Source organism: Diorhabda sublineata, chromosome 11, assembly GCF_026230105.1.
Source record: "Diorhabda sublineata isolate icDioSubl1.1 chromosome 11, icDioSubl1.1, whole genome shotgun sequence".
Lineage (NCBI taxonomy): Eukaryota > Metazoa > Arthropoda > Insecta > Coleoptera > Chrysomelidae > Diorhabda > Diorhabda sublineata.
In genome coordinates, this window is record NC_079484.1 from 12,487,023 (window position 1) to 12,559,111 (window position 72,089).

The 72,089-nt window shown below is 30.8% G+C and overlaps 2 protein-coding genes across 5 annotated transcripts; one reads left to right on the forward strand and one right to left on the reverse strand.

Annotated features, from left to right (window-relative positions):
* Window positions 1-22,733: 22,733 nt before the first annotated feature.
* On the reverse strand, window positions 22,734-46,959 carry LOC130450074 (26S proteasome regulatory subunit 6B). Its single transcript, XM_056788251.1, has 6 exons — window positions 46,701-46,959; window positions 44,269-44,530; window positions 25,290-25,640; window positions 24,592-24,836; window positions 23,577-23,729; window positions 22,734-22,982 (listed from the first exon to the last, which is right to left on the reverse strand). The coding sequence occupies exons 1-6, from the start codon at window positions 46,731-46,733 to the stop codon at window positions 22,797-22,799; spliced, it is 1,230 nt and encodes a 409-aa protein (XP_056644229.1). The 5' UTR covers window positions 46,734-46,959; the 3' UTR covers window positions 22,734-22,796.
* Window positions 46,960-51,437: 4,478 nt separating this feature from the next.
* On the forward strand, window positions 51,438-59,551 carry LOC130450334 (uncharacterized). 4 transcript variants are annotated; one of them, XM_056788672.1, is made up of 3 exons: window positions 51,438-51,832; window positions 51,884-52,275; window positions 58,674-59,551. In XM_056788672.1, the coding sequence occupies exons 2-3, from the start codon at window positions 51,886-51,888 to the stop codon at window positions 58,695-58,697; spliced, it is 414 nt and encodes a 137-aa protein (XP_056644650.1). In that variant the 5' UTR covers window positions 51,438-51,832; window positions 51,884-51,885; the 3' UTR covers window positions 58,698-59,551. The 4 variants fall into 4 exon arrangements, with proteins under 4 accessions (XP_056644650.1, XP_056644647.1, XP_056644651.1 ...); XM_056788673.1 differs by having other exon boundaries at window positions 51,753-51,826; XM_056788669.1 differs by having other exon boundaries at window positions 51,884-59,551.
* The last annotated feature ends 12,538 nt before the right edge of the window (window positions 59,552-72,089 follow it).

Below are 72,089 nucleotides of genomic sequence, written 5' to 3' on the forward strand. Positions count from 1 at the left end.
ACTCTTTACTAATGTTTAAATAATTAACTGTTGTAATGTTTTAACTAACCTAATGATATATCTCAAAAGTGATTAAGATTTAGGTATAGAGAATACCAACACCAGAAGAATAGGCTTAAAAAATACATCGGAAAATTTAATAAAATACATGGTGCTCCAATTAAAGTGAGCCACTTATAATTGTGGGTATTAATTAGCCAAAATGCATTATTTAATAAACAAAATTCCCATTTTTGGTCTAATGAAAATCCATATGATAATAAAGAATGTTATTTCACGATAGTAAAAGTTTTAATGTTTTTTGTGTAATAAAAGAAGACAAAATTTTAGCATTAAAATTTTGAGATTAAAAATTAAATGGTGAAAGATATTGCCACATTTTAGAAGAAGCCATTCGACTGGCGTTACTTACTTTAAGAGACGACTTTAGTTGGGTATCAGCAAAATGGAGCACCTCCTCATAAACTTTTGCTCAGCGTAACTAAATGAAAAGGATTCATAAACACACATTATAAAACTTTGTTATTACGGTATTACATTTAGTTATATTTGTTTGAAATTTAATTAAATTAATACAATATACCAGGTCAACGTATTTAATTATATCCAATATTGATTACTTTTCAGTATGGAATATCTCGTTAAATAATGGAAATTATTGCATACCATTAACTAATGTTGGAATCATTGAGTGTTGTTGTGTTTTAAGTCACATAATGAGATATCTCAGAAATGGATGGATTTAAATAGGTTATAGGCAATACCGATACCAACCGAATTGGCTTGAAAAATATAGCAGAAAATGTTATAAAATATAGGGAATTTTAGTGAAAGTAGGCATAAATATAAATAATTTAAATTGTGCCCGCTGGCATCCAAGTTTAAATACCCTGTTTGAAATATCAATGAGTTGAACATTTGGTGTTAGCGGGCAAGCGATTTTTGTTAATTGGTTACAATTTTACGTCACTAGCTTCGTTGGAGATATCATTATTCAATGTGGACTAAAATTTTTGAATTTTGTAAAAACTGAAATATCTCGAATATACTTTATTTTTAGCATAGGACATTGTACACAAATTTTGTCTACAATTTCATATAAAATATAAATTATTATTACAAAGTATTGGTACCAATAAAAAAATACCCGAAACTATTCATGAATAACTATACTTTCAAACTCTTGCTTTATTTCAAGCACTTCGGCTACTTCATTCTATTAAAAAATCGCTTGATAGCCATTTGATACATGTAATGATATTACTAAATGTCAACATCAGCTTATCGGACATCTACCCCACAAACCATAAATACAGCTTATTTTATTTACTTGAATCGTTGACAGTAAGTAAATATGTTGTTTTGAAGATTTATAATTGCGGTAATAAAATGTCAAAAAGTTGAAAAAAACAGACATCCAAGTAGACACCACAGTCTAAGGGATTTTTAAGTTAAATATCAGGTACAATTTTTCCAAAAAAAACTGATAATATTCAGTAATTAAATCAATAATAAGTGCTTTTTCTGTTACATTGGCGTAGCAATGTATCGCTATAGAAGAATACCACAAATGTATAGAGTGACTCATATTTTCAACGTATACTTTGCGAGTTCGAGGAGAAAGGAAATCGACGAGTCATATGCGTGCGGCAATAATAATTATCAGATAAATTTAATACGAAAAAAATTTTACATATTATGCATTCCTATTCTCAATGTTACGAACAAGTATAAAGGATAAAACAAATTTGAATAATTCTATATGAGTTATCCCACATATTATCTATGACAGATGTTTGAAAAAAAATAATTTACATCACTCAATTGATATTACAAGTTTATAGTTTATCTTTTAAAGTAAGGTACATTCAAAGTAATGTATAAACATAATTGAATATTTATTACTGTTAAATAGAAAAAATGTTATCAGATAAAAGTTTTATTTTATTAGGAAGCCAATCTGCAATCTAGACTTTTCTCCATTGTGGACTTGATGTGCGTCTGTGGTATGGAGAAGTATCTTGGTTTAAGTTAGAATTTTTGGAACCGTTAGTGATATTCCTACTGAACACACTATTCATACTACTACTACTCCAACACTCACAATTATAATATCCAGCCTGCGTTTAGATAACCAAGTTATCTTCTTCAGGGCTAAAGGTGAACTAAAACCTATCAACTTGAATAGATTGGGTGCAGTAGAAAGCATCGAAATTGTTGAATGTGAGAAATATTCAAATTAGGAAAAAATGTCTATTCCTTATAGCCCACTGTATATTTTAGTAGTTAAGCTATAAATGTGAAGATTCCCGCCAAGGGAGATTTCCCTCTGGAATTATTTTTCGAGGAAGAAGGTTCATTGCTGGTAAAGTTTAATATAAAATAGGTAATAGATTTTAGTTTACCTTTGGTCTCTAAAGACTATAACTTGGTGTGTCTGTGTAATTGTGAATAATGGTGTGGTGGTAGTGTGAACAGTGTGTTCACACCATGTATATATTATTGTTGGAAAATATGGAGATTGAAAATATTAATTAACGGGTCCAAATATTTGAAAAAATCCTATTGAATTTATTCCAAACTTTAGACCCATCTTAAGCTAGCCTCAACATGTCAAGTTCAACTGCCAATTTTCAAAGTTTCTCAATTTTGTTTAATCCAAAGTGGCTGTCATTTGTTTCAAAGCCTGAAGATATGGCAATGTAGGAAGAGATTCAACGTTTGGATCACCTCACAAACAAATAACTGTTTTGATGACTTCTAAATTCACCATGTTCTTCTACTTCAAATTGAATTTCTATTTTAGGAGTATTAATAGTTTCTTCTATTTCTACTTTCTGTTTTTAATTTGTTTTGTAGTTTTCAAAGACCCCTAATATCTATCCTCTTACACCATTATGTTCCAAGATATCCAGGCACTTGGTATCCAAGTGCTCTTGATAGAGTATTGTGTGGAAAGCTGAAGTTGAAGTGTTCATATTTCTATTTTTTGGTCGGCTAACTTTTTTTTGGAAGCTTTACAGAAAAAATCCCTAAGCGCAGTCTACAGCTAATCCAAAAGGAAATAATAAATAGGAACGTACAATCATTTTAAAAATATGATCAAAGAAAAATTACTCGTAAAAAACTTCATTCCATTTTACAGGTTCACACTGTATGTGGTTGTGAGATTGTATTGTTATCTATTTTTTATTGTAGTTTTTTTGAATACTGTGATTCTACAATCAGTTTCAGTTATAGATTAGGTTCGAGAAATCATCTGTGATATGCTTAAAAAAATATGGGATAAAGTGATTTGTTCATAAAAATACAGCATGGTACTTGCTCTACTGAATTCGAATTATAGATACATCACTGTGAATGTGAGAGTATTTGAAGGAAATAATGACGAAGGGATATTCGTAATGCTTTTAATATCAGAGAACAATTTAAACAGTGTGTGTTTCCAATCCCGTGACGGAAACGCCAAAAAAAATGTGTTGATATATGTATTTATTTCGATAGATATGGTTTCTTTGTATACAAATATTCCTATTACTATTGTGAAAAATATATTGATAAAAAAATGGTACAAAATTAAAGAATATACAGAAATACCTCAAAGCGAATTTATTGAAGCTATAGAACTCACACATACAACAACATATTTCAAATATGAAAATGAAATATACAAATTGATGGTGGTGCTATGAGAGCTTCCATTTCAAGTGTTATAGCACACTTAGTAACGGAGGATCTCGAGGAAACTGTCTTTAGCAAACTTGTTGATATAAATATTCTATTCTTTCTCCGATATGTAGATGATTGCATTATTGCCGTACTAAAGAATCAAATTGAAAACATAAATAAAAAATTCAAGTCTTATCATAAGAAACTTCAATTCACAATCGAGGTTGAACAAAATAATAGAATCAATTTTCTTGATGTCACATTATATAAAATTAACAATAACATAAAAACAGAATGGTACACAAAACCACTTGATCCGTAACATATTTGAACTTCAATTTTCAATATTCTAGGGTTAAACGACATGTAACTGTAAATATTACAAATAATATTGTATTTGTTTAAATCTTATTTATAAAGTATGGATTAACAATCAATGACTATGGTGAACAAATAATAATTTTTGACTCATAATCATTCATTCATTAATATTTATGTAACCAATAAATTGAAAAATGTATATATTTGTGTTCACTGAGGGTTATGGAGCGTTTTCATATAGAAATAAATTTAAAAACTTTCATGCTTTAATACTATCAAAAATCACCAGAAATCTTAATTAATTATTTCCCAGTCGATGAATACCACTTTGGTGTTTCCTTACCACGTTCCCAATAAAAATCTACTAATAATATAGCTGGCAAATACTTCTTTACATATACATATACATATATATATATATATATATATATATATATATATATATATATATATATATATATGTATATAACTTAAATTTTAATTTACTGGAACCGTGTTTTTAAAAACTAACTTTATTTCTAACATAAATTCTACCAACAACTTCAATTACAAGACTGATATTTTTTATTACAAACGTGAATTAAATAATCTTTTGGTAAACACAAGCTAAGCAATTCTACAATAAAATAAGTTCTTAATCAGCACAATATACTGTCCACCTAAGGGCGATGACGTAGGTGACACCTCCCCCTTTAGAAGGAAGCTTCTCCTGGAAGCTGGATCCCGTCTTCTATTGCCTGCGGGTGATTCTTACTTGTCCTTCCTGAATGTTTTCTCTTATACAAAATCCACAAGAAGGCCAATATCAATGCTATATAAAGAAGAATGGTCCAAATACTGGGAATGTGAAAATTAGTGTTATCCGTGAATATTGGCGTTACCAGTTGATTTGGAATATCCTTTAATTTTAATTTTTTTAAATCAATCTTCATTGGAGAAACGTGTAATTGATTTAATTTCAAATTTAATTCATTTATTACAAAAGGTTGTCCAAACGTTTTTTGTTGAAATATTAACTCTTGGTTCCTAAATATAATTTTACATGATGAATTTTCTATTAAATAAATGCCTTTAAGAGTTCTCACTTCAGTTTCTTGCTTACATTTTATGATTAATTTTTCTTCTACGGGAAATATTGCCAAAAATTGATTTATCTCCGGAATAATTTCAATGTGATTCTTAATTTTTTCAATTTTTGTATATTGACAATATGTAGAATTTCCTGCTAGCAATATGTTTTCTTCGCATCCATAATTATTATTGTCTTGCAAATGGTTAGGACATTGAAAAATATTGCCGCGAGTACAAATGTCATTTAGAGGTTTAATGGCATTTATTTGATTTGAGTAAAAATTTTTAATTAGGTATTAATGTTACGTATTCTGATTCAATTTCTGTAGGTATAGGTAACATATAAAAAAGATTAAATAAAATATTATAGTTAATGGGTATCGATAAAAAATATTGTATTTGATTATTTTCTACTTTACAAACTACGTCTATGACGGCTTCAAATTCTAAAATATTTTTGTTTTAATTCAAAGGGTAATTCTGCTTGGTAATAATAATGCACTTTTTGCAACTGTACAAATAAATCGTGAGATTTTATAATACTTGGATGTAATGTTCTAAGTTTACAGAAGGTCAAGGAATTTTCAACCGTTTCTAAAATGTCTTGAATTACATTGAATGTGATAAGAAGTTCGTTGAATAACGTTTTTTGTTGAAATATTAACTATTGGTTCCTAAATATAATTTTACATGCTGAATTTTCTATTAAATAAATGCCTTTAAGAGTTCTCACTTCAGTTTCTTGCTTACATTTTATGATTAATTTTTCTTCTACGGGAAATACTGCCAAAAATTGATTTATCTCCGGAATAATTTCAATGTGATTCTTAATTATTTCAATTTTTGTATATTGACAATATGTAGAATTTCCTGCTAGCAATATGTTCTCTTCGCATCCATAATTATTATTGTCTTGCAAATGGTTAGGACATTGAAATATATTGCCGCGAGTACAAATGTCATTCAGAAGTTTAATGACATTGGTGGTATCGATAAAAAATATTGAATTTGATTATTTTCCACTTTACAAACTACTTCTTCAAATTCTAAAATATTTTTATATTTTAATTCAAAGGGTAATTCCGCTTGGTAGTAATAATGCACTTTTTGCAGCTCTATAAATAAATCGTGAGATTTTATAATACTTGGAAGTAATGTTCTAAGTTTACAGAAGGTCAAGGAATTTTCAACCGTTTCTAAAATGTCTTGAATTACATTGAATGTGATAAGAAGTTCGTTGAATAATTCTTTTAAATATTTAATATTTTCCGCATTTGCTTGAAAATCTAGAATATCTCTTATCTCAAATATTTTCGTTTTTAATAATTTTTCATTATACTGAATGTCCTGAATTGTCTTATTAAAATTATCAATTATTTGGCGACTAACAGAATATTGCATTCTTATTTGATTTTGCAAGTTTTCTTGGTTTTGTTTTAAATGTTCCATAATTGAATTAATTCTTTCTCCATCTTCAGAGTCCAAGTTTCCTGTTATTGTTTTTACTATTGGTCCAAGACCGTTAATTAACCCTCTCTTTGGTCTATCTAAGGTAGAATGAATATTAATGTTATCAAATTTTTCTTCTATACTATTCCTAGTGTACTCTATTATATTTACAATATTTTCTGTTTCAGAATGAAAAAATGTATTATTAGACATATTTAACGTGATTATATTGTATACTCAACTTATTATATTCTACGAGTAGTGGACTTAAATTATAAAAATGGAAAAAAGTATGACTGGATTTCTGCAGCTTGGCATATCCAAGATTTATGGGAAGTATTCCCAAGTTATGGGTAACATCTTTTATATTGACTGTTGCGTCTCCGGCGGTGACGAACCTAAAATAAATTTATAAGGACTCTTTTTAGGACGTTTTATGTTTGAAAGATGATTATTTTCTGAAGTATTTTTGTGTCTAGTAGCGATTTTAGCTGTTTTTAGTCGGGTATTTTTGCTTTTGATTTCTTCACTTTTATATTTATTTTTGGTTTTACCTTGTGCCTGTTTATTACGTACATACACTTTAGTGGGTATTGTATCTGGTAATTCTTCACGGCTTTTATTTGCTTTAGAGATTACTTTTGATTTATTTTCCTGTAATTTTTTATTTAAATTCGAGTATAAAATTTTCATTTTATCTTTATGATTTTGTATATAATTATTAACTACTTGTTGATCAATTTCTATATCGAAAGGTGTGTTACTGTTTATGTGTCCGGTAATTATTTCGTTTGGTTTCAATTTTGTTGCAGAATGAACGCTATTATTATAGGCTAATAAAGCGTAAAGTATTTTATTTTCAAAAGTCTCATTTTTAAAATCTTTTTGATTATTCAAAAGTCTGACGTGTTTAATAATCGTAGAGTGGAATCTTTCAGCAATTCCATTCGATTCTGGATGTTGAGAGCTTATGAAATGAATTTTAATTTTATGCGTTTCTAATAGTTCTTTTACAATAGAATTTTTTAACTCAGTTCCATTGTCCGAAATTATTTGTTCTGGTATACAGTGGTGTGTAAAATATTTGATTAGACTATGAGCTACCTCTATTCCTTGTCTAGATTTTAATTCATACATTTGACCATATTTGGAAAATGAATCTATTATCGTAAGAAATTTACTATTTTCTAAGGTTATCCTGTCTAAATGCAAACTTTGAAAAGGTTTAGTAGCTGTGGGGGTAACATTTAAAAATGGTTTTATTGGTTTTCTATCATATTTGTTTAACTGGCAAACTTTGTTTATATAAGTTTGTATAGATGCTCTTTGATTTGGCCAGTAATACAAAGTTTTTAATTGAGTTTCAGTTTCATCTAGTCCTCTATGATTAGTCTTACCTTCGTGGTAATTTTGAATCACTTCTTTAATTTCATTTAAAGGAACATCTATTAATTTTTTATTACATTTAACAAAGTCAATTTGAGAATCTTGAAAGTGATTTTGTAGAACGACACTGAATTTTTCATAAATTGGGTCTTCGAAATAAATAAAATATTTAGTTTTTGGTACTATGTATTCTTTTACGAAATTAATGACATCTTGCTCAAAATTGTTTTTAGATAATTGCACAACAATTCTTTGTTTATTTTCATATAGTTTCATAATAGTAGGTACGGTTGGTTCGAAATTTACTTCCGAAGATATTAATTGATTTTTACCAACATTTATCGCTGAATCTGAAATTGGTATACCAATTACAGGATTTTCCTCATTTGTATGAACAGTTATATCTTCGTCGTCATTCTCATTATTATTACTTTCGTTATCTGTTTCAACTATTAGCGATACATTATCGTCGGGAGTTGATGAGAGTTTTTTATTAAATTTGTCCATATAAACTAGTAATTTTTTAGAATTTTGAGGTTCTTGTAATTCAGTTTCATTGATATTTATTTGAATTCGGGATAAACAATCGCTATTGGTATTTAAAGCACCCTTTTTGTATACAATATCATAATCATATTCCTCAAGTTTCAAGCGCCATCTAACAAGTTTTGAACTTGGATCTTTAAGTGAGAATAACCACTTTATTGTAACTATTGTAAATTTTCTGCCAAAAAGATAGGGGCGGAAGTATTTTGTTGCCCAAACTATGGCAAGAAGTTCTTTCTCTATTACAGAATAGTTGCATTCTGAATCATTTAGGGTTCTGCTGGCGTAAGCCACAGGTAAATAAGAGCCTATTTTGCCTTGACTTAGAACAGCACCTAAAGCATAATTGCTGGCATCTGTGGTAAGGTTAAAGGGTTTTGTAAAATCTGGATATTGAAGTATTGGTTCATTCATCAACAGATTTTTACACATTTCAAAGCATTCGACATAATCTGAATCGTTTACATTAATAATTGCATCTTTTTTCAATCTAATAGTTAATGGTTTAGTTAATTTTGAAAAATCTTTTATAAATTTTCGGTAATATCCTAGGAGTCCAAGGAAACCTTTTAATTGTTTTGAATTTTTTGGTATTGGAAATTTTTGAATTGCTAAAATTTTATCTGGGTTCGGTCTTACACCTTCTGGCGTGACAATATGTCCCAGATATGCTACTTCTTTTCGCAAAAATTCGCATTTATCAATTTGTAATTTAAAATTAGATTCTCTTAATCTATTGAATACTTCTTTTAAATTTGTGATGTGTTCTTGTACTGAACACAATTATATCATCAAGGTACACCAAACATTTTTCGTTCTGTATACCCATTAGGATATTGTTCATGACCCTTTGAAAGGTTGCAGGCGCTCTTTTCAGACCCATAGGCATGCGCACATATTCATAGTGCCCATTTTCTACATTAAAGGTTGTTTTCGGAATATCCTTCTCAGCCATTTCGATCTGATGGAAACCAGAAGCGAGATCTAATGTTGTAAAATATTGACAACGTCCAAGCTTATCTAGTAACGTTGTAATATCTGGCAATGGATATCGATCTCCAATTGTGATCTCATTCAGTTTTCGATAGTTAACAACGAGTCGAAACTTCGGCTTTTGAGAAGCATCTAGCTTCTTTGGGACTATCCAAATGTTGCTAGACCATGGAGAATTGAATGGTCTAATAATATTATCACTTAACATTTTTCGTATTTGATTTTGAATTTCCTTTCGGTGAATCTCAGGATACCTGTATGATTTTGAATAAATAGGTATTTCATTAGAAGTTTTAATGTGATGTTTTATTTTTCTTGTGAAGGTGAGCTGATTTCCTTCAACATGAAAAATATCACTATACTCTTGAACTAATTTTAATACAGATTGTTTCTCTTCGGAATTCATGTGTTCAGTTCTAACTTTCGAAACATCAAATTTAACATTTTCACAATAAATTTCATTAAAATTTGGGTTGAGGGTTTGTTCGTATTCATCGAATGTCTCAACACTAATAGAAGGGCTTAAATCTACTCGAAAGTTGGATTCTGAAGGATTTAAAATTGTACATAAAGCTATATTATTTTCAACTTTTGTTAAACATTCAGGGATTTCTAATTTCCCAATTCGTGTATATGGTATGATAACATTACCATTTTTTACATTTTCAATATTTAATTTAATTACTTGTTCACAACGTGGAGGCACTACTATACAATTCGTGGATCCAGTTTTAATGTCAAAGTAATTGAATTTAATTTGACTATAAGGAGTCATAAGCAAATTATTATTTAAATCGATAATTGCATTAAGTATTTTTAAATTATCCAATCCTAACAAACAATCAAAATGATCGTGAAATTTGCAAACGCAATATTCTAAATTGAGCGGTTTCCTATAATTAAACATTTTAAGGATTGGAATGAGTGTGCAGAAATTTTGTTGACTGCTACCAAAGGCAGATTTTACATGGAAGGGTTTTTTGACATAAGATTTTTTGAAATATTTCTCAGCAACTGCTGGTGTCACAAAGGATCTTGTGCTACCAGTATCAATTAAAACCTTAAGATTTTGTTCTGGAAAAATTATATAGGGTAACACGCTCTCTGAATTATTTAAGTTTAACAATTCGATAATATTTGGTTTGGTTCCGAGGCTGGTGTCTCTAAAAAATTATCGGATTCATCATTAGTGCAATCAGAATCGTCTATATTATGGAGTTCTTCCGAGATAAAATTTCTAGGTTGATTCGGATTGTGTTTGAACCTATTTTGATAATTTTGAGGGGGTCTAGATGTATTTCTTGTAGACATACTCATTGGAGTAGGATTTGGAAATCTTTGGTTCTGATTGGGTTTAAAGACGTTTTGACCATTAATAGAAAAGTTTGTATTATTCCTATTAGAAGGAGTGTAAGAAGTTGATGGACGATTTTGCGGGTTTGATGCGGAATTTCGATTAGTATATTGATAATTCGGCATAGAATTTTGCCTAGGAGGTGGCTGCCTATATGCCACATTATTTTGGAAAGTGGTTTTATTTTTATGTGAATAATTTTGCGTATTCAAGGATGAAAAAACATTTTTCGGATGATTATTCTGGGTCATATAAACTTGAAAATCATTTGTAAGAACATTTAAGGCAATATTCAAATTTTCTGGATTTTTCGTACGCATTAATGTGCCTAAAGGTTCTTTTAAACCGCGTAGCAATACTCTGAGAGCCAAATTTTTAAAGTAATTACCCAAAATTAAATGTTCACTAACATTAGAATGTGTCGTGAGATAAGAAATTTGAAGATTTAATAAATTTTGAATTCTATTATAAAATTCGAAAGGCGTTTCATTACCTTGTTTCATTCCTGAAAGTTCTATATTTAATGTGTAAATATCTCTTTTGTCAGCGTAAGTATTAAGAAGTGCGTCTTTTAGATTTTCCCAAGTTCTTATCGTACAAGAAGAAATGTTTATGGCTGCTTCACCTTTTATTTTTGCTAAAATGCTGGACATCAAATATTCATTTTGAAAATCCCCTACATTCACAGTATTATAAAACTTACTTACTAATTTCTCTGAAATTTCTATAAACCTAGGAAGTAATGCATTGTTTCCATCAAATTCGGGTATCATATCAAGATACTCTTTTTTTAAAATAGGTAATTGTGGAGTAGCCATGTTATTAAAATTATTCGTAGAAAAAAGTTTTGGTGATGCTAAGTTAAATTTTATTTTAGTATTAACAGAACTTGAGCCTGAATTTGAGTTATTTGAATCAGAATTTGAGTCAGAATCGTCAGATGTGTCAAGTAAATAATTAATATTTCCTCTATATGACATTAAAAACACTTACAGCAATAGAATGAAGATCCTTTCCATTGGCTCGGACTGCACAGGAACAACCAATATCCTCTTGATTCTTCCGGTTTCTAGCACAACACAGATCTTCTAGTTGAGTTACTCAGTTCGCCCAACTAAGAGTTCCAATAATTAAACTTTATTTGTTCGAATAGTCAACAAATCGTAGAAACGAACCGAATGTTATATGCTTTAACTTCCGATTTACTATCCTACTGACTGCGCCACTTAACTTTTAATTTACTGGAACCGTGTTTTTAAAAACTAAATTTATTTCTAACATAAATTCTACCAACAACTTCAATTACAAGACTGATATTTTTTATTACAAACGTGAATTAAATAATCTTTTGGTAAACACAAGCTAAGCAATTCTACAATAAAATAAGTTCTTAATCAGCACAATTGTGAAAAATATATTGATAAAAAAATGGTACAAAATTAAAGAATATACAGAAATACCTCAAAGCGAATTTATTGAAGCTATAGAACTCACACATACAACAACATATTTCAAATATGAAAATGAAATATACAAATTGATGGTGGTGCTATGAGAGCTTCCATTTCAAGTGTTATAGCACACTTAGTAACGGAGGATCTCGAGGAAACTGTCTTTAGCAAACTTGTTGATATAAATATTCTATTCTTTCTCCGATATGTAGATGATTGCATTATTGCCGTACTAAAGAATCAAATTGAAAACATAAATAAAAAATTCAAGTCTTATCATAAGAAACTTCAATTCACAATCGAGGTTGAACAAAATAATAGAATCAATTTTCTTGATGTCACATTATATAAAATTAACAATAACATAAAAACAGAATGGTACACAAAACCACTTGATCCGTAACATATTTGAACTTCAATTTTCAATATTCTAGGGTTAAACGACATGTAACTGTAAATATTACAAATAATATTGTATTTGTTTAAATCTTATTTATAAAGTATGGATTAACAATCAATGACTATGGTGAACAAATAATAATTTTTGACTCATAATCATTCATTCATTAATATTTATGTAACCAATAAATTGAAAAATGTATATATTTGTGTTCACTGAGGGTTATGGAGCGTTTTCATATAGAAATAAATTTAAAAACTTTCATGCTTTAATACTATCAAAAATCACCAGAAATCTTAATTAATTATTTCCCAGTCGATGAATACCACTTTGGTGTTTCCTTACCACGTTCCCAATAAAAATCTACTAATAATATAGCTGGCAAATACTTCTTTACATATACATATACATATATATATATATATATATATATATATATATATATATATATATATATATGTATATAACTTAAATTTTAATTTACTGGAACCGTGTTTTTAAAAACTAACTTTATTTCTAACATAAATTCTACCAACAACTTCAATTACAAGACTGATATTTTTTATTACAAACGTGAATTAAATAATCTTTTGGTAAACACAAGCTAAGCAATTCTACAATAAAATAAGTTCTTAATCAGCACAATATACTGTCCACCTAAGGGCAATGGCGTAGGTGACATATATATATATATATATATATATATATATATATATATATATATATATATATATATATGCCCGTATATTCGCTATCTAAGCAATATGGTAGTTAAGTTGTTCAATTAATATTCCAATACATATAATTCCCATGGGTGCAGCCCACAGCTTATGGTTGAGTTGATTTGACGACTAGGGTGTGATAAGCGGCATATTAGTAGATGAGGGAGATTACAAAAAGTTAGAATTACCCCTCATGGATCACTTACCGCACATATGTGGACGACGTCGCGTCGAGCAGTTCATTAACTGCTCAATGATTTTAAATCTCAGGCGCCGATTCGGGGACGTGAAAGAGGATAAATTTCATTCACATTATACATATTTCAGCGGGGTTTCAAGGCTTTTCTAAAATAATCATCAAAACTCTGAGGTACTCAGACATAGAAGCTTTAAATTTAGAATACAATTAGTGTTTGATGTATAAATCAAGGGAAAACTAAAATATTTTGTAACGTCAGTCCAGTTTTCGAGATACATCAACTGCATAAATGTGTCATCCTGTATAAGTATTAGTGTCCGACAACTGCGCTCACAAGTGCAAGCGACCTCTTGCTATTCGAATGTATCTATAAATTTGCGATTATTGTTCGTAATTTCGATTTATATGCTAGTTTGTAGACTAAAAGACTTGTAATTAGTTTCTGTACTAATCATATTTCTGTCGAGATTTTCGTGTATTTATTTAAAGTATAGAGAGTTATATGGTGAATATAAGATTTTAAATTAGTTAATCACGTAATAACTTGGCATAACAGTTTATGATAGAATAACTGAGTTGCGATACTTGGTATGTATTACAAGTTATGTTTTTGATGGCGTTCCAGCTTTGCTACTACTACTATCATTTGGATTACTGACTGTAGAGTCAATTTTATTAACGTTGTTTAGTTTTTAAATAAGACTTTACTAATGCAGTGATTCAAACTATTAAAATATATGATTAAACGAATATTTCTGTGATTTTACTTTATAGAAGTTCATATTAATTGCAAACAAAACACACAAAAATACGCGTTATTGGGATTATGTACAAAATATCATAATTGTACAAATCCATTCTCAGATAAAATAGGATAAGAAAGTTAAAAATTCTTTTATATAAGTCTATTTTATTTATTATTTTCTGTTTATTCGGTTCTTATTTAATAATAATTATAAATAGTATTTGTAATGAATAATTGATGAGCGCACCAATAATATTTAATAACAAATATTTTGTTAATCAAACAAAAATGGATATTTCAAACTTTTATACTTTATTTTTGTATAGGGTAGGTAAAAACTTTCATGATGAAGCCCTTGAATTATTTCGTCTACTACTATGGCATCAACCATTTGAGAAATGCATTGGATTCATTTCACGACCACTCGGAGCTTTTGATAGTTTGTTCCATTTGATGATGACAACGCTCTTTTAAATCTCTTGTCATCATATTTTAAACATATGAAAAATGTTTCTAGATGTTTTTTAATTAGTCTCGAACATCTGAACATCTTTTAGATAGACTAAGCAAATTATATCAGGATCTCTTTACGTTAGAATAACCAAAATAATATAGGTCTTTCTAAATCTCCCTAAAAAAATAAATGAATATTCTATAAATTAACCAAACTAAAATTATAGAGCTCTGTCGCAAATCTTAGTATCGTTATATTGTTAATTATGTATACTTTTGAATTTCTTATAAAAGTTGTAGTTAATAAAAGTGATTATAAAAAAGTGAGTTTTCAAGAGACGATTCATTAATATTGTTATGGTTGATATATAAAATATTTATATTGTGAATGGAAGAATCAATTAAAAGAAAATTTTAGATAACAACTTTATTTCAACGATAGTTATTTGATAACAATCGGACAGTTAATATCAATTGTACTCTGTTGAAATAAAATAGCAATTCATTATTTGAATTGCTACACAGCTACCACCGTCGATACGTTGATGGAGGGTAAAATGAGGAACACTAATGGCTCCCATCAGGAGTGGTAAGATAATTCGCACGATATGTTTGAATTGTTCTTGATTTATACGATAATATTAAATAAATTTAGTATTGTTTGTGTCTTTCAAGTGTTTCATTATCAAAATCTGGGAAGATAAGAAGTGCCGTGAGACCAGGGTTGCTCCAATAGAAACTAATGGCATATGCAAATAGACATATTTTACCACTGATGTCTAAATAGGCGATGTCGTTTACTTAGTTTACTTTAGTGTTTAATTGGCTTCGTTATCATTCTTATATATATATATATATATATATATATATATATATATATATATATATATATATATATTATAATTAATTAACTGGGGCAATCTTTCGAAAATTTTATCAGAAAAACTTTTAAAAATATCACAGAATTTTGCTGAGAGCGTACATAAAACATTCTTTTATGTTCCCTAGAATATATTAATGAATTTGCTTTAATTAATTCATTTGACAATATTATATTTTTACACAAGTGGCATTTGAGACTTTTAAATAATTTCTTCGCTACTGAACCTGCCACATAAAGAGTGACAAGATCTAATCCTGTATATTTTGAGCTTGTATTGAATGGTTTATAAATTGGGACATTGACTATTGGAGGAAATAGCAATTCTTTTCTTCTGCATAACTTTTCAATAGGATTCATAAGAGGTTTATTGTCACAGTAAATATAAGTACTTATCTGGTAAATGTAGAGTTGGCAGTGAAAGTTTTTTTAACCTGCCATTGGGGTTTTTACAAATTGGTTCAAAATGAATATCACATATTCTATGTGATGATAATACTGTATCTGCAAGCATTAACTTGGGGTTATTTATTCTTTGCAACCAAATTCTGCAAACGTCTTTATTCGTAGGAATGGAATGTCTATAAAAAAGTAAAATAAGGATAAAATCATTCAACATATTTAACCATTCAACAAAATGACTTCAATAATCTTAGTTGTTTCTAGATGCACGATTGCAGCTTAGTTTCAGAATCCAGATTGACAAACATTCAAAATTAAAACACAAAAAAGTAAGCTTTTAGATGTAAACCGATAACATAGATGGCGTTGAAAATAGTTCTGAACTTCTCCTATTCCAGTGCACATGCCCTGATATAAAGACTAATACATAATTTCCAAGACACTCCTAGACACGTTTCGTTCCATTTATTGAATATTCAGTGCGTAGTATGTAAAACAATAATTTCTTTTTCTACATATTCAATGCAATGATAATTTATACAGATGCGCTTTAATTTCACGCTTCATTTAGTCTATAGTTTAACTGAATACTGTGCTTTTGTGTGAAATTAATCAATTAATACCTTATATCAATACTTGTATAATTTGATCATGGAGCATCAGTCATCTCGGACACGGCTTGTACAATTTTGTACATTAAAAAAGTCGAACTTGATGGCAATGGTCAGATTTGACATATTCACATCAGTGTTTCTCTTGTCTCAAAATTTAAATAGCAGCCCCTGTATAACAAGAAATATATGTAATCGAAATTATTCCAAAAACAGTGACGAATATTTTTCTGTAATAATTTTATCGTTCAATTTCAGATGCTCCTTAACATTGACCATATCTTCCACTAAAATGAATATTTATAATTTTTGAAAAGTTTTGTAAGATAGTTCAAGAGAACGTGTTGAGAAAAAGAAGTTACTTTATTTATATTTCTCTATTACATGGAAGCCTTTAGTTTTCGGGTATTAAATTGATAGATTTTGCTTTTATAATTCCCACAATTTCCGATGACGTAGATTTCATCTTTATTATCACTTTGACACTCTGAATTCATTCTAAGAAGAAACTAAACAAACTTTGCTCATTTCAAATATGAATGTTTAGACAGTTAGTAATAGCCGTTTTAATATTCTGTTAAACTTTGGCAGATAAATTGGAAATATGACTTAAAATTATTACATAATTTCAAAATAAAAAAAATCTGATTGTTTTGTTCGAAATAACAAAGTTCATTATATTTCCAAAAAAATCAAAAATCTGACACCAATGTAAATTCCACCTTAATTTCGTCAATATTAGAAAACCCTCGAAAACCCAAAATTGTACAAGCCGTGTCCGAGATGACTGATGCTCCATGATCAAATTATACAAGTATTGATATAAGGTATTAATTGATTAATTTCACACAAAAGCACAGTATTCAGTTAAACTATAGACTAAATGAAGCGTGAAATTAAAGCGCATCTGTATAAGTTATCATTGCATTGAATATGTAGAAAAAGAAATTATTGTTTTACATACTACGAACTGAATATTCAATAAATGGAACGAAACGTGTCTAGGAGTGTCTTGGAAATTATGTATTAGTCTTTATATCAGGGCATGTGCACTGGAATAGGAGAAGTTCAGAACTATTTTCAACGCCATTTATGTTATCGGTTTACATCTAAAAGCTTACTTTTTTGTGTTTTATTTTTGAATGTTTGTCAATCTGGATTCTGAAACTAAGCTGCAATCGTGCATCTAGAAACAACTAAGATTATTGAATGAACATCGTCTATCTTGCAAAGGTGTTTGATATTGTTTGTTTATTAGCTATTTGCATTTTTGTGCATTTAAAAGTTATTATTTGTTGCGAATTGTGCTGTCGTGTTTACTTACTCAATATGATAAACGAGTAAAGGCCTGCTGTGTACCAGGATGCACGAATAAACAAGCGATAAAGTGAGAGTAATATTTACTATTTATCAACATGAAAATATTTAAATTGAAATCAAGTTCATAGCTATACGAGAATAACTTTTTTCGTAACTTCATTAATTTGTATTTAGGAAGTCATTTTGTTGAATGGTTAAATATGTTGAATGATTTTATCCTTATTTTACTTTTTTATAGACATTCCATTCCTACGAATAAAGACGTTTGCAGAATTTGGTTGCAAAGAATAAATAAGCCCAAGTTAATGCTTGCAGATACAGTATTATCATCACATAGAATATGTGATATTCATTTTGAACCAATTTGTAAAAACCCCAATGGCAGGTTAAAAAAACTTTCACTGCCAACTCTACATTTACCAGATAAGTACTTATATTTACTGTGACAATAAACCTCTTTTGAATCCTATTGAAAAGTTATGCAGAAGAAAAGAATTGCTATTTCCTCCAATAGTCAATGTCCCAATTTATAAACCATTCAATACAAGCTCAAAATATACAGGATTAGATCTTGTCACTCTTTATGTGGCAGGTTCAGTAGCGAAGAAATTATTTAAAAGTCTCAAATGCCACTTGTGTAAAAATATAATATTGTCAAATGAATTAATTAAAGCAAATTCATTAATATATTCTAGGGAACATAAAAGAATGTTTTATGTACGCTCTCAGCAAAATTCTGTGATATTTTTAAAAGTTTTTCTGATAAAATTTTCGAAAGATTGCTCCAGTTAATTAATTCGTTAGGCAAAAGAAACAAATATTTCGTTTGGAGGATTTGACAGACATATCCTCAATATTTTGTTCAGATCATAAGGATTATGTAAATATGTGTGTAAATATTAGTTTTAACATATGCATTACATAGGTATTATTAATAAAATTTTTAAGGACAAAGATCAACAATATAAAGACTACGGTAATCATTAATTATCCATGGTTATAAAATCAGTTTTTTATATACTATTGTATGTACCATGCACAAACAGAAACATTTTTTAAACATGCCATCATCTAACTGTTGACAGTCCTAAGCCTGCTAAAGTGTGAAGGAAATTTTTTTGTTTCTGGATATAATTATAAAATGTCAAAAACAAAATAAAAATTATAATAATCATCCTGTGTTTCAATATTCCATCTACCTATATCTTATATAAACCATTTCATTGTGAAATTTAGGTGGTGGGACCAGGTTGTCACATAAATTGTAAATGAAACCAAATTATTTTACAAAATACTTCATTTAAACATTTTAATTTCAGGTATTTATATTTTCTTGTAAACAACAATATTTGAATTTAAAATGTTAGCAAAAGGAAAGTATTTTGCATAATACTTTTGTTTCATTCACAATTTGAGCACTTAAAATTACTCGAGTTATTTTTAAATTTCCCGCGAAAGTAGTATGGATATGAACCGTAGATCAAATCTTTGATTATAGAATAGATAGGATTGAACTTTGTCATCAAATTTTTATACAGAGTGGCAGATCTGTCGAGTATATAATCTTAGCTTTATATTTATACAGGGTTGAAAAGATGGCAGTGGCGTCACTGAGGTCCGTGATATTTGATGCGCACTACAGTTAAATCATCCAAAACGGCCTCTACCACAGCGTTGCAACATTATCAATTACTTATTTATTACTATGAACTCTTACCTCAATAAGTTTATCATCACTATAAGTTGTTTGTATTTCGTTTCGTTTGTATTTTTGTATTTCGTTTGTATAAATATTTGATATTTATAGATTGTTAATTTTAACCTCATTAAGTTATCATCTTCAATTATTTATTATTTAATTATTATTAATATGACCGCAATCAACCATAAATATCTGCATCTACTTTTATTATTATTGTAAAGATAAGAACTAATATAAAGAAGCCTGTAAAACCAATCATTTGTTCATTTGATTTGATATTCGTCTAGTAAGCCAGTCAGATTAATGTAACCAATTGTAACTTTAAATAATTATTAAATCCTCAGTTTGTTAAATAAATTTTAAAAAGCAAGTTGGTGAATTGAGGTTTTTGATTGGCGCAGTCTCAGTAGGATCCTAGAAGACAAGTACTAGTGTTTGGAAAAGAGAAATCGGCCCTAAAACCTGTGTAAGTCGTCATTTTAAACTGTTTACCGGAGATCCGAACTATATCCCATTGGCAGGAAGCTTCGCAACACCAAACCAAAATAGCCCTTATGAAAATACTGTTTACGATCAGAATCCTCATTTTTCAGAGAAAAATTACAATTGCCATTATTTCAGTAATTCAAACGAAATACGATAATACCGACCTTAATGCCATATACGAAAATATTTCCCTTTTTCCTAATTTCGATTCGATCTACCTTACCTAGATAACTGTCGATTTAGACGAAAACTTACATACCTTAGGTGCGACGAGCTTAGAACCAAAAGTCAAAATTATATCGGATATAACAATTAAACCCGACAAAGTTAAAGACATGCATATTAATCTGACCGCAATCAACCATAAATATCTTTATCTACTTTTATAATTATTATTTTATAAGATAAAATCTAATTTATGAAGAAGCCAGTAAAACTAAACTTTGTTCATTTAATTTGATATTCTTCTAGTAAGCCAGTCAGATTAGGGAGGGACCTCCACCTCTAACAATCAGAATAGTGACTAAATTTATTAATAACAAATTGATTTTTTGAGGCTTGCAAAAAATATAGTTTTTATAAAAAATGCACTGGGATACAAATTTGTTGGTAATTTTTTTCAAACCTACAAGTTGTCGAGATCATGTTAATCTTTTTTGATTAATAACATTGACATACAATAAATATGAAAGAGATTTATTTAAAATCTAATAAAAACAAGAGATTTGCATGAAAATGTATTGCAATTCCTTGTAACGAATTGAGCTAGGATAGTCAAATCACAAAAATAATTTTTTTGGTAACATTAGTTATTGTCTATAAAAAAAATAGTTCTAAGTTCGAAAATTTATATTTATAAGGTAGGTAGGTACTTGAAAATTAATATGAATTACAGAATTCTTTAAAAACGAAAAAATATGTTTATAGACGTTAAACCTATGTAATAAAAATTATTGTTTCAAGGACGAAAATGAAGAAATATTGAAAAAAAAAATGGTTGGCTACTATCCCCCAAACTTACCACCAACAAAACAAGACTGTTGCAACAAGTGAGGCGAGCACATGTATATTGATACAATCACATATGAGGAATCCAAGTGCTAAATCGCCAGAGGATTATGGATGGATATTTATTGATAATAATTATTATTGGTTTGATGGTCCATAAAGTCGATCGGTTGATCAACTGTCTTCAACAGAAGGTATTGTATTTATAATTTAAAAAAAATATCTATTGTGAGGATTATTTATACAATTTTTTTCGTTAATTACCGTATCTGAACAGTATGATAGCGCTAATTCTGAAGATAACGGTAACGTCGTACTTGTGAAAAGTCATTGAGTGAAGTATCTTATGAGGATTGATTTTTTAAATATTTATCATTAAATTATTACAAGTTTCATTTTTTCATGTACAGTTTTGATTATTAAATATCTGATAATAGGTACACTTTTATTTTTATAAAATAATATACTCACATATACAGAAGGGTACAGATAAACACTAAGATGTACATATTCACGCACTTATAGTCGCAAGTACACACGTACGCGTGAGCACACGCACAAACTAACTACTGTAAAAAAGAAAAGCTTTAAAAATCGGAATAATTATTAAAATAAAAATAAGGAAAAATATGCTTAGCAACGACAACAGCCTAGACATAAAAACCCTAACTATTGACTTTTAATCTATTGGTAGCCTTTTGGACGCGCACTGTTTTATTGGCAGTATGGCTAACAAAATAGCCTCCCGATCGGATCTACGGGTAGAGGATGATCTGGAGGGTTTATCAGGTAAATATCCTTAAGGTAGATTTTATACAATATATGAGGTGTCAACAAGAATATAAACTCTGTACACCAACATCTGCAGTCGAAGACACGTTATATTTTGACTCCAGCAGAAGCAGATTTGGGTCTTTGGTCTTGCCGTTTTCGTTATTCCCTAACGATGAAATCGATTACCTGCACTCAAACAATTCAAAAACAGATATTTTTATCACTGGGGACATTAATGTTAATCTCATCAGCTGATTGAATTTTTCCAACAGAAGTGACGATGAGGAGCGAGAAGATGGAATCAATTAGAATGAACTTATGACATCCCTAGAATCTATAAAAATCCAACTTTTTCTTCTAAAGAAGGGGACAGTATTCACAACCTCTCCCAAACACAAACATACTTAATTTAAATGAAAGCCAAGTGTTTTCAGCCATAGCAAACATCCAAATATATCCAAGTAGTCATTATTTCTGCTTCCACCTCGTTAAACGTTTGAAAGGAACAAGTTTTGACGTCTTAAAAGGAATTTTTTCAATGTCATCAGAAAAACTAGCTTCTCTCAATCTCCTTATAACTGTAAAAGCACTCGAAGACAGATCCCTAGATTCATTGAACTGCGGTTGTGGTTATTCGATGCCACCATGAACGTTTTCTATTGCTAAAGTTCCTGGAGAAAATTTAAGCCGTTAGTGTACGTATCCAATCTAATTAAGCCTCACTGTATATTCTAAAACCAAAAATTGAATAATTGGGTTCATTTTCTTAAAAGCATGTGAAAAAACACGAGTTGATATGTACAATATTTAATTAAGTTTTATTGGATTGAGAATTCATAAAAAACATAAATAATCTATTTGTAAAATTCATGTTCACTTTCATCCTTCTTAATGTTGTTCTTATAACCCTTCTCAAAATCTTTTGGCAAAACAATATAACGATTTTCCCTAACAGCGTGCATACCAGCTTCCTGGCAGATGGCATTAATATCTGCACCAGATATTCTGTCTGGTCGAGCTACGTAGTCTTCTAAATCCACCTAAAAATGAAAGTACACATTCAATATTATTTCTCGTATGATTTACATCAAAGGCTATTGTGAAATTGTATATCTCTCATTGACACCAATTAAAAAAAATTGAGAATTTAATCCCTATAGAATGACCAATTGTTATTGATAATTTTATTCTATGCAATGGAATAAGAAAACTCCAGATTACCTTATTTTGAACTACTACATTTTAAATGAATTTCTAAAAGTGAATTTTGTAATAAAAAGTTTTGAGGGTAAAGTGGAGATGAACAATTTTCTTTAAAACTCTGTCTCTTAAATCTATCGTCATATTCTTGTAAACAAAACTGGAAAATGGAAGCATTTATAAATGAGAAGTTTTTATCTGAAAATAGTGTTTTATTCTTTGAAAAAGTAGCTGAAATAGACAGAACCATAGCTGAATGCATTTTCAAGAAAATATTATAATCCTAAGCCAAACTTCAGCTGTAAAACTCCAATTCTTGGATAACTACTTGGATTCTATATATACATCACTAAAATATACAACAGAACATAAACTTACATTTTCAAAATTTCTTATTAATTATACAAAGTCCAAACTAGAAAAATATTAGTTACCTCTTCGGACAAATTCATTTTTGATGTTATAGTGCTGAAAATCAATCTCTTCTGTCGTCTATCGGGTAATGGGAATTCTATTTTCCTATCCAGACGACCCGGTCTCAACAGAGCAGGATCTAAAGTATCAGCTCGGTTAGTAGCCATTATAACCTATAGAATAAAATGAAACATATTAACATTACTATTGCTACTAATTTAATGAACAATATGGAGTAACATGTAAAGGTATTATTTGTTCTCATAGATCTTTATTTTTATATGTTCCCATAATTTGATACCAAACAAAAAGTTGTATTGTCAAAAACTAGGTGATAAAAAAATTTAACAAAAATAGCATTGCAATTCTAGGGAGAAATCTAATTACTTTTAGCTTAACAACCATCGGGCTACAAAAAGATGGCAGCATCAGATATAATTATTGTAAGTGATCCACTGACCACTTTTTTCTTGTTTACTCTTTTTTGTCATGTTCATTTTTATCAATTACAAAATATTAAATAAAAATTGAGGTTAGGAATTTCTTTACTTTTACTTATACAATTTTTGTTAGTGGAAGCCATGGCAAAGAGACTTGTCTAATGTCAAGCGACGTGCAATACTCATCATCGCAGTATTTTTAATTTGAAAGGAATTGCTAGCAATTTTTTGCACGTTGCCGTGTACCATGCCAAGCAAACTTTACACTAAATTTCTCATGTAAATAAACATAATCAAAACACGCACGCAAAACTACACCCATTAAAAATTGTCAAAATTTATCTGATATCATTACAGTTGCAATATCTCTTAATTATAAACAACAGCTGAACATTACTGTGAGATCTTTTACTTTTGGCACCTCTTACTTTCAATGCCTTCTATCTTTTTCGTCCCTCTAAAAAAACTCTTTTCCTCTTTTCACATGCTTTCTCCATATTTTTTGTATGTAAAATATTGATCTTCTACTTCTAAATAAACTTTGAGGATGTAAGGAAGCTAATTTTAATTAAATAAATTTGGAAAAATTTAATACCTTTACATTTGTTGTTTGATCGAAACCATCCATTTGATTGAGTAACTCGAGCAAAATCCTCTGAACTTCACGATCGGCGCCTGTTTGGGCATCAAAACGTTTAGTCGCAATCGCATCGATTTCATCAATGAAAATTATTGCTGGAGAGTTTTCTTTAGCTAAACGAAACACGTCTCGTACCATACGTGGACCTTCTCCCAAGTATTTTTGGACGAATTCAGAACCAACTACACGGATGAAAGCAGCTAAAAATATAGATATAGATGGCAAAAAATTTCATTAAAAGATCAATTTGAACTATTTTCTTATTGATGAGTTTTTCTGTTGAAATAAAAGTTGGGGTACATGGCATTTTTGATGGAAATTGAATTTCATTTTGAAGCTGTGTACAATCTGTGATCATGTGTTTTATGGATATTATGAGGGAGTAAAATTAATATCGACTTTGTTAACCATCTATTTTGCGTCTCAGAAAATGTGGTTTGGGAGTTGAATTCGATAATTTATCTTTTAGCATTTTGTAAGAGGATGCTTATTTCTAAGTAATTTGTTGTCAATTATAATGAACGGCTTTGATGCGGCGCATCGAGACGAGATACCAAATAACTAGAGGGAAAGGGAGTTTAAAGGCATTTCTATTTTGCAAAATTCAAGATAAGGTAGATTTTTTTAAAATTGTCATATTTAGTTTAACTTACCTGTAGTATGATGAGCTACAGCTTTTGCTAACATGGTTTTTCCACAACCAGGTGGTCCATACATAAGAACACCTCTAGGCGGGTCAATACCTATCTGTTTATATAATTCAAAATGAGTCAAAGGCAATTCCACAGCTTCTCTTATTTCCTGTTTCTGCATATCCATGCCTCCGATGTCACTATATTGGACATCTGGTTTTTCATCTGCTTGGAGCATGCTTATGGAAGAATCTGCTTCCGGAGGTAGAACATCTACCAGCGCATTACTATGTTTATGTAATGCCACACTAGCAGAAGGTTTTAGTAATTCACGGTCTATTGTAGAGAGAATACGGACATAGTAATTTGAACCTAAGAATGAAAGAGTATCATTGTATATGTATAATTCTTACTGACTTTCAATTTTCATGCTTTGAGAACAAAGATCAAACAAATATCTATGTAGAACTTTATCTCTATTTTTTACGTTTTTGAACTTGTTGAATAGATTATCTTGTATGTAAAACATTCCGATTAAAAATAGTAATTGCAGTACCATACATTCAAAAAAATTTATATGTTATCTAACTGACTTTATTCCAAATCTAACCATCTATACAGCTCTACGATTATTTAGTATTATTCAAAATGAAATTTTAAAAATCATACTATCATGTTCTACTACATTACATAATTTAATATACAGTTTTATTACTTTTACTATATATATAGTATTGCCTCCTTCGAATGTTAATCCATGTTTTTGCGGATTTCCGCCAACTTTTGTATAAACTATTAACAAGAACAGTTAACCAAGGTTTCTACAATTCTATTTCTTTATAAAACTTGGCGTCATCTAGTGGATTCCCTACGATTTTATTGGAGTTTATATTTGGTTAGGTTAGGTGCACGCAATAATATTACTGTTATGGATGTGTACCACGGAATGACACACAATCTCAGACCGGGAGATCTAGCCTTGTAGGTTTGAAATAGTTTTATCTCTTTCCTATACTACTAGAATATCTTGAAAACAAAAATTATTAGAGCCACTGTTCAAATCTTATTCAATTATTATTATTATTATTAAGTGTTTAATACTGTTCTAAGCTCATGACATAATGAACATATTATAACACTTATTTATATATTGTTACAAGCGCTTTTACCGCACTCAGTGTGCTAAAACATTTAGCGCAATTATTTAGAACCAATAACAATACAATAAAACTGGCATAAATTCAACTTTGTAATTTAATTATACAAATTCCTTACTGCGCGCATTTCTTTCACTCTTTATTGTTCCTATCTATTATCTCAATATCTTTCAATGTTTTCCCTTTATCATTATCTATATCTTCAATCTGGTCAATCCATTCCTCCTGGCTTTTCTCTTTGTCGTTTTCATAATTTTACTCTTTCCATGCTTGTTGTTGCTATTCGATCCATTCTCAATTGATGACCATATCAGTTTAATTGTTTTTTTTTTAAGTATTGGATCCTGGTTAATAAGATTTCTTATGCCTTCCTTAGTATATCCCCTTCAATTTTCCCAGGTATTTTTCTCAACTGTTACGTTTCCATTGCATTTATTATGGGGCTCATGTTTATTCCTTAGTAAGTTTTGGTTTTGCTAATGTGAATCGACACTGTAATTTCAACGCAACATATTTTTTTCTCGATCTCTGTTTTAAAACGTTTATATTCTAGTATTGTTCATCTTTTATTTAGTAATTTGCTTCCAATATATTCATAGATTGCTAGGGATGTCCGATATACATCGATGTAATGAACATCGTTATTTCTATTCGATGCATCGGTATTATGCCGTGTATCGAATACTTAGAAATATATTCGATACATCGATGTAATTTTGTCGATATATCAATTGCCTAATAACATAGCAAGCCATAACAGCAAGTTTTCACACAAAATGAAAATATGCGTGAAATATGGATGTGAAAACAAAGTATTGCGCGTATAATAAATCTATAATAATATCTACACATTAAATTGAGAACTAAATCAAGTGACAAAACTGTAAAAATATGTGCTTTGTTTGTGGTTAAATTGTTCTTGCGAAGTAAGGACACTTTATTTTATAATATATAAGTTACGTGTATACGATAGAGTACATCAGATTTAAACATTATGCATTTTATTGAAAGGTACGTTTGTATATACGAGGATATATTGATATCTAGTTAGCCAAGACCAGTTACATGCATAAACAAAATATTGCGTTACCATAGCAACGAACAGAAACTTATTGGAAGTGTCAGTGTAAAGTTTGATGTCAAAAAAGTAAACCAGAGTTACGCAATAAATTGAAAGAAAAAAGATGTCCACCGAAATTGTGAAAATCAAAAAATTGGAGTATCGAGGCATCATCAAGTACCTGTATTTAAAAGGGTTAAGAGGTAAGCAGATTTACAAAGATATGCTTAATACCCTTGGTGATTAATTTCCTTCGTATGCGACCGTGAAAAATTGAATTGCAAGCTTCAGAAGAGGTAAATTTTCCATTGAAGATGATGACCGATCGGGAAGGCCAGTTTCTGGGTCAATCCCCGAAAATATTGATGCAGTTCATGACATGATTTTGTCAGACCGTCGAATTGAATTAAAACGGATGTTATCTGAAGCACTGAATATTTCATACGAGCGCATTCATCATATAGTTCACGTCAAATTGGACATGAGAAAAATTGCAGCAAATAGATTATTTTTTTGATAAAGGTAGAAGAATAATTGGAGATTACTATTCGACATTACTAACCACTCTACGAGAAAAAATAAAGAGAAAAGACGCAGAAAGCTATCCAAAGGTGTTTTGTTTTTGCGGGACAACGCCCCTACACACAAATCTCATGTTGCTATGCAAAAAATTCGTGAATTAGGGTTTGAATTACTAGAACACCCCCCTTATTCTCCAGATTTGGCTCCGTCCGCCTATCATCTCTTTCCTCAGCTGAAAAAAAGGTTAAAAGATCGTACATTTTCTTCCAACGAGGAGGTAACAAAAGCTGTCAAGGTCTGGTTTGCAGAGCAAAAAGAAGAATTTTTTTTGAAAGGTCTAGAGACGTTGCAGGTTCGCTTTAATAAATGTATCCAATTAGGAGGAGAATATGTTGAGTAATAAAATATTTTGACCCTGAAATTTTGTTTGGTTCTATAGTAGGCTAAGAATTTTTCAATATAACCTCGCACATACATTTTTTAAATTAAATAGATACTAAAGAACTTTTCCTATTTGTAATGGTTCGCATTTTCCCTTCGTTGATAATTACATTATGCGACGATGCTAGGCTTTAGTTTCTTTCTTTAAAAATTTAAGATTTTAGGTAGTAATTGCTTTAACAAACCAAATTTTTTTACTTTCAGATTAAAATATGGCTCGTACTAAAAAAAGTATATATAGTCTGGGATTTCTTTTAAAAAATTGATGACAAAACTGACAAATGCAAAATTTGCCAGAAAAATATTAAATCGGCAGGAAACACAACAAATTTAATGGGACATATCAAAAATGTTCATAAATCTGTTTATTTGCAAATGTCACAAAAAATCGAAGAAAATGAAGAATTAAAATCTTGTGTCTTTTCCTCAACAAAAAAAACAAATATCAGGATCACAAACCAAAAATGTTACTTTCTTCGTATTAAAACAACCTTCTACTTCCCTAAGGACATTTGAAGAAAGTGACTGACTCTGTTGCAAGTGTGATCTACGTTTTAAGCAAAAGCGACCAATTCAAGAATACCGATGCGAGAACATTTGGTGAAAGAAGTGATCACAAAGCAGAGATCCCAATAAATCATCAAAAAAATAACAGATAGTTTTCAAGATATCTATGCCTTTACAGCAACAGAAAACAAAGCAAGAAGATTTAATAATGCGATATTATTTATGCAAAGACAACCAACCATTTAATATAGTTGAAAATGAAGTATTTAACCATTTATTTAAAGTACCTGCCCCTCAATATAAACTACCAAGTAGACAAGATGAAAAACTAAATGAAGTACGACGTATTTGTCAAAAATTTACAAAGACAAGTTGTTATAAGTCCAATATATAACAATAAAAACTACCACATTTTGGGACAAATATTGAATTCAATTCAGTAATATTAAGAGTTTATGAGCTAGATTCGAGACACACCTCTGAATACATAGCTGATAAGTTATTAAATACATGTAATGAATGGGACGTTAAAAATGTTTCTGTAGTTGTAACAGATAATGTTGCAAATATGGTTAAGGCTGTTTACATAGCATTTGGCAAACAAAAACATACCTTGCTTCATTCATATCTTAAACTTGGTTGCCCAGTATATATTACAGTAAGAAGATTTACAAAACATTATATCTAAAATGAAATCTATTGTAACTTAGTTTAAGCTAAGTGATGTTGCTAGCGATGAACTAAGAAAAGCTACAACAAAAACAAAATCAATTCAAGATGTTTCCACGAGCTGGAACTGCACTTTTTATATGATAGATAGATTTCTGGAGTTACGGGACCCTATAAATGACATTGTTATCCAACAGAAATGTGCTTCCCGTGCTTTGGCCTTTAGAAGCTACCACGAAGGAAATTTGAGCAGAAAAATATACTACCAGCAGTAAAGTTATACCCATTGTGCACTGCATTACTTACATAATCAAAGCACTTTCTATTAAGGAGTCTATTGCCAAAGAAGTTCAGAGTATTATTTTAAGAGAAATAAATAAGAGACAGGGAGCTATTGAACTTGATACGCCATTAGCCATCGCAACACTCTTAGATCCACAATTTAAAAAACTTCATTTCACTGACGCAATTGCATGTTCTAATGCACTACAAAGAAGACGATTCAATGGAATCAGATTCTTCAGATAGCTCAGACAGACCAGCTTTGGTCTCTGGACTGACCACCACAAATTGGTCCATAAAAACTGGAAGAATAATGAATCAGACAAACTTTTCAGATGAATATCAGTTTATTTAAAAAACTTCAGTTTGTAGGTTAGGAGAAAACCCATTAGAAATATGGAATGATTAGAAAATAGAATTCTCAAAATTATATATTTTTGTATACGAATATTTGACAATAGATTCCACTTCAGTACCGTTTGAACGGATTGTTTCCGAAAGCCGCACAAAGTCTAAATCAGAAAAGAAATAGAAGGGTAAACGATTAAGTACAACCCTATTTTTAGAAAAAAAAAATATTGGGATGTATAAATTATTTTTTATCTTGTATAGAAATTTATTAGAAAATAAACTTATTTCCATTTTATTTTTTATTTAACCAATAATTCGATGCGTCGCCAACATCGGAAAAAACATCGATGTATTTTTTCAGTGGACATCCCTATAGGTTGATACCCTTCTGAAAAAGTAACACTGCTATTATTATTAGCTTACATTTTTTACTTTATATACTGAATATTACAATATTAATGAAACTTTGGGAGACAACTATCCGCGCACGATTCATGGTTGTTGTTGAATTGCGATGTTTCACCAGTAAGGTTATCTCTTTCCACTGCGGTGCTATTATAGAGGCATACCTGATCAACTCTGCTATTCCCACATGCATTTCATTTTTTGAGTCGGAAAATGTGTCTACTAGTATTTCAAGTAGTTAATTATTATAGTTATTGCGTATTTTATATTGCCTTTCCCATATTTTTCAATTCAGAGATATGTTTTTACAAGAGTCTCCGTTATGGTGATATACATTTTATGTGATATTTAATTGTATTATATTATTGCATTCTAAAAGTTTGACAACATCTTATGGATGCAACAATGTGAAGTATAGTCATTATATGGAGCTGACAAAACTTTATATAAGGAGGCAACATTGTTTTAAAATGAATGATGTATAAATTGAAAATATTAATTATCTACATATCTACATCTATGAAATGCATTGGTGATCGAGTATACACAATAAGATCATGGTTATCTCTTGGTTTTTTTGAGGACGCAGCAGTATGACTATTGTTAACGATAAGTTCCGTATATCGATTTAAAAACAGCAGTTCTTTCTTATAACTTTTATTTTATACGTCCGTTATAATATTCACGTTTCATTTATTTGCGTTCATAAAGAATGTAATTTTTGAATCGGTCAAAAAGCGTGAAAAAAAGTAAGAATGATTAATAAAATAAATGGAAATAGAATTGTACTATAGAACTGTTAAATGGCCGCTCTCCTACGACTGTTTTGTTAGTGATGTGAACTATAATAGAACAAGTGACAAATAGTAGTGAAGTTTTAGTAATTCCAAATTTCAACACTAAAATTTTATCCAAATAATGTACTTCATATCTTTATTTAGAAATAAAATATCCATCAATTATTAGAATATCAAGAAATTGCAGTATCCAAATAGAAAATGAATTTTTTTCAACTAACATACCAATTAAAAAAGGAACATCGATAATTTTACTACAATTGATTTCAATAATCAAATATATAAATCACCGAATTTAAGTAAAATAAACAAAAATACGCAATGCCTATTTCTAAATGTTTGTTTTTCTTTTAAATTTGATTCATATCATGTCTACGTCAATTGGGCATTCTTTTTAATTGTTCTCTTATATATTTTTTTGCAGTAATGGAAGCAAAGTTAAAGAAAAAGTATTGTAACATAACAAGACAAGTAAAGAAGTTTATTTAATTTAATGTTATGTCAACTAAAAGAAAAGATCTCAAAGAAAGGTTAGTAGTTAAATCTATTTTTTCCAATGTGATGAATTTTAGATGTCAAGTTGAGCTGATTGATATGCAATCTGAAGAAGTTTATACTTAATTACCAAGACCACCTAACAATTTTATTTTAGGACCACTAAAAAAACAGCAGAAGTAGTAAGGCAAATTTTGGACATTTTTTGTATTATTGGCGCACCATAGATTTTGCAATGTGATAATGGTGCGGAATTTAAAAATACATTGATAGACAGCCTCACTAAAGAATGGCAAGGATTAAAAATCGTACACGGAAACCCATGTCACTCATAAAATCAAGGCTCGAACAAACCAAGATATCAGGGATTTGGTTGCAACTTGGCTGTCTGAAAGAGAAGATAAACAATGGATAGGTCTTAAATTTAGGGATCGGCTGCCTTACGGAACTCCGAACTTATACATTTGTATAAGTGGAAACATAGTTTTCAGTGAAAAACTATAAACACTTGTGCAAATCGACCTCATATACCCACATCCAGATAAGCAAATATTAAATCATCATAGAACGAATTTTACATTTGAATAATATAAATCAAACTTGATTGTTTTTATTCGAGATACAAAACCGGTCGCATGATAACAAATCAAACAGCACCGGCTAAGTACGAAAATATAATAATCAAAATCAAAGAAGATGGATGAAAACAACATAAACAATCATTATACCATCCCGCCAAACGCAAAAAAACTGACAGTATCAAGAGAAATTCATACGAACTCAGACACAATGAATTCAAAACGCACCCTATCTGACATCACCACTTCACCCTCACCTACACCCCAAAAAAAGATACGTTTCGTAAACCAAACGAACAAATGATAAAAAAATCTAAGAAAGTAACAGATAACAAAACGGATACACAAAAAAGTAAATTAGGGACAACTAAACTTACACCCATCATCCATCGCACAGTCGAATCTAAGAGGATTCTACAAAAGATTCGAAATGCTTTAAAAACCGACTCCTTGAACTATCACCCAGCATAAGATGGTCACAATTTTAAAAATCAGCATTATTACAACTTAAAAAACTATAACTGTTTCCATAAAAAACGTATATAAAATGGGAAAGCATCTGGAGATGTAGCACTATATTTCCAAACAAATCTAACTGTAAATAACATAGAATTAATAACTATATATAAATTTCTTCAATTTCTTATGTCTGTCTACTGTCTATGTAGCTATCTTTTTTTCCCCTATGTATTACTATTGTACTCATTCTAGCCTACAGTATTTTCTTTGATAGTTATTAGCATTCAAAGAATTCAAAATTTATACCTCAGAGAGGGCTCTGTTAAGTTCCCACCCTAACGGTTTTTGTCAGATGTTTTTAGTATAGTTGTGAACTCCCATCCAAATGCTTCGTGTTTGTGAATGTAATAAAATATAAAGTGTTGCTTTATTTATTTTCGTTAATTTTGCGTTCATTGAATTAATTTATTTTACATAATGTCGAATGAAAAAGAGAAATTGAAGTGTGTATTTTGTAGTGCCGTAAAAACTGATATATTAATATTATTTTCTGAAGAAACCATGTCAAAATGCTGAAAAATTTTGAGGTTAAGGAAATTGCATGACTTAAAGTATAAAGATATTATTTTACCGGACGAAATGTTTGACGCTGCATATCATAGTAGTTGTTATAAGACATTTACAGCACTGAAAAGGAAATTTTTTTCGACAGATATTCAAAAAAAACTTCCTTCACAGCCCAGTACGTCTTCGTCTGGAATTCAACAACCATCTACATCATCTGATAACTTAATAATTAGTGATAATGTCGCACATGATTCCCTGGTAGAAGATGTGAGTGTTACTGAAACAGAAGAAGCTGGAAAAGAAATTGAGGCTGAAGCAGAACAGCCGTTGGAGGAAGGAACATCTGAAGTTTTAATGGAAGCTTCAACTGTTCAGACTTCCGATCCTGCTGTTTCAACAAACCCAAACTTTTGTTTTTTTTTGTAACAAAAAAAAGAAGCAAAACCGGTCTAAAAATGAACCATTACGCATTTCAGAGAAAGAAGAATTTGAAAAAAGTATTTTATCAAAATTGAAGCTAGATACCGAAATTTACAATGAAACTTTAGTCAAAATACAAAGTATTCCCTCTTGTCAAATATACTATCATGATGTTTGAAGAGATCACTCGTCAAAAGTCCTGTCCGTACTTCATGGCACATTCACCGAGAAATACATGCAACAGTTTATACAGAAATTTGTCATTTAATTGAGGAAAATGTAATTAATGGAGGACGTTGTTATTTTCTAAGTTATTTGCATAAAGAGTATCTCGAAATGTTTAAAAATTTAAGTGGAGGCTCTGATGCAACATCAATATTTACAACGCATTACTTGGAAGAAAAGATTTACAAAAAATTTGCTGATAAAATTCAAATTTTGGTATGTAACAAAAAAAAAGTTGTTGCCCCTAAAGGCATTTCAACAATTGACGATTCGTTATTTGCCCACTTGAAGGACCAAGATATATTGCAAGAAGCCGCAGCCATTTTGCGAGCGGAAATTTTGGGCATAAAAAGAAAAAAATTACCTGATTTTTTAACTGGTGAACGCATAATAAAAGGTGAATCTTCAGCATCACCCATGGTTTCCGATTTTTTCTCATCTATTCTTGGAAGTTACAATCGTAAGCGGCGGAATTGCGATACTTTTCAACATTATGTATCATCTTTGTCTCAAGACTTGGTATATATGACTCACAATGGAAACATTAAGACCTCGAAACACATCTGCTTAGGCATAACTTTAAAAAGTATCACGAGCAGTCGTAAGGTTATCGATATAATAAATCGTTTCGGTCATTGTATAAGTTACACCGCAATCAAAGAGCTAGAAACAGAAGCAACGTTTTCAAGAGTTTCACGAACCGGAATATGTCCAGAGGTTATTATTAAAGATAAGAATCTTGCAGCAGGTATGGCATATGACAATTATGACCGATTCGTTGAAACCAAGGATAAAAAAGACACTCTTCATGATACAGTTGGAATAATGTATCAAAATATTGACCCCGATTTCGTAGACGACAATGTAGATGAAGAAGATGATAGAGAAGAAACTGTAGTTAGTGGACGTAGAAGACGATCTTTTGCAGACATTGATGTTGAGTTACCACAATGTGCTAAAAAACTCAAAAAAACTACTAATATTCAAGCTGAAAGTCAGGAACAGAATAATATAATCGTGCATGGAAGTCTTTACAATCGGATTGATAATATTTTTCTGCTAAGTCATGCTTTGGGATTGTTAAATACCCCTATGTGGACTGGTTTTAACAGTAGGATAATGACAGATGACAGTCCACGACAATTAATTTCGTATTTGACTCCGATTAATCACTCACCAACAAACAATGCAGTCGTTTTGGCAACTATGCAACAATGCATGTCAGCCTTGCAAGAGTTAAATCAAGAATACATGCAAGTGACTTATGATTTAGCTATTGCAAAGATTGCACTCCAATTCAAGCGACAGAAAGTAATACTTTCAAAAAATTATTTATACATTTGGGTGCGTTTCATATAATGATGTCGTATTTCAAGGCAATCGGAAAAGTTGTAAATGATTGCGGTTTATCAACCATCATGGTTGAAAGCGAAATGCTTGCTAGTGGATCTGTTTCAAGTTTCATTGAAGGTAAACATTTTAATCGCTGTAAAAGATTACATCCAATGATGGCTTTTGTATTACAAATAATGCATTTTAGATCTTTTCTAACACATAAAAATATTCAAATTTCCGAAGATATCATTGAAGAGATTGAACGATTACAGAGTTGTGAGACACATTCATTTTTCATTCACAATGAAAGCTTGAAAGAGATTTGTAATGATTATGCTATTTACGAGCAACAAACATTAAATGGTGAATATGGTAAAACAGCTCAATTTTATATGATTTATATCAAACTCCTTCATCATTATTTACAACTGAGCAGGAGCATTCGTGCTGGTGACTATCAATTGTATCTTAATACTTTACCGAAAATTACAAATTTATTTTTTGTATGTAATCATCAAAATTATGCAAAATGGACGGTCCAATACCATTACAATTTAATTAAAGTTCCTACTACTCATCCAGGCTTAGAACAGGACTTTCAAAATGGATTTTTTGGAATCAAGCGTACCAGTAAGCCGTTTTCAAGACAGCCTATTGATCTTACATTAGAGCAGACTATTAATGCAGATGCTGCGAGAACGCTTACTGGTATTTCACATCTGACTCACTCGATTTCGGCTCGTCAAAGGTGGGCGAGAAGTCACGACATTCGCTCAAGTATAATTACACACGTGTTGGATGAGTTAGGAATAACTAGAAAACAAGATATTTCAGTAGAGTTGCAACCACATAATATTAAGAAAAGTGTTCAACAACTCAAAAACTTTATCAATTCATTTTATCAATATGTAAATCCCTTCAGCTCAGATTTACCGCCTGATCAATTATTTAACATAAGTTCCGGGAAAGCTGCATCAACTCAAGTGGAAGAATTTCTCTTAAATATCCAAAATATTGGTGAAGAGCTACGAACATGTTTTATATCTGAATGTGCATCTGATCCGAAAAGATTTGAGAAAGCCATCCAGAAAACACCACTACACAATTTTTCAAGTCTACTTGTAAAGAAAAAATCTGTTAAAATTGGAGGTAAACAGCAAGAGATCAAGTTACAGCGAGATTTATGCGGACGTTTGTTGGGAATTTCGATGGATCACCAAATTGATGTTCTCAAAATTTTAGCGTATCCAATATCTCCTGTACCTCTCGCTTTATGTCACTTAGACGGTGGTATCTGTAAAACTGATAAATCTGTACTAACAAAGTGCCTTGAACCCAATATTGATCAGGAACCACCACCTAATACAGATGTATTCTTAATTGATGGATTTTTCATTCTGCATTCTATGTTCCCAAAACATTCGGAAGTATTTCTAAGAAATTTTTACAAATGGTATCAAAATATTCCACTCGGAGAATTGATGTAATCTTTGATCAATATTTGTTTCCATCAATAAAAGATAATGAAAGGTGTTTACGTCATGAAGCATCGTTGATTGATTACACAATCAACACTATCAGGGCCTGAACAGGTGCGACCATCAGATTTTGCAAAAGAATTGAAGAATACTAAATTTAAGGAAGCTTTGGTAGATTTTTTTACAAATCATTGGTGTACTGAGGAAATGAAATCATTTTTGGGTAACCGACAAATTTTTTTTGAATTTTCGAAATTGTCAATCATATAAAGTTAATGATGACAAAATTCAATCAAGTGTTGTTGAAAATTTATGTTGTCCTTTACATGAAGAAGCTGACACCAAGATTATTTATCATGCTTGCAATATCACTGACCAGTCGAATATTGTTATTAGATCTTCTGATACCGATATTTTAATTATAATGATTGGGAATATGAAACAATTACAAAATTCTAATTCTAATATTTGGATGCTCAATGGAACAGGAAATAACGAAAGATATATTGACGTCACAAAAATTTATAACGAGCTTGATGAATTGTTAGCCAAAAGCTTAATCGGCTTCCATGCGTTCATATATCAATGGCAGATCTGGTCAACTACTTTTAAAATTTTATTTTTTTTTAGTACTTTCATACCTGTCTGCCATAATGTTTAACGCGTGATAATGATCTGCCATTGTTATTCTTCGATAATAATAATAATAATATATTTTTAAATTTCTAAACGGCAGACGTGGTCAAATGAATTTAAAATTTGCTAAAAATCACTACCTGTCTTACCTGAGCGCCCGCCGCGTCCACCACTCTGGGCTTAGTGAGTCCCCATCTCATGTATGGTAGGTATAGGGGTCTCAATGTACAAAAGCCTAGGTCTGGTCAAATACATACAGGTAGCTTTTCACTGGTTCTTAGACTATTAGGATTGACCAACAATTGTTTTAATGTATTGTTGGATTTATAACCTAATCTACAATGCTAAATATTTCTTACAATTCTCTTGTATAAAGAGGATTGAAAGGTATCAGAGCAAATTTTTCTTGTTTTTCATTTTGGTTTTGAAAAAAAGTGGTTTCACATAGATATTTATTGAACCTATGACGATTGAGATTATACAAAAGGATTGGAAGGAATATTTAGCAGGTTTTAAATTGTATTATAAATTCAAAAATACATTAAAACAATTGTTGGGCAATCCTAAGGATGAAACACCAAATTTGGAAAAGAGTGGTATATATGAAATAACTGTGGTGATTGTGACCGAAAGTATATTGGGCAGATTAAGAGATCCATTATTGTCCGGTTTAAAGAACTCATAGCTCATTTGAAATATGGATGGACCGGTAAATCAGGTATTGCCGTTTACGCAGCCAGTCACAATCATGACATAAATATTAATAATGTAAAATTGTTAAAAAATGTATCCAATAATAAATTGTTGGATACATTTGAAAGCATTGAAATTGCTGGATATAAACAAAATATCCGGAAGATGTTAGGAATCAAACAACCACCAAGAATTTCATTCTTAGCTATAAATAATATCCTTATCATAAAAACCAAGTGGAATCAGATACATTAGTCTGCCAATATGAACATAACTCTAATGATTCAAACTAAGACCAGGCATTTATACAAAAAACAAGATATATCAAAAAAGAAATATTAATATATTTTACTGAAACTGAAACAAATCCTATCAATTACCCTTTCAACAAAACAGAACTCTGAAATCACAAAAACAGACAGCTCCTGGTCCACACTAAATAACTGTAATATTCCTACAAAAACTCTCAATCACCACCAAAGATTACCTATTAAAAGTATACAACTAAATTTGGATTAAGAAAGTCTTCCCTTCAAACTGCAGCGAAGCCGTGACAATTCCACTTTTAAAACCCGACAAAATGAGAAACAAACCAACTCATATTGATTAATATCTTCAACCAACGTTCTGTACAAAATCATGGAAAAAATGATAAATCGTTAAGTGCTCTGGGTACTAAAACAGAATAATTTATTAATACCAGAACAAAGTGCATTTCGCCAAAACCGATGCACAGCCGATAATCTGATAGACAGATCGCTTTAAACACCTATTCGAAAACAAACATCTATTCCGTTCTATGGAAGAATTCGCCAATACACAAGTACCCTAGCACTTGAATTACCAGATTTCTTTCCAATCAACATAAATATCCCCCTTCCTTGAACAATCCCTATTCCCACCATCAACGTCAACATGAAAAAATACCATTTCCTGTACACCGACGCTTCTAAAACACCTAATGGCCTAGGAGCTGCAGTAGTTGTAGAGAACGAAATACACACGTTTAAACTATCTCCTCATAATAGCGTCCATACTAGAGAACTCTATGCCATATCATAGGCACTAATCATAGCTAGAAGAAATCAATACAACAGAACAGCCAAAATTACAGACTCCATGAGTTGAATACAAACCATTCAACAACTTTTCCCCAAACACCTTATAGGTATCCTTATTAAAACCCAATTACACCTTATCCACCAATCCAAGATAAACGTATCAATCATTTGTGTCTTATCACACACAGGCATCCCAGGAAACGACAAATGTGCCAAAGAAGCATCAGATCACAACGAAACAACAATTATACGGGTAGTGATAGTAAACGACTATAAAGGAATAATCAAAACAAAAGTTCAGTGCAAATGGCAAAGTGAGTGGAATAGATCGCAGTCTTCTTCTTCTTTTTGCTCCATTTTAGGCAGATTGCCTGTTCATTCTTCGCAGCATGCCTATTACCTCAATTGGTGGTAAGATTAACACTCCATCATTTTCGAGGCCTTCCCATACTTCTTCTCCTCAGTGGTGAGTTGAATCGTGCTATCCTTACTATTCTTACCCATTCGTTAATATTTTCCATTCTGCATTTTTGCCTTATGTCGTCGCTACGTTTCCTGTCTAGGAGCGTTTTTCCAGTAATTTTTCGTAAGACTTTCATTTCGCTTGTTTCCAGGAGCCTTTTTTGTTGCTGTATCAGGCCGAGTTTCTGCTGTGTACGTCATTATGGGTCTGATTACAGTTTTGTAGGTTCTTGACTTAGCCTCAATACTTATGTATTTGTCTTTCCATATAGTGTCGTTCAGACATCCGGCTGCTCTAGCTGCTTTCATTTTTTGCTGCCTTACCTCTGTCTCAATATCATCATATCCGGATAGTTCTATACCCAGATATTTGAATTTCATTACTTGCTGCATTATTTTGTCGTCTACGACCTAATCTAAGAGGTATTTTTTATGTTGTCAGGCTTTTTGTTTTGGAGGCAGAAACCATCATATTTAAGAGATTTTGCTATAGCGATATAGCAGCCTTTGGAGGTCGTCTTCGTTTTCTGCAACCAGCACAGCATCGTCAGCATAGCACAGCATCTACAGCATAGCACAGGATCGTAGTATTGCGGTCACCCATTTTGTATACGTTCAATCTGCGTACTTGCTTTATTATTTCATCCATAATTATGTTGAAAAGGAGTGCTCAGTGAGTCGCCTCGTCGTATTCCTCTTTACACGGTAATTGGTTCGGTGAGCTCTCCATCGATCTTGGCCTGAATTTGGTTCGCGATGTATAGATTCTCTATGACTTTGATTAAGGTTTGGGGTACTTGTATGTAGTAGAGTAAATGTGCAACATTCTCTAACTGAACCCGGTCAAAAGCTGGTTTGTTGTATTCGATCGACTTCTCTGCAATCTGTCTTATAACAAACACTGCATCAATGCATGATCTTCCCGTTCTAAATCCTTGTTGTTCATCCGACAGGGATATATTATTTATTTTGTTCGTTATTATTGTTGTTGTTAGTTTTAAAGTTGAGCTCAGTAGTTTTATGCCTCTGTAATTATCTGGTATTTTTTGTCTCCCTTTTTAAACATAAGAATGATGGTGCTTGTTCGCCATTCATCAGATATTCTGTGGTATATTCTATATTTCTAATCAGTTTGGTTAGTTGTTGGGTAAGTTGTTGACCACCGATTCTATGTCTGTGCTCTCTATTTGTAATTATATCTGGAGCGTTGCGCTCGATAGCATCTTCCTCTTTACTTTATAGTTTTGTGAGATATTCGAACAAGGTTTCCTTTGTTATACCAGTATGTTTAGGTACAATTAATTCGTTGGTCTCTTCTCTCTGATTTCTTATAAATAGCCAGATCTGCTTTTGGAGGCCATAGAAGTCGCTCTCCATTCTTTTTGAGAAAGCTTCCCAGTGATCTGTCTTAGTTTGTCTTACTATTTTCGTCTCATTACGGATTGTTTTATATTGTCTGTACGATTCTTGTGTCCTCATAGTTCGATATTTTAGATAAGCTTTTTTCTTCTATTCGCTCTTGTTTTTGATTTCTTGAAAGAACCATGGCGTTTTACTGGGTACTGGTTACTGGTACTACCAAGCGCTTCGTCTGCGACTTCCATGATAGTATTCCTTAGTTTATCCCAACTGACATTTACATGTTCCAGCTCGTTTATTTGGTTTTTATTTATCTTTTCCTTTAACCTATTTTGACAGAGAACTCTCGTAGATTCATTCCATAGCGCTTCTATATTTACTTTTTGTTCTTTTTTTCCTGGTTCCCTATTCATTCTAATGGGCAATTTTAATTTGATCTTCCCGAGCAGTAGGCTATAATCGCTATCAACGTTGGCTGAATTTAGTGTTCAACGTCTTGTACCTGAGTTGGGTGTATTTGTCTGTTGCTTAGTATATAGTCAATGGTTGATTTATGTCCTCTTGTGTTTTCGAATGTACATTTGAATTGAGGTTTATGGTCGAAGAATGTATTATTTATTCTTAGCTCATTTAGCGTGCAAAAGTTGATCATAATTATTCATTGCATCTTCGATAAAGCGCTATTCGAGTCCTGGTACGCCTTCGTTGCCAATTCGTGCATTGAAGTCTCCTAGAATAATCAACATTTCCTTCGTTGGTAATGCTTCGATCGTGTCTTGAAGTTGATCGTAGAACAATTCCCGCTCATGCTTGGATTTATTGTTTTTAGGTGCATATACTAATATTACATTGATGTCTTGGCTTTCTGCGCGAATTCTAACGACGAGTATACGAGACGAGACGATATATAATGGCATTCATTTATGTTTAACTAATATTTATTGTTTATCAGCAAGGCTACTTCTTCCTTGGCCCTTTTCTGTTTTTCGACCCCACTGTAGATCATTAGGTATTCTTCGTATTATTTTTGAACTTTAACTTTCTTTTTAATTTCCTGTAGGGCGCTAATGTCGATGTTATCATAATTTAGTTCCTTTGTTATCTAGTGCTGAGGGATTTGAGGTTCCATGTTGCAAATTGTAGTACATTTTTCTTTTTCCATCTGTGTCCTTTTTCTCGCGTGTGTCGTCATCTTTTGTTCAGACCGGTTCCAAGGCAGGCTGTCGGTTCTATGAGCATATGAGTTTTTTGACCTCATAGGGATATCATTATATCATAGACATACTTTTTAATGAAGAATAATTTGAAAGGTTAAACAGATATTATAAAGTCCAAAATATAATACATTCCATAATCTGCTAATCTAATTGTGTTCCAAAAATCTTTTGGTAATTTTTATTATTATGAGAGAAAAATGTATTGTTAAAAATGAATGTTATTAATTCTAATAGAGTTTGTTTATAAATTTTACAAATTTCACTTATATCGCTCCATTTATGTAATATTTAAGTGAACATTACTAAATAGGGATATTACATCCAACCTTAATAATACATAATTCAGTGGTAATATCATATTATTAAAAGTTTTTTTGATTTTAAAGAAGTCTTTTATATAATAATCATAAGATTTAGTCAAAATGTCAGTTAACCAATTTGGAAGGGGTTAAATAGGAGTGTTAATTGATGCTACAATTAATCTAGCATATAAAGTAGGTTTATGAATTTTTGATAAACAGTAGAATTTAGCAGAAATTTCGTTATAGTTTGTTAATTTCTTGTGGATTTCCTTGTTAAATTGTTTTTTGTATGAAAACTTTTTTTATTAATTTGTTTCTAAAAATTCTCTTTTCTGTGTATTAGATTCCGTTCCAAAAAATTTTGAATCTTTATAATTGAATTTATGTTTTATTCATATCTCATGGTTCGTTAACGAAGTTTTATTTTTTTATCGTATTGATGACATTTTAGTCTATTTTCTAAATATTGAGAGGTCTGCCCTATGTAGACAGCGTCACAATTAGTTTAAAGCACTTGATATATAATACTACTTCTTTTGTTTTTTGGTGTTTTAGATTTTAATTTAGTGAAATATTTGGAAAATGTATTATGTCCTTTATGACTTATACTAATATCATATTTATTAAAATAATTCGATAATTATACATATGGTAAGGAAAAATGTTTTATGTTTTGATGTTTCTTTCTGTTTTGTTTTTAAATTGATTGTAGTATCTGTTTATCCATTTCTTGAATATGCTGTTTATCATTTTTTCTGGAAAATTATTTTCTTTCATTGCAGTTTATAAATATATATAATAATGTAAATTGTAAAGAAGTCTTTGCCAGCTATATGAGTGGTTCTTTATTGGGAATGTGACAAGGAAACACCAAAGTGGACTAACTTTAATATATATTCTGAGCTTTAGAATAAAATAAATAAATTTTACTTACAATAATTTATTGTTATACATTTATACATATTTCTTATATGGTATTTGACCATAATTTCAGTCCCAGACGATCAATACTCAAGTATTCGAAAGCTCGAAAAATATATTAAAGTTAGTCCACTTTGGTGTTTCCTTGCCACGCTCCCAATAAAAAACTACTTATATATACATACATACATACATACATACATACATATATATATATATATATATATATATATATATATATATATATATATATATTGGAATAATGTCACTAATAAATTCACACTTAGTAAATTTTGATTTTGTATTACTTTTCCGTTTATCTTCTCAATACCTTCTCACCTGGCGCACTGAAGAATCAATTTGTTGATAAATTTACGCTATTGACTCTTCAGTGTTAATTTACTTTATTATCATGAAGTAGTTTGTATACTGATAAATCACATAATTTATTTTATTTTAAAAGCTATATGAAGAGAAATATTCCAACATCTTTCAATTATCAATAATGTAAATTGCAAAAATTATAAACTATGATAATTTTTCTTAAAATATTAATTCATGATTTCTTCTTTTCCTAATAACCAATATAAGAAATTTATACCTGTAGTGGATCCCACAATACCAGTATTTTGATCAACTGCTTCCAAAAATTGTCCAATAACTAATGGTACAGATTGAATACGTTTAACCTCTTCCTGAGCGTGCAAATACTCTTTCTTGAGATTCCTCTGTTCATCTTTAATATATTCTTCTTGCACGCCTAGAAACTCTAATTGCTGTTGAAGTTTTTTATATTTTGTATACAAATCTTCAGTGTCTAGATCTTGAAGAACTTGTTTTACATCAGAAGGACTACCCTCCTCCTGAAAATAAGAAAGGAGATATTCACTTATTTTGCTGGCGGGAAAAGCTAGTTTTATCTCAAAAATGGAAATCTTTTTTTTTTTAATCTGACCATTTACAACAATTTACAAGTGAAGAAAATACAAATAGACAATGGTGGAGAGTTCAAGAATCACCTGATGACAGAATGGTGTCAAGAAAAAGGAATCAAGCAAGACTACACCCATCAATTATTCTTTACAATTGAATGACAAGAGTGAGAAAATGATGTTAACTCTACTTAACAAAGCAAGAGCTCTACTCTTTGATTGTAATGTGGAAAAAGAAATGTTGGGAGAAGACGTCTTGACTGCAGCTCACATCACCAATAGATGCCCTACCAAAGGATCAAAGACAACTCCTTATTAACCTTGGTAAAAGAAACCAAACATCAAGAATTTGAGAATTTTTGAACAAAAAGTTTTCTCAAAAACTGTAAGCCCTCTGAAGTAACTAGATAACTAGAGTGAGGTGAAAAAGTAATGTTTGTTGGATATACAGACCATGGTCACAGTTTCTGGAATATTGAAGAAAGAAAGATATTCTACAGTCATGATGAAATCTTTACAAATACTTTCTTCAGTGACAAACCCAAGGTACAAGAAATGGAAATTATTGAATTCTACAATGAAGATGGTGATAAAGAAATGGAAAAAAATAATGAATAAAATGGAAGAGATGAGGAGAACAGGGGAGAAAATAATGTAAGACCAAGGAGACAACGTAAGATTTCAGTGAGATTTGGCGATTACATCCTTTGATTTGCTGAAGCACAAAATGAATGTCCCAGCGTCATATGAAAAAGCTATAAACTCGGAAGAGAAAGAGAAGTGGATACAAGCCATAGAGAATGAGAAGAAATTCCTCATGAAGAACAACACTATCTATCTATGTAGATAAAAATCCAAAGACCAAAGAAATATTAAGATGGGTGCTGATTATTAAAGAAGATGGATCCTACAAGGCAGTTGGTAGCAAAAGGGTGTTCACAGGACAGAAGCAAATGGGACTATGAAATTATTTACAGTCCTTTATAGATACTACATCCTTGAGACTTTTGTTTGCCATTGACGCTGGAAAAAATTGAATAATACTAATAATACAATAAATACTGAATTATAGAGAAGGTGTAGGAAGTTTACTTTGCTTATTATGTAAGACTCGACCTGATCTAAGTTCGCTGTAAGCTACATAAGTAGATCCATGGAGAATTCAAAGAAGAAGGACTATATAAGTCTCAAAAGAGCCCTGCGAAATCTGAAAAGAGCAACAGCAAGTGGAAACGAAGAAAAAGAAGAGATTCTACATCTAGAAGCCTTTTGTGACGGTGACTTTGCAAGAGAAGTTGAATCAAGAGACCAAGAAAAAACCAAAGAAATAAGAAGAAAAGTACTTCAGGATATGTCATTATGCTATTTGGAGGGCCAATTGACTGGACATCGAGAAGATTATCAGTAATCACACAATTTACAATGAAGTCTGAACTTATTGCTGCATGTAAATGTATCAAAGAATTGAAATTCCTGCTTAAAGAATTGATTGAAAAAAAGTGATGGTAACACTCTATAGAGACAACCAAAGTACAATTAAAGTCATTAAAGCGGTAAGAATGAAGATTCAGCATATTGAAGTGAAATTTTTTTTCGTAAACGATGAGAATTATAAGAAAAATGTGAGTGATAGGTAGTGTTGGAACTGTTAAGTTTAAATTGGTATCAATAAACTCGTTAAGAATTATGAAGGCCAAACCTCTCATATAAAAAAAAATCAATAAAGTCAGTCCTGAGTAAAAGAATGTCATGTCAGTCATTTTCCAAGAAATATTTGAGATTCGATAAAAATAAGAAGAAAACATTCAGAACATTACTGAAATTAACATAAAATCGCCACCTGAATCAATTATATAGTATTATACTTTAAACAATGAAAAAATAATGTAATATACCATAATTTAAGCCAACCTGCAAGATAATAAATTATATATTCGAATGATTGTCCCTTAATTGTATTCAGGCAAAATATCTTACAATGCATAATCAAATCAACCTCAAACAAAAGTGGACGACTAAGTGGTCTAGTCGTATAGTTCAATTTACAGTTGTTGTGATGCGATAAATGTATTCGAGCGAATTTTATTATATAGGTACTTACTTTTTCAGGTATAACAATATCCATTGCTTCCATGGTTGATGACTTGTAAAATTATTATTTTCTTGCCGAAATGTTGACAATGTTGAGTTCAAATGTCATTTGCCAACGGTCACCTCTATTCCTATACCAGGGGTACATTCCACGAAGGTTCACAGCGCCTGAAATACTGTTTTGATTAGGTTCCACATAGCGACTACGATCGTTGTGGTCGCGGCTAGAGCATCATAAGTAAAGTCATGACCAATGTTCAAGATGATCTATTTAAATTTCAGCAACGCAAATTTAGTTCTACTATATATTAATAGTGGCGCTAGTTAAATAAAAATGTGTCATTATCAAGATAAATAAACATTTGCCTATATTTCCCAAACGTTTTCATTGTGTGTGTTCTTTCTAAATGAGAAAATTCTTGTAAAATAAACATCAAATTATCATTGTGTTATAATAATTTTCTTGAAAGTGATTTTACAAATTTTAATAGAAAACATCTGAAGTATAAAGCTATCCCTTACTTCTCATCTGCCTTTCATGGTGTACTCCCATTTAATGAGGATAACAGTTACGACAAAGTGAATGACTGTATAATAAACCAAGAACGTTCATATGTTGTAAATAAAGATATAGTAGACACTGATATGATCGTCAAAGAGCATCAAGTTGATGACCAAGTGTTCATGCCTTAACATCTGGCGATTTACCTAAAGATGTGTGAAATTGGAACATTTAAGTGTATAGAAGGTAGTTTAAATAATGAAATGAGAGATTTCATTAATTACAGTTAAGAAATATTAATAGACAATGTACAGTAAAACAATGTCTATACAGGATAAAACCTTTGTTGTTTCTATGTACAAAAGAAGTCTCTACAACCTTTTATTTCAACTGTGATAGATTGATATAGTTCATTCATTTTACTATTTAAGTGCTATATTTTATGTATCACTGGAAAAAATATTGCTTATTTTTGTTTTATACTGAAGGCAATAACTTGGTTATCGAAATGCACGTCAGACAGTGTAAACATGAGTATTGGCGGTGTAAACATTTTCGACTTATGTTGGTAGACAGATTGACTTAAACCATTTTACCAAAGATTATATACACGGATGCATTTAACATATCTTGATATATACATATATTCATTAACAAACTTTTATGTTCTTTGGGTCACTTGTATTCATAACAATATTTTTTTGTTAAAATGTAAAATGATAGTACTATCTCATTGTAATGATATGCAATTTGTTTAACTGCATTACTGTTTTATTTCTTTTCAGTATTTACATATTACACATTTATTTTTGTTAAAAAAATTTGTATTTTATAAGTTTTCATGGATGAACTTGGATTTAGAAATACAAGTATATTGGGGGGGGGGGTCGTATATATATTTCGATAGAGCGTCCTCTGGGGAATAGGAATATATACATGAGATGTTGCGGAAGTGAATATTTTAGGAGATATATAGGTTTTCGTATATAATGTTAAGTCTAGGAACATTTTTGAATTTACCGCGTAATTTTTTTATTGGCTCCTAGATGGCGTTACTCTGATAATATTGTCATGCGCAGTTAGAGAAGAGACGCTTTCGATTGTTTTGGGCGCCATTGTGTTTTTTACCTTCGACCTGAACAGTCGCATACACTTTTCTTGGAAAGTTTTCCATTTTATTCTATTGTTTTCTAATCTATTATATTTAGATCATGGATTTTGTTCCTCTCTGGAATTCCCGATCTCTTCCAGTGGATAAATCCACTGCCATATCATGGGCTCAGGCTAAAGGACTGCTTCCAAGTAGCAAAAAATGCCGCAGCCACCGTGTTGAAATGAAGATTAACTCTTCGCAACATGGCTGCGGCCATTTTTATTGCAACAAATGCAGAGCAGCTGGACGACCTGCTACTGTTAGCGTGGCCAAAGATATTTGGTTAAGTTAGTATTGAGTCTCAGTGGCGTGCAGCTAAGGCTTATTTCCGTGGCCGTCATGTTCCTGAAGAATCGTTTGCGACCATCGACCAATACTCCAATCCATTCGTCGCCAATACACTGATTTCCGCCGCTGATTACTTTTTCTGTTTCTGTTTGGGTTAATTTTCATGGAATAATAAATATAATGAAATGTTTAATTAATTCCTGTTATTTATTTATTCGTAAAATAAGGTTAGGTTAAATTACTTAGATTTTCTGATCTTACAGATTTCCATTTATAAATTAAGGTAGCGGGGGTTTCGTTATTCATATAATTCATCTCGGGTTTATCCTAGTATGATATAAATGGGCAAGGAAAGGTGGCAGCACTATCATGGCATGTAAAATGTTCGATTTGGTTCTTTCCGCATATGCTTAACATATATGTTTAATATCCTATAACTTTTTATAGGGGCGTTTCCGCATGATGTCACCTATGTACTTGTATTCCCCAGGGGACGCTCTGTCGAAATATATAGACGACCCCCAAAAATACTTGTATTTCTAAATCCTAGTCTTACCGTTTTCATTTTAAAAGTGATATTGTAATCATATCTACTAATTTTTATTGGTTTAGGTAAAAATGTATGTAAATATTACTTTCTAAATAAATTTGTCCCAATTCTAAGATGTTTTTTATCGTAAATTTAGAAAACTGTAAAATGGGTACTAGATGGAAATCAATAACATGGGATACAGTAGATATTGGTATGAGAGCTAGCAATATTGGGAAAATAAGAATTTCAGGTGAGCCAGTTTTTAGATATGCTATCTCTTTCACCATCTCGGACGTCATATGAGCTATCTGGCCGGAGGTAGTGGTTGTATTTATGAGTGTGTATCCAACATGTACAGGTAAAATATCAGTTTTTCGAATCGTTTTAAGAAGTTTCTTTTTGTTTAATTATATATTATTTTTATTGAACTTTTTGCAACATGAATCTATTATTTCCAGTTATTTTTTTTGTTGCTTAAACTGTGCCAGACATTAATTTTTAATTAAAAAAAAATTGTTAATATGCATGTTTGATATTTATATATGATGTTATTTAAATGTCTAAAAACCTAAAATTAATTTCCCAAACAATAATTCGATTGTTAAACCTTTAGACAGACGGATCTAAAAGTGACAAGTAAATATCCCAATTCATACCAATGATGATAAAAATTAATTTACTTTTTGTCTGCAAATTTTCTATTTTCTCTGTTGACGACGAATTAATCAGAATCAGAAATTATGATATTTTATTATTAGAGCTGTGAAACTGATGTAACAATTTTTGTGTTATCCATCAGTGTCATTAACTTGCTTTGGTAACGCACACTTTCATATTTCAGTTTAAAATTTATAATTTTTCTATTTCTGTCACATTTTAATTTTTCACCAGCCATTGTAACACAATTTTGTGATTAAAAATAACGCAACGAATATACCAATGTGACTAAACTAACGCCATCTTGACAACAAACAGCATCTGTCGTCTATCTCACAACTACATGATTATCTGTACTCTTCCAACATTCCCAATCCAACCAATATTTTGGAAACAATTTTTTTTAATTCAAAATTAGCATCTGGCACAGTTTAACTAAAAAAATTTCTTCAATAACATCTAAAATTGTATTTCTTCTTAGGGTATGTTCTGTGTGCAGAGCGTCATAATCGTAAACTCAAGTGGAATGGATTTCGAGGCATTTTGAGCATTGTAATATAAATTAATAAATGGCAAAACAGAAAGATGAAGCGAAAGCTTTGAGAGGTTTTGTTATAATTTGTATATTATTGAATTTTTTAGTGGAGTGTATAACTGATTTATACTATGTAAAATCAAAATGTATTCTGCAGCGATAATAAAATATATGGTGGTGCATCACAAGAATGCTTCAAAAATCCTTATAAATTATATCCCAAGTCGCAACCAGCCGCCATATTGTCTTGGGGGACAAATATTGCATTATTTATATTGAAATTATGGTTATAGTAGTGTTTTATGGCCATTTTTTTGATCATTTTAATAAAAAAAGAGCTCGATACACCATTATTCAAAATTGTTGAATAATGAAATTCATGGGATATCGTCTACCATTAGACAAAAAATGAAAAAACTAATTTTATTCAAAAACTGCTAAAACTTCTTTTTTTTAAGAAGGTTACTTTATGCAGGAAGTGGGATTAGACTAAAATTTCAAGATAATTTTCAGCTGTATATGTAATTATTATTCGAAATAAAATGCTTTTACTGCTTAAGGCCTTGTGTATTCTAATCGTATATGATGCCTGCCATTCACTTAATATTATTTTTAAATACTCGTTCTTAATTACATGCTTTGACTTTGTGTACTTAATAAGATTACGTTATTTTGTAGTTTTTAATATAATAGCGACAGAAAATCAGGAAAGCCATTTTATCCAATTAACTATTAAGTGAATAAATAGTAGAAATATTTCTCAGATGTACTACCAAATTTATTATTTAATTTTTATCCAGTTTACAATGTATATTAGTCCCCATAGGTTTTTATGAGATTTAAGAAACATTTGTTATTAATATGTTAAAAAAATTTAAATTATAATAAGATATAATTCAACACACGAAAAAATTCTCAGTTCTTGCCATTTGTGCAATGAGAAAGAATGTGACGGGGATACTACAAATAGCTATTTCAGTCGGCCTCACTTTCGCAGAGCTACGTGCCCGTTCCTTTCATTTATCGAATTCGATGCTTACAATTATAACAACCTCTTAAAGCTTTGAATATTGAATCTCATGTCACATATGTTGTCAACACAATCGATTTAAAACATAACTAGACCTATTCTCTACTTTGTATTGAATATAAGCATATAACATTCATACCCTGTTCTATTTCATGTTTTTTGACACACAAAATTAGCATATCATATCTTAATTCTAAAAAGTATTTGGTATTCTTATTGTACCCAAACTCCATAAAAAATTTTCATTGCATATTAAAAATAAGAGTATACAAGAATATTTAAAATAAACTTAGTTTTTTGTGATTAATCTGCTATAATTAGTTATACATCAAAAAAGAAGATTGTCTTATGCCAATCCGCTGTCAAAATATTTGACAATCTGTGAGTACAATGTATATATGTATATTCTGGAAAAGTGAATAGAATTTAAAAATTATAAGTAAAGGTATGTTAATATATTTATTCCATAAAAAATTAAATATCAAAATAATTACAGATATGGACCCAATTACAATATTAGAAAAACGTATCGAAGCTTTAGAACTTCAAGTTTTTCCTTCAGGAGACCATTCTTTGATTGGGATTAAAACCCAAACAATAACAAATTTACTCCAAGAAACCCAGACCATGATAACATCAGCTCTAAGCTGTAGAGAGGCTATAACATCTATGCTCCAACATCTTGTTACTATAAATGATTATTTAGATCCCTCAGGTGGAGCAGATGAACTTGAAGTAGAAGCAAAACGGCACTACCTTTTAGAATTATATCCTGAACTGAAAAATACTATTCAAAGCATCGGCACATTTGAAACCTTGTTACCCTACATAGACTCAATCAATATTTCAAAAATAGTTGATTTATCTTCAAAGCTAGAAGAACTTGCTGTAAGTAACCTCTCATTGTATGGAGAATGTAGAGATGTAACAAAGAAAGTTTTAGTTGCATTGCAAAATTATAATGATATATCTAACTCTATAATAGTGTTATTTGCACAATTAGATACTGCTGTATCAAATTTGGAAGTGGCTCTTCAGCCAAAATTTGCTACTGAAGAATAATCTTTGATAGTGTCATTTTGTTTTTTTGTTTTTTTTATCTGGAAAGCTTACAGTGAAAATTGTTTTAACCCTAGAATACTATCATTATTGAGTGATCTCTGAATACTATCACTCACCTTTTCATTTTTTGATTTGATCACATCTGGTCAAAAGTGTCTACTGCTTCCATAATTTCATTATATGTGTAAATACTTTCTGTTTCTTATGTATATTTATTAGTAGTTCCAGATGATGTGTGCATTGTAGATAATAGAGTAACTATTTTATTAGTTTTGGCTTAGTAGGAGACCAATGTGCTATTGGAAATGTATGAAATCAATGATGTTCCTGTCTGACATTTTTTCTATCATTGCTGGTGGGATGTGGGGCTTATTCTTCGGCAACAGGACCCTGCTTCTTGAAAATTTGATCATTACATTCTAAGGAATTGCCAGAATTATCAGATGTTTGTCTGGGCATTTATTAGGTATCAGAAATTCTTTGGGTAGCCTAAGAGTTTTGAGACTCTAGAAATATGAATAGGTAAGTAAAGTGTTACATTTTCCTGCACATTCAACTGGATCTCCAGAAGCAACAGCTGTCCTTTTTACCCCCTTTTAAGCTAGTGCAGGTTTATTGAATTTTTCAGATTCTACAAGTACGTTTCTAGTGTTTCTTCTAGATCCTGTTCTGGCGAATGATCTGGGTCGCATAAACTATCATCTACCTGTAAATTTGTCTTGGAATCAATTATTATCCTCCACTTCACTAACGCCGCATTCATACAAGAGTTTGTCTTTTTCTAATCATTTTCATGATTAAAAATGATTGCGTAATGCTATCAATATGCCAAACTAAGTTTTAAAATTTTCATTAAATACTTCGATACGTAAATTTGACGTGACATTTAGATTATAGTAAGAGCAGAACACTATAATTTGAAAAACTGTACTAATCTAGGCCGAAAATCTGTAATAAACTGTAAGAAAAGCACTGCTAGCGACTGGAGTGGGGTAACAATGAGGGGAATATCTAGAGAAGAGTTTTTGAACAAATACATAATTTTAAGGTATGATCGTATTCTAGGGTTAAATGACATGTAAGTATAAATATTACAAATAATATTGTATTTGTTTAAATCTTATTTATAAAGTATGAATTAACAATCAATGACTATGGTGAACAAATAATAACTTTTGAATCATAATCATTCATTCATTAATATTTATGTAACCAATAAATTGAAAAATGTATATCTTTGTGTTCACTGAGGGTTATGGAGTGTTTTCATATAGAAATAAATTTAAAAACGTTCATGTTTTAATAATATCAAAAATCACCAGATCACCAAATCTTAATTAATTATTTCCCAGTCGATGAATACCACTTTGGTGTTTTCTTGCCTTGTTCCCAATAAAAAACTACAGCTGGCAAAGGTTTCTTTACAATTACAATATATACCTTATATATTAACAAAATATATATAAATTATTTAGATCTTTTTTATCATTTACAGCTTTTTCGTTCTTATGAATGTGAACCATTTCTAAAAATTCTCTTTTTCGTGTATTAGAATTCATGTATTGAATCTTTATAATTGAATTTATGTTTTTTTTTGATATTTCATGGTTCGTTAATGCAGTTCTATTTTTTTTATCGTATTGATGACCTCTTAGTCTATTTTCTAAATACTGAGATGTTTGCCCTATGTAGACAGCGTCACAATTAGTACAATGTACTTGATATATAATATTACTTCTTTTGTTTTTTGGTATTTTAGATTTTAATTTAGTGAAATATTAGGATAATGTATTATGTCCTCTTTGACTTATACTAATATCATATTTATTGAAATAATTCAATAATTGTTGGGAAAGTCCTTGTACATAGGAGGAAAAATGTTTTATTTTTTCATTGTTTCGTTTCAGTTTTGTTTTTAAATTGATTATAGTATCTGTTTATCCTTTTCTTGATTATGTTATTTATCATTTTTTCCTGATAATTATTTTCTTTCACTGCAGTTTTTGCTTTTTGAATAGCTAAGCATCTACATTCAGGATCTGATAGTTGGATAGATGTATTAGCCAAACTTATTATCACTGTTTTTTTTAAATTGATTCTATTATTTTGCTCAACCTCGATTGTGAATTGAAGTTTTTCATGATAAGAATTGAATTTTTTATTTGCTTCTTTGGTACAGCAGTAATGCAATCATCTACATATTGGAAAAAGAATAGAATATTTATATTAAGTTTGCTTAGAACCTTTCCTTCAATTCTTATCATGGAAAACTTGGAGGTTGAGGTTGAGCAAAATAATAGAATCAATTTTCTTGATGTCACATTATGTAAAATTAACAATAACATAAGAACAGAATGGTATACGAAACCAACTTGGTCCTCAAAATATTTTAACTTCAATTCGTGTCATCCTATGTCACAAAAAAGATCAGTGAAAATAAGTTTGGCTGATAGATCTATCCAACTATCAGATCCTGAATTTAGATACTTAGCTATCCAAAAAGCAAAAACTGCATTGAAAGAAAATAATAAGTTGATTTTATCCTTATTTTGATATTCATGATGAAGGTGATCTATAGATCAATATAAATAAGCAAATTGTCAGTGTCAATATCATATTTTGATAAAGACGTCAAAACGTCAAAATTAATTTTATCTTTCTTTTAAAAATTATCAAAAAAACTAATTTTGAAACAGACGAGACCTAAAAGGAAACACCAATGTGGACTAACTTCAATATATTTTCCGAGCCTTCGAATACTTATGTATTCATCATCTGGGACTGAAATTATGGTCAAAACAATATATGTTATATGTATAAATGTATAACAATAATAAAATTTTCTTACAATAATTTATTAAGATTTCCGGTGATTTCGATATTATTAAAACTTGTAAAAATTTTTAAACTCATAGAATTCAAAATTCAGATTGACGTTGATAGAAATATTGATTAATTGAAATATTTATTCTGGTTACTATAGGAATTTTCATTAATTATTGATTGGTTAGCTTTTGAATAACATTGAATTTTTATAGGTTAGATAAGGATAAGTTTTAGTGAATGATGTTCAATGTTGATTGGTAAATTTATGAATAACATTAAATTTCAATAGGCTAGGTCGTTATGAATTTAGTTGAATATTCATTGGCTAGAATATAAATAACAATAAATTTTATAGGTTAGGTCGTTATAAGTGAAGGACACAATATGTATTATGAATCTGTCAAAGTTTTGACAACTGAAAATAAACTACAAAAAAAATTTATTTTTAGAAACTTTATATATTACCTAAAATGATCAATGCATTTATAAGAAAAATGATTTTAATAACCTTAGTGTAATTATGCATATATTTAGATTTTGAAAAAACAAATTCTATGAAAATTCAACCCCATTAACAACCAACTAACCTCACCTAACCTATAAATTTCAACTCCACTTCAGCAAAATGTAGAGAGCTGTAAGACTCAGAATCTCTTAGATAAATATCTTGTAATATGGAAGTTTTTGATGAAGAATCAGAATCTGCTAGAACTTTTAGCTTCACGTTAGTAATTTTGTTAGGGTTAAATCCAGGTTTTTTGGTATAAGGTAATGTTTTACATTACATGCTTTTACTTGCTTTTTTTTTTCGATAAGTCGTTTCTCTGTTGTATCGGTCAATATGGTCGCCCCTTCCGAATATTTTTTTGTGAGGCAGCTTTTGGATGTAGCCTAATAATGGAAAGACTCTTAAAAATCCTTGACGTTGAAGGCAAAGGTTGAGTCTGGATATTTACATTGTTTGCGTCCAATTCGGTGGGGGTGAAGTCCTTCGAAGTTGACGGAACACTTAGTCGAGGAGCCGGTAACACTGAAAGTCCCGTCATAGCGTCATCAAAAAATTTTTATTTAAATAAATAGAACGTAAGTATAGGAATAAATTAAGCTCGGTATGCGTGGATTCCTATTGCCGAAACGATGTGAAAAAAAAATTATTAAAAAAAATGGAAAAATGTTTTACCGTCATCGCGTATATTAATTTTTTTTTATGTATTCGACAGTAAATTTTATTAGCTTTTAGAAAAAAATCACGCAAACCACTTTTTCTTGCCGGAAGGGTCTGGCATACCTATTTGAAGTGCGTGATGAGGGCTAAAATTTCTCCATCATGCCGGAAACTTTTTTTTTGTTATTTTATTCATTTTTATGTAATTTTTAAAAATAGCTTGGTATGCGCGCTCAAAAACTGCCGGAAAAATCCCGCATACCATCTTGAAGTGCATAAACTATATTAGCATCTACTCCAAAATGTACGATGTTCACTACATTTATTTTGGAGTAAATGCTCTTTGTCAAATAAGATATCTTTTTCTCTGCTTAGATTTAAAAGAATATGAGGATTAATATGACTTAAGGAATAATAGGAGAATTTTTATTTTAGATAACTGAAACAATAAAATAATATTGAAATAATTGACAGGATTTTATTCTCAAATTTAGTATATTTATTTATAATCATCGAAATCAATTTCATCTATATCATAACGGTTTTCATTTTCTGATTCTTCACTTCCTTCTTCATTTAATTGGTTACTAAGAATTTCTTCAACTTTTGAAGGTGCTGCTGGGCACTGGACAATGGTTCCAACTTATTTTCTTGATTTAGTTGCCATCCACATTCTGTTCGATGATTATCAATAAATATACTAAATTTGAGAATAAAATCCTGTCAATTATTTCAATATTATTTTATTGTTTCAGTTATCTAAAATAAAAATTCTCCTATTATTCCTTAAGTCATATTAATCCTCATATTCTTTTAAATCTAAGCAGAGAAAAAGATATCTTATTTGACAAAGAGCATTTACTCCAAAATAAATGTAGTGAACATCGTACATTTCGGAGTAGATGCTAATATATTTTATGCACTTCAAGATGGTATGCGGGATTTTTCCGGCAGTTTTTGAGCGCGCATACCAAGCTATTTTTAAAAATTACATAAAAATGAATAAAATAACGAAAAAAAAGTTTCCGGCATGATGGAGAAATTTTAGACCTCATCACGCACTTCAAATAGGTATGCCAGACCCTTCCGGCAAGAAAAAGTGGTTTGCGTGATTTTTTTCTAAATGCTAATAAAATTTACTGTCGAATACATAAAAAAAATTAATATCCGCGAGGACGGTAAAACATTTTTCCATTTTTTTAATATTTTTTTTTCACATCGTTTCGGCAATAGGAATCCACGCATACCGAGCTGAATTTATTCCTATACTTACGTTCTATTTATTTAAATAAAAAATTTTTCATTCCGCTATGACGGGACTTTCAGTGTTACCGGCTCCCCGCCTAACTATTTAGCAACTGAGGACTAGATTCCACAACATTGTCAACGGCCACAGCTGGATCAGGACGAACAGTTAAATTGGTTGGGGAAAATTCAAAATATTAAAAAATATTTTCATCGAAAGGGACAAATCCTGTGACTTTAAATCCTTTAGTGTAAAAGCTAAAGGAAAAGCTTTTACTATATGTTGTGCAATGTCGTATATTGATACTGGTTTGACAATATTTCCTGGTGAAATAATGTGTTCGTTCATTCCCGTGTTAAAATAAGTTTTAAGCACCAAATGCGGTCCTGCCTAACGGCTACATTTTGTGTGTAGGTGAAATGTGACCATTACCTATCAACATGATACACGGCGAATCATTTGATGATTTGGCATTTGCATAGGATACTTTTTATTATTTGAAGCATCAAATTGATATGCTAGTTCTCGAACTTTTCGTTATGTTAAACCATATTGTAAAGTTGCGACTTCTTGTATATATTTCACAAGCATATTTTCTTCTTCCCGGTTGAAAATTTTCTTTGTGCTGCAGTTTTCATGTACAAGGCTGTAGTCTTCTTTACCTTCTTGGTAAAAGGTTTGCATGCATGTCCGAAATTGTGCTTCTTGCTAATCCAGTTTTCAGCACTGTAAAATGTAAGTCTTCTTTCTTTCAACAATTTTATCATTTCCTTATTGTTTCCGGGTCAGGTTGATCTTAATTCCTGTTTGGCTTCGGGGCATATTTTATTGGGAACTTATCGCCGAACTAGAATTACTGTAATACATTTTATGAATTAAAGGACACAAGATATATTTTATAAAATATGATGTACAACGAACCTATTTCACGGATATGATGTTGTACGTTGAACATGTCCACAGTACATCGTGTTTATTATGTTCTAGGTACAACCCACGTCAAGAAGTTAAAAAAATAATCATAGAAAGTTTGCAGTTATAAGTATATAGGTTAAAAATTCAAAAAAAAACTAAGTAACTGGGAAAAATACTTGAGTGAGATCCCCATCAATTAAATATAAAATGACAAAAAATTTGAAAAACAACTTACGTTTTACACAAAAATGATAAACCACTTTACAACTCTGCTTTTGCCATCGGATGATCAGAATCGTGTTTACATTGTCAGTCGACGAAGGCAAACAACACAGTTGAGTTAAAAGTATCGCGAAGTTTTAAAAGTATGTTCGATGTACAATGATGGTTTGAGGTACAACAGATTCCCCTACCTAAATAAACCAAAAGTTGTTTCCTAATATAGAGCAAGATTAACATAACAAAAATATTCTTAGAAAAAGCAGTTAGCAGTTAAGTTTCTTCATTTTGATTGCAAAATTAATTCCTAAAATTTGAGTGAAAAAATCCAAATTTCTTTTACAGAGATATATCCATAAACCAGTAACACTCAGATTTCTGATTGTTGGTTAGTGCTTTTGTGATAACCACCACTCAATATTATATACGTTTTTTATTAATTCACCTGAAATAAAAGGTTGCAGGGAGCATTACTAATGCTAACAAATTGAAAGTTTGTTTGAAGAATTTCAAAATAAAATAATTGATTTTAAATAGTTCTTTATTATTCAGATCTTTACACATAATTTATCTGTACAATCCATTTATTACAATGTTTGAAAATGTGTGAAAGTAATGGGTGTTGTATAAATAATATTATTGCAGTAAAAGGGTCGAAACACTCAAATTTAGAAATAAGTACTTTTATATTTATTTAAAAGCTTTTGTGAAATAAAATAATAGTAATTCTACATTTCATTTATTTTTTAAATTAGAAACTACCCCTATACCAAAACGTAATACTCACTATCTGATGCACGTTTCAATAATCAAGTTATCCAAAACTTTTGGGAAACTATAACCCGAGAGCGTAAATGAATCGGTGAGAATAAGAACAGAAGTCCAAAATTTGACGTTTCCGTCTCTTATAGTCATTTTGTTTAAAAAATCAGACTGTATCAAATGAGTTAGGGAAGGGCACATAATATCGATATATCAAACTATCGATATTTTGTCAAAAATTTATCGATAAATATCGTCGATATTTTTTTATATTGAAATATCGATATTAATTTTTGAGTATCGAATTCGATATTTTTTTAAGAAAACTTTATTTTATTTTACTATATACTAACTTCATATTTCACTTACTGTTGTAATGTTTTATATACATAACATCCATTGAAGCTCATTGAGGTCGATGGTCACTTTGTGTTGATTAAAAAATTTTCAAATTCTATCTTCCTAATTTGAAGTCGAATTTCAACATTTCTTATATATTTGAGTGAGTTTGTATCTAACTTTGTCAGATATCATCGAATAACATACATTGAAGCCCATTGAGGTCAACTGTCACTTTGTGTTAATTGAAAATTTTCAAAGTCTATCTTCCTCATTTGAAGTCGAATTTCAACATTTCTTATATATTTGAGTGAGTTCGCATCTAACTTTGTCAGATATCGTCGATTAACATCCATTGAAGCCCATTGAGGTCAACTGTCACTTTGTGTTAATTGAAAATTTTCAAAGTCTATCTTCCTCATTTGAAGTCGAATTTCAACATTCCTTATATATTTGAGTGAGATCGCGTCTAACTTTGTCAGATATCGTCGATTAACATCCATTGAAGCCCATTGAGGTCAACTGTCACTTTGTGTTAATTGAAAATTTTCAAAGTCTATCTTCCTCATTTGAAGTCGAATTTCAACATTTCTTATATATTTGAGTGAGTTCGCATCTAACTTTGTCAGATATCGTCGATTAACATCCATTGAAGCCCATTGAGGTCAACTGTCACTTTGTGTTAATTGAAAATTTTCAAAGTCTATCTTCCTCATTTGAAGTCGAATTTCAACATTCCTTATATATTTGAGTGAGATCGCGTCTAACTTTGTCAGATATCGTCGATTAACATCCATTGAAGCCCATTGAGGTCAACTGTCACTTTGTGTTAATTGAAAATTTTCAAAGTCTATCTTCCTCATTTGAAGTCGAATTTCAACATTTCTTATATATTTGAGTGAGTTCGCATCTAACTTTGTCAGATATCGTCGATTAACATCCATTGAAGCCCATTGAGGTCAACTGTCACTTTGTGTTAATTGAAAATTTTCAAAGTCTATCTTCCTCATTTGAAGTCGAATTTCAACATTTCTTATATATTTGAGTGAGTTTGTATCTAACTTTGTCAGATATCATCGAATAACATACATTGAAGCCCATTGAGGTCAACTGTCACTTTGTGTTAATTGAAAATTTTCAAAGTCTATCTTCCTCATTTGAAGTCGAATTTCAACATTTCTTATATATTTGAGTGAGTTTGTATCTAACTTCGCAGATATCGTCGATTAACATCCATTGAAGCCCATTGAGGTCAACTGTCACTTTGTGTTAATTGAAAATTTTCAAAGTCTATCTTCCTCATTTGAAGTCGAATTTCAACATTTCTTATATATTTGAGTGAGTTCGCATCTAACTTTGTCAGATATCGTCGATTAACATCCATTGAAGCCCATTGAAGTCAACTGTCACTTTGTGTTAATTGAAAATTTTCAAAGTCTATCTTCCTAATTTGAAGTCGAATTTCAACATTTCTTATATATTTGAGTGAGTTTGTATCTAACTTTGTCAGATATCATCGAATAACATACATTGAAGCCCATTGAGGTCAACTGTCACTTTGTGTTAATTGAAAATTTTCAAAGTCTATCTTCCTCATTTGAAGTCGAATTTCAACATTTCTTATTTATTTGAGTGAGATCGCATCTAACTTTGTTAGATATCATCGAATAACATCCATTGAAGCTCATTGAGGTCGATGGTCACTTTGTGATGATTGAAAATTTTCAAAGTCTATCTTCCTAATTTGAAGTCGAATTTCAACATTTCTTATATATTTGAGTGAGTTTGTATCTAACTTTGTCAGATATCATCGAATAACATACATTGAAGCCCATTGAGGTCAACTGTCACTTTGTGTTAATTGAAAATTTTCTAAGTCTATCTTCCTCATTTGAAGTCGAATTTCAACATTTCTTATATATTTGAGTGAGTTCGCATCTAACTTTGTCAGATATCGTCGATTAACATCCATTGAAGCCCATTGAGGTCAACTGTCACTTTCTGTTAATTGAAAATTTTCAAAGTCTATCTTCCTCATTTGAAGTCGAATTTCAACATTCCTTATATATTTGAGTGAGATCGCGTCTAACTTTGTCAGATATCGTCGATTAACATCCATTGAAGCCCATTGAAGTCAACTGTCACTTTGTGTTAATTGAAAATTTTCAAAGTCTATCTTCCTCATTTGAAGTCGAATTTCAACATTTCTTATATATTTGAGTGAGTTCGCATCTAACTTTGTCAGATATCGTCGATTAACATCCATTGAAGCCCATTGAGGTCAACTGTCACTTTGTGTTAATTGAAAATTTTCAAAGTCTATCTTCCTCATTTGAAGTCGAATTTCAACATTTCTTATATATTTGAGTGAGTTTGTATCTAACTTTGTCAGATATCATCGAATAACATACATTGAAGCCCATTGAGGTCAACTGTCACTTTGTGTTAATTGAAAATTTTCAAAGTCTATCTTCCTCATTTGAAGTCGAATTTCAACATTTCTTATATATTTGAGTGAGTTTGTATCTAACTTCGCAGATATCGTCGATTAACATCCATTGAAGCCCATTGAGGTCAACTGTCACTTTGTGTTAATTGAAAATTTTCAAAGTCTATCTTCCTCATTTGAAGTCGAATTTCAACATTTCTTATATATTTGAGTGAGTTCGCATCTAACTTTGTCAGATATCGTCGATTAACATCCATTGAAGCCCATTGAAGTCAACTGTCACTTTGTGTTAATTGAAAATTTTCAAAGTCTATCATCCTCATTTGAAGTCGAATTTCAACATTTCTTATATATTTGAGTGAGTTCGCATCTAACTTTGTCAGATATCGTCGATTAACATCCATTGAAGCCCATTGAAGTCAACTGTCACTTTGTGTTAATTGAAAATTTTCAAAGTCTATCTTCCTAATTTGAAGTCGAATTTCAACATTTCTTATATATTTGAGTGAGTTTGTATCTAACTTTGTCAGATATCATCGAATAACATACATTGAAGCCCATTGAGGTCAACTGTCACTTTGTGTTAATTGAAAATTTTCAAAGTCTATCTTCCTCATTTGAAGTCGAATTTCAACATTTCTTATTTATTTGAGTGAGATCGCATCTAACTTTGTTAGATATCATCGAATAACATCCATTGAAGCTCATTGAGGTCGATGGTCACTTTGTGATGATTGAAAATTTTCAAAGTCTATCTTCCTAATTTGAAGTCGAATTTCAACATTTCTTATATATTTGAGTGAGTTTGTATCTAACTTTGTCAGATATCGTCGATTAACATCCATTGAAGCCCATTGAAGTCAACTGTCACTTTGTGTTAATTGAAAATTTTCAAAGTCTATCTTCCTCATTTGAAGTCGAATTTCAACATTTCTTATATATTTGAGTGAGTTCGCATCTAACTTTGTCAGATATCGTCGATTAACATCCATTGAAGCCCATTGAGGTCAACTGTCACTTTGTGTTAATTGAAAATTTTCAAAGTCTATCTTCCTCATTTGAAGTCGAATTTCAACATTCCTTATATATTTGAGTGAGATCGCGTCTAACTTTGTCAGATATCGTCGATTAACATCCATTGAAGCCCATTGAAGTCAACTGTCACTTTGTGTTAATTGAAAATTTTCAAAGTCTATCTTCCTCATTTGAAGTCGAATTTCAACATTTCTTATATCTTTGAGTGAGTTCGCATCTAACTTTGTCAGATATCGTCGATTAACATCCATTGAAACCCATTGAGGTCAACTGTCACTTTGTGTTAATTGAAAATTTTCAAAGTCTATCTTCCTCATTTGAAGTCGAATTTCAACATTTCTTATATATTTGAGTGAGTTCGCATCTAACTTCGCAGATATCGTCGATTAACATCCATTGAAGCCCATTGAGGTCAACTGTCACTTTGTGTTAATTGAAAATTTTCAAAGTCTATCTTCCTCATTTGAAGTCGAATTTCAACATTTCTTATTTATTTGAGTGAGATCGCATCTAACTTTGTTAGATATCATCGAATAACATCCATTGAAGCTCATTGAGGTCGATGGTCACTTTGTGTTGATTAAAAAATTTTCAAATTCTATCTTCCTAATTTGAAGTCGAATTTCAATATTTTTTATATATTTGAGTGAGTTTGTATCTAACTTTGTCAGATATCATCGAATAACATACATTGAAGCCCATTGAGGTCAACTGTCACTTTGTGTTAATTGAAAATTTTCAAAGTCTATCTTCCTCATTTGAAGTCGAATTTCAACATTTCTTATATATTTGAGTGAGTTCGCATCTAACTTTGTCAGATATCATCGAATAACATCCATTGAAGCCAATTGAGGTCAACTGTCACTTTGTGTTAATTGAAAATTTTCAAAGTCTATCTTCCTCATTTGAAGTCGAATTTCAACATTCCTTATATATTTGAGTGAGATCGCGTCTAACTTTGTCAGATATCGTCGATTAACATCCATTGAAGCCCATTGAAGTCAACTGTCACTTTGTGTTAATTGAAAATTTTCAAAGTCTATCTTCCTCATTTGAAGTCGAATTTCAACATTCCTTATATATTTGAGTGAGTTCGCATCTAACTTTGTCAGATATTGTCGATTAACATCCATTGAAGCCCATTGAGGTCAACTGTCACTTTGTGTTAATTGAAAATTTTCAAAGTCTATCTTCCTCATTTGAAGTCGAATTTCAACATTCCTTATATATTTGAGTGAGATCGCGTCTAACTTTGTCAGATATCGTCGATTAACATCCATTGAAGCCCATTGAAGTCAACTGTCACTTTGTGTTAATTGAAAATTTTCAAAGTCTATCTTCCTCATTTGAAGTCGAATTTCAACATTTCTTATTTATTTGAGTGAGATCGCATCTAACTTTGTTAGATATCATCGAATAACATCCATTGAAGCTCATTGAGGTCGATGGTCACTTTGTGATGATTGAAAATTTTCAAAGTCTATCTTCCTAATTTGAAGTCGAATTTCAACATTTCTTATATATTTGAGTGAGTTCGCATCTAACTTTGTCAGATATCGTCGATTAACATCCATTGAAGCCCATTGAGGTCAACTGTCACTTTGTGTTAATTGAAAATTTTCAAAGTCTATCTTCCTCATTTGAAGTCGAATTTCAACATTTCTTATTTATTTGAGTGAGATCGCATCTAACTTTGTTAGATATCATCGAATAACATCCATTGAAGCTCATTGAGGTCGATGGTCACTTTGTGATGATTGAAAATTTTCAAAGTCTATCTTCCTAATTTGAAGTCGAATTTCAACATTTCTTATATATTTGAGTGAGTTTGTATCTAACTTTGTCAGATATCATCGAATAACATACATTGAAGCCCATTGAGGTCAACTGTCACTTTGTGTTAATTGAAAATTTTCAAAGTCTATCTTCCTCATTTGAAGTCGAATTTCAACATTTCTTATTTATTTGAGTGAGATCGCATCTAACTTTGTTAGATATCATCGAATAACATCCATTGAAGCTCATTGAGGTCGATGGTCACTTTGTGATGATTGAAAATTTTCAAAGTCTATCTTCCTAATTTGAAGTCGAATTTCAACATTTCTTATATATTTGAGTGAGTTTGTATCTAACTTTGTCAGATATCATCGAATAACATACATTGAAGCCCATTGAGGTCAACTGTCACTTTGTGTTAATTGAAAATTTTCAAAGTCTATCTTCCTCATTTGAAGTCGAATTTCAACATTTCTTATATATTTGAGTGAGTTCGCATCTAACTTTGTCAGATATCGTCGATTAACATCCATTGAAGCCCATTGAGGTCAACTGTCACTTTCTGTTAATTGAAAATTTTCAAAGTCTATCTTCCTCATTTGAAGTCGAATTTCAACATTCCTTATATATTTGAGTGAGATCGCGTCTAACTTTGTCAGATATCGTCGATTAACATCCATTGAAGCCCATTGAAGTCAACTGTCACTTTGTGTTAATTGAAAATTTTCAAAGTCTATCTTCCTCATTTGAAGTCGAATTTCAACATTTCTTATATATTTGAGTGAGTTCGCATCTAACTTTGTCAGATATCGTCGATTAACATCCATTGAAGCCCATTGAGGTCAACTGTCACTTTGTGTTAATTGAAAATTTTCAAAGTCTATCTTCCTCATTTGAAGTCGAATTTCAACATTCCTTATATATTTGAGTGAGATCGCGTCTAACTTTGTCAGATATCGTCGATTAACATCCATTGAAGCCCATTGAAGTCAACTGTCACTTTGTGTTAATTGAAAATTTTCAAAGTCTATCTTCCTCATTTGAAGTCGAATTTCAACATTTCTTATATATTTGAGTGAGTTCGCATCTAACTTTGTCAGATATCGTCGATTAACATCCATTGAAACCCATTGAGGTCAACTGTCACTTTGTGTTAATTGAAAATTTTCAAAGTCTATCTTCCTCATTTGAAGTCGAATTGCAACATTTCTTATATATTTGAGTGAGTTCGCATCTAACTTCGCAGATATCGTCGATTAACATCCATTGAAGCCCATTGAGGTCAACTGTCACTTTGTGTTAATTGAAAATTTTCAAAGTCTATCTTCCTCATTTGAAGTCGAATTTCAACATTTCTTATTTATTTGAGTGAGATCGCATCTAACTTTGTTAGATATCATCGAATAACATCCATTGAAGCTCATTGAGGTCGATGGTCACTTTGTGTTGATTAAAAAATTTTCAAATTCTATCTTCCTAATTTGAAGTCGAATTTCAATATTTTTTATATATTTGAGTGAGTTTGTATCTAACTTTGTCAGATATCATCGAATAACATACATTGAAGCCCATTGAGGTCAACTGTCACTTTGTGTTAATTGAAAATTTTCAAAGTCTATCTTCCTCATTTGAAGTCGAATTTCAACATTTCTTATATATTTGAGTGAGTTCGCATCTAACTTTGTCAGATATCATCGAATAACATCCATTGAAGCCAATTGAGGTCAACTGTCACTTTGTGTTAATTGAAAATTTTCAAAGTCTATCTTCCTCATTTGAAGTCGAATTTCAACATTCCTTATATATTTGAGTGAGATCGCGTCTAACTTTGTCAGATATCGTCGATTAACATCCATTGAAGCCCATTGAAGTCAACTGTCACTTTGTGTTAATTGAAAATTTTCAAAGTCTATCTTCCTCATTTGAAGTCGAATTTCAACATTTCTTATATATTTGAGTGAGTTCGCATCTAACTTTGTCAGATATTGTCGATTAACATCCATTGAAGCCCATTGAGGTCAACTGTCACTTTGTGTTAATTGAAAATTTTCAAAGTCTATCTTCCTCATTTGAAGTCGAATTTCAACATTCCTTATATATTTGAGTGAGATCGCGTCTAACTTTGTCAGATATCGTCGATTAACATCCATTGAAGCCCATTGAAGTCAACTGTCACTTTGTGTTAATTGAAAATTTTCAAAGTCTATCTTCCTCATTTGAAGTCGAATTTCAACATTTCTTATATATTTGAGTGAGTTCGCATCTAACTTCGCAGATATCGTCGATTAACATCCATTGAAGCCCATTGAGGTCAACTGTCACTTTGTGTTAATTGAAAATTTTCAAAGTCTATCTTCCTAATTTGAAGTCGAATTTCAACATTTCTTATATATTTGAGTGAGTTTGTATCTAACTTTGTCAGATATCATCGAATAACATACATTGAAGCCCATTGAGGTCAACTGTCACTTTGTGTTAATTGAAAATTTTCAAAGTCTATCTTCCTCATTTGAAGTCGAATTTCAACATTTCTTATTTATTTGAGTGAGATCGCATCTAACTTTGTTAGATATCATCGAATAACATCCATTGAAGCTCATTGAGGTCGATGGTCACTTTGTGATGATTGAAAATTTTCAAAGTCTATCTTCCTAATTTGAAGTCGAATTTCAACATTTCTTATATATTTGAGTGAGTTCGCATCTAACTTTGTCAGATATCGTCGATTAACATCCATTGAAGCCCATTGAGGTCAACTGTCACTTTGTGTTAATTGAAAATTTTCAAAGTCTATCTTCCTCATTTGAAGTCGAATTTCAACATTTCTTATTTATTTGAGTGAGATCGCATCTAACTTTGTTAGATATCATCGAATAACATCCATTGAAGCTCATTGAGGTCGATGGTCACTTTGTGATGATTGAAAATTTTCAAAGTCTATCTTCCTAATTTGAAGTCGAATTTCAACATTTCTTATATATTTGAGTGAGTTTGTATCTAACTTTGTCAGATATCATCGAATAACATACATTGAAGCCCATTGAGGTCAACTGTCACTTTGTGTTAATTGAAAATTTTCAAAGTCTATCTTCCTCATTTGAAGTCGAATTTCAACATTTCTTATTTATTTGAGTGAGATCGCATCTAACTTTGTTAGATATCATCGAATAACATCCATTGAAGCTCATTGAGGTCGATGGTCACTTTGTGATGATTGAAAATTTTCAAAGTCTATCTTCCTAATTTGAAGTCGAATTTCAACATTTCTTATATATTTGAGTGAGTTTGTATCTAACTTTGTCAGATATCATCGAATAACATACATTGAAGCCCATTGAGGTCAACTGTCACTTTGTGTTAATTGAAAATTTTCAAAGTCTATCTTCCTCATTTGAAGTCGAATTTCAACATTTCTTATATATTTGAGTGAGTTCGCATCTAACTTTGTCAGATATCGTCGATTAACATCCATTGAAGCCCATTGAGGTCAACTGTCACTTTCTGTTAATTGAAAATTTTCAAAGTCTATCTTCCTCATTTGAAGTCGAATTTCAACATTCCTTATATATTTGAGTGAGATCGCGTCTAACTTTGTCAGATATCGTCGATTAACATCCATTGAAGCCCATTGAAGTCAACTGTCACTTTGTGTTAATTGAAAATTTTCAAAGTCTATCTTCCTCATTTGAAGTCGAATTTCAACATTTCTTATATATTTGAGTGAGTTCGCATCTAACTTTGTCAGATATCGTCGATTAACATCCATTGAAGCCCATTGAGGTCAACTGTCACTTTGTGTTAATTGAAAATTTTCAAAGTCTATCTTCCTCATTTGAAGTCGAATTTCAACATTCCTTATATATTTGAGTGAGATCGCGTCTAACTTTGTCAGATATCGTCGATTAACATCCATTGAAGCCCATTGAAGTCAACTGTCACTTTGTGTTAATTGAAAATTTTCAAAGTCTATCTTCCTCATTTGAAGTCGAATTTCAACATTTCTTATATATTTGAGTGAGTTCGCATCTAACTTTGTCAGATATCGTCGATTAACATCCATTGAAACCCATTGAGGTCAACTGTCACTTTGTGTTAATTGAAAATTTTCAAAGTCTATCTTCCTCATTTGAAGTCGAATTTCAACATTTCTTATATATTTGAGTGAGTTCGCATCTAACTTCGCAGATATCGTCGATTAACATCCATTGAAGCCCATTGAGGTCAACTGTCACTTTGTGTTAATTGAAAATTTTCAAAGTCTATCTTCCTCATTTGAAGTCGAATTTCAACATTTCTTATTTATTTGAGTGAGATCGCATCTAACTTTGTTAGATATCATCGAATAACATCCATTGAAGCTCATTGAGGTCGATGGTCACTTTGTGTTGATTAAAAAATTTTCAAATTCTATCTTCCTAATTTGAAGTCGAATTTCAATATTTTTTATATATTTGAGTGAGTTTGTATCTAACTTTGTCAGATATCATCGAATAACATCCATTGAAGCCAATTGAGGTCAACTGTCACTTTGTGTTAATTGAAAATTTTCAAAGTCTATCTTCCTCATTTGAAGTCGAATTTCAACATTTCTTATATATTTGAGTGAGTTCGCATCTAACTTTGTCAGATATTGTCGATTAACATCCATTGAAGCCCATTGAGGTCAACTGTCACTTTGTGTTAATTGAAAATTTTCAAAGTCTATCTTCCTCATTTGAAGTCGAATTTCAACATTCCTTATATATTTGAGTGAGATCGCGTCTAACTTTGTCAGATATCGTCGATTAACATCCATTGAAGCCCATTGAAGTCAACTGTCACTTTGTGTTAATTGAAAATTTTCAAAGTCTATCTTCCTCATTTGAAGTCGAATTTCAACATTTCTTATATATTTGAGTGAGTTCGCATCTAACTTCGCAGATATCGTCGATTAACATCCATTGAAGCCCATTGAGGTCAACTGTCACTTTGTGTTAATTGAAAATTTTCAAAGTCTATCTTCCTAATTTGAAGTCGAATTTCAACATTTCTTATATATTTGAGTGAGTTTGTATCTAACTTTGTCAGATATCATCGAATAACATACATTGAAGCCCATTGAGGTCAACTGTCACTTTGTGTTAATTGAAAATTTTCAAAGTCTATCTTCCTCATTTGAAGTCGAATTTCAACATTTCTTATATATTTGAGTGAGTTCGCATCTAACTTTGTCAGATATCGTCGATTAACATCCATTGAAGCCCATTGAAGTCAACTGTCACTTTGTGTTAATTGAAAATTTTCAAAGTCTATCATCCTCATTTGAAGTCGAATTTCAACATTTCTTATATATTTGAGTGAGTTCGCATCTAACTTTGTCAGATATCGTCGATTAACATCCATTGAAGCCCATTGAAGTCAACTGTCACTTTGTGTTAATTGAAAATTTTCAAAGTCTATCTTCCTAATTTGAAGTCGAATTTCAACATTTCTTATATATTTGAGTGAGTTTGTATCTAACTTTGTCAGATATCATCGAATAACATACATTGAAGCCCATTGAGGTCAACTTTGTGTTAATTGAAAATTTTCAAAGTCTATCTTCCTCATTTGAAGTCGAATTTCAACATTTCTTATTTATTTGAGTGAGATCGCATCTAACTTTGTTAGATATCATCGAATAACATCCATTGAAGCTCATTGAGGTCGATGGTCACTTTGTGATGATTGAAAATTTTCAAAGTCTATCTTCCTAATTTGAAGTCGAATTTCAACATTTCTTATATATTTGAGTGAGTTTGTATCTAACTTTGTCAGATATCATCGAATAACATACATTGAAGCCCATTGAGGTCAACTGTCACTTTGTGTTAATTGAAAATTTTCAAAGTCTATCTTCCTCATTTGAAGTCGAATTTCAACATTTCTTATTTATTTGAGTGAGATCGCATCTAACTTTGTTAGATATCATCGAATAACATCCATTGAAGCTCATTGAGGTCGATGGTCACTTTGTGATGATTGAAAATTTTCAAAGTCTATCTTCCTAATTTGAAGTCGAATTTCAACATTTCTTATATATTTGAGTGAGTTTGTATCTAACTTTGTCAGATATCATCGAATAACATACATTGAAGCCCATTGAGGTCAACTGTCACTTTGTGTTAATTGAAAATTTTCAAAGTCTATCTTCCTCATTTGAAGTCGAATTTCAACATTTCTTATATATTTGAGTGAGTTCGCATCTAACTTTGTCAGATATCGTCGATTAACATCCATTGAAGCCCATTGAGGTCAACTGTCACTTTCTGTTAATTGAAAATTTTCAAAGTCTATCTTCCTCATTTGAAGTCGAATTTCAACATTCCTTATATATTTGAGTGAGATCGCGTCTAACTTTGTCAGATATCGTCGATTAACATCCATTGAAGCCCATTGAAGTCAACTGTCACTTTGTGTTAATTGAAAATTTTCAAAGTCTATCTTCCTCATTTGAAGTCGAATTTCAACATTTCTTATATATTTGAGTGAGTTCGCATCTAACTTTGTCAGATATCGTCGATTAACATCCATTGAAGCCCATTGAGGTCAACTGTCACTTTGTGTTAATTGAAAATTTTCAAAGTCTATCTTCCTCATTTGAAGTCGAATTTCAACATTCCTTATATATTTGAGTGAGATCGCGTCTAACTTTGTCAGATATCGTCGATTAACATCCATTGAAGCCCATTGAGGTCAACTGTCACTTTGTGTTAATTGAAAATTTTCAAAGTCTATCTTCCTCATTTGAAGTCGAATTTCAACATTCCTTATATATTTGAGTGAGATCGCGTCTAACTTTGTCAGATATCGTCGATTAACATCCATTGAAGCCCATTGAAGTCAACTGTCACTTTGTGTTAATTGAAAATTTTCAAAGTCTATCTTCC

What these genes read in the sequence shown, in the direction of transcription:
- LOC130450074 (XM_056788251.1), bottom strand. Translation starts at nt 46,733, where the DNA reads ATGGAAGCAATGGATATTGTTATACCTGAAAAA. An exon ending in ATATTGTTATACCTGAAAAA is followed by an intron (nt 44,531 to 46,700) that starts GTAAGTACCTAT and finishes TCTTATTTTCAG; the next exon opens with GAGGAGGGTAGTCCTTCTGA. An exon ending in TATTGTGGGATCCACTACAG is followed by an intron (nt 25,641 to 44,268) that starts GTATAAATTTCT and finishes TTTCATTCTTAG; the next exon opens with GTTCAAATTACTATGTCCGT.
- LOC130450334 (XM_056788669.1), top strand. Translation starts at nt 51,886, where the DNA reads ATGGACCCAATTACAATATTAGAAAAACGTATCGAAGCTTTAGAACTT.